General features: G+C 40.6%; 2 pseudogenes across 2 annotated transcripts; one reads left to right on the top strand and one right to left on the bottom strand.

The window, feature by feature from the left end:
- The first annotated feature begins 5,352 nt into the window (after window positions 1-5,352).
- LOC309612312 (lysine-rich coiled-coil protein 1 pseudogene) lies at window positions 5,353-8,222 on the top strand (annotated as a pseudogene). The gene is made up of 2 exons (XR_014249751.1): window positions 5,353-6,675; window positions 7,015-8,222. The product of XR_014249751.1 is annotated as a lysine-rich coiled-coil protein 1 pseudogene (transcript).
- A 24,422-nt stretch (window positions 8,223-32,644) lies between these two features.
- On the bottom strand, window positions 32,645-34,585 carry LOC309611760 (inositol polyphosphate multikinase pseudogene; annotated as a pseudogene). Its single transcript has 2 exons — window positions 34,074-34,585; window positions 32,645-33,759 (listed from the first exon to the last, which is right to left on the bottom strand). The product of its transcript is annotated as an inositol polyphosphate multikinase pseudogene (transcript).
- Between the last annotated feature and the right edge of the window lie 31,139 nt (window positions 34,586-65,724).

The following is a 65,724-nucleotide window of genomic DNA, read 5'->3' as shown; positions in this document are numbered from 1 at the left end:
ATTGAGAATGATTTTGCTGTGGGTTTGTCATATATGGCCTTTATTATGTTGAGATAGGTTCCCTCTATGCCCACTCTCTGGAGAGTTTTTATCATAAATGGGTGTTGAATTTTGTTAAAAGCTTCTTCTGATCTATTGAGATGATCATATGGTTTTTCTTCTTCAATTTGTTAATATGATGTATCACATTGATTGATTTGCGTATATTGAAGAATCCTTGCATCCCTGGGATAAATCCCACTTGATCATGGTGTATGATCCTTTTAATGTGTTGTTGGATTCCGTTTGCTAGTATTTTGTTGAGGATTTTTGCACCTATATTCATCAGTGATATTAGTTTGTAATTTTCGTTTTTTGTAGTATCTTTGTCTGGTTTTGGTATCAGGGTGATGGTGGCCTCATAGAATGAATTTGGGAGTTTTCCTTCCTCTGCAATTTTTTGGAAGAGTTTGAGAAGGATGGGTGTTAGCTCTTCTCTAAATGTTTGATAGAATTCACCTGTGAAGCCATCTGGTCCTGGACTATTGTTTGTTGGAAGATTTTTAATCACAGTTTCAATTTCATTACTTGTGATTGGTCTGTTCATATTTTCTATTTCTTCCTGGTTCAGTTTTGGAAGGTTATACCTTTCTAAGAATGTGTCCATTTCTTCCAGATTGTCCATTTTATTGGCATAGAGTTGTTTGTAGTAGTCTCTTAGGATGCTTTGTATTTCAGCAGTGTCTGTTGTAACTTCTCCTTTTTCATTTCTAATTTCATTGATTTGAGTCCTCTCCCTCTTTTTCTTGATGAGTCTGGCTAATGGTTTATTCATTTTGTTTATCTTCTGAAAGAATCAGCTTTTCGTTTTATTGATCTTTGCTATTGTTTTCTTTGTTTCTATTTCATTCATTTCTGCTCTGATCTTTATGATTTCTTTCCTTCTACTAACTTCGGGTTTTGTTTGTTCTTCTTTCTCTAGTTCCTTTAGGTGTAAGTTTAGATTGTTTATTTGAGATTTTTATTGTTTCTTGAGGTAGGCTTGTATTGCTATAAACTTCCCTCTTAGAACTGCTTTTGCTGCATCCAATAGGTTTTTGGATCGTCATGTTTTCATTGTCATTTGTCTCTAGGTAGTTTTTGATTTCCTCTTTGATTTCTTCAGTGATCTCTTGGTTATTTAGTAACGTATTGTTTAGCCTCCATGTGTTTGTGTTTTTTACGTTTTTTTCCCCTGTAATTGATTTCTAATCTCATAGCATTGTGGTCAGAAAAGATGCTTGATATGATTTCAATTTTCTTAAATTTACTGAGGCTTGATTTGTGACCCAAGATGTGATCTATCCTGGAGAATGATCCATGCGCACTTGAGAAGAAAGTGTAATCTGCTGTTTTTGGATGGAATGTCCTATAAATATCAATTAAATCTATCTGGTCTATTGTGTCATTTAAAGCTTGTGTTTCCTTATTAATTTTCTGTCTGGATGATCTGTCCATTGGTGTAAGTGAGGTGTTAAAGTCCAACATTATTATTGTGTTACTGTCAATTTCCTCTTTTTTTAAAAAAAATAATTAATTAATTTATTTATTTATTTATTTTTGGCTGTGTTGGGTCTTCGTTTCTGTGCGAGGGCTTCCTCTAGTGGCGGCGAGCGGGGGCCATGCTTCATCGCGGTGTGCGGGCCTCTCACTGTCACGGCCTCTCTTGTTGCGGAGCACAGGCTCCAGACGTGCAGGCTCAGTTATTGTGGCTCACGGGTCTAGTTGCTCCGCGGCATGTGGGATCTTCCCAGACCAGGGCTCGAACCCATGTCCCCTGCATTGGCAGGCAGATTCTCAACCACTGCGCCACCAGGGAAGCCCCAATTTCCTCTTTTATAGCTGTTAGCAGTTGCCTTATGTATTGAGGTGCTCCTATGTTGGGTGCATATATATTTATAATTGTTATGTCTTCTTCTTGGATTGATGCCTTGATCATTATGTAGTGTCCTTCCTTGTCTCTTGTAACATTCTTAATTTTAAAGTCTATTTTATCTGATATGAGTATTGCTACTCCAGCTTTCTTTTAATTTCCATTTGCTTGGAATATCTTTTTCCATCCCCTCACTTTCAATCTGTATGTGTCCTTAGGTCTGAAGTGGGTCTCTTGTAGATAGCATATATATGGGTCTTGTTTTTGTATCCATTCAGCAAGCCTGTATCTTTTGGTTGGAGCATTTAATCCATTCACGTTTAAAGTAATTATCAATATGTATGTTCCTATTACCATTTTCTTAATTGTTATGAGTTTGTTTTTGTAGGTCCTTTTCTTCTCTTGTGTTTCCCACTTAGAGAAGTTCCTTTAGCATTTGTTGTAGAGCTGGTTTGGTGGTGCTGAATTCTCTTAGCTTTTGCTTGTCTGTAAAGCTTTTGATTTCTCCACCAAATCTGAATGAGATCCTTGCCGGGTAGAGTAATCTTGGTTGTAGGTTCTTCCCTTTCATCCCTTTCAGTATATCATGCCACTTCCTTCTGGCTTGTAGAGTTTCTGCTGAGAAATCAGCTGTTAACCTTATGGGAGTTCCCTTGTATGTTATTTGTCATTTTTCCCTTGTTGCTTTCAATACTTTTTCTTTGTCTTTAATTTTTGTCAATTTGATTACTATGTGTCTCAGTGTGTTTCTCCTTGGGTTTATCCTGCCTGGGACTCTCTGCGCTTCCTGGACTTGGGTGGCTATTTTCTTTCCCATGTTAGTGAAGTTTTTGACTATCGTCTCTTCAAATATTTTCTCAGGTCCTTTCTCTCTCTCTTCTCCTTCTGGGACCCCTATAATGCAAATGTTGTTGCATTTAATGTTGTCCCAGAGGTCTCTTAGGCTGTCTTCATTTCTTTGCATTCTTTTTTCTTTATTCTGTTCCGCAGCAGTGAACTCCACCATTCTGTCTTCCAGGTCACTTATCCGTTCTTCTGCCTCAGTTATTCTGCTATTGATTCCTTCTAGTGTAGTTTTCATTTCAGTTATTGTATTGTTCATCTCTGTTTGTTTGTTCTTTAATTCTTCTAGGTCTTTGTTAAACATTTCTTGCATCTTCTCGATCTTTGCCTCCATTCTTTTTCCGAGGTCCTGGATCATCTTCATTATCATTATTCTGAATTCTTTTTCTGGAAGGTTGCCTATCTCCACTTCATTTAGTTGTTTTTCTGGGGTTTTACCTTGTTCCTTCATCTGGTACAATGTCCTCTGCCTTTTCATTTTGTCTATCTTTCTGTGAATGTGGTTTTCCTTCCACAGGCTGCAGAATCGTAGTTTGTCTTGCTTCTGCTGTCTGCCCTCTGGTGGATAAGGCTATAAGCTTATAGGATGGATGATTGCTACAGGGGTTCTTTCTTGATCTGTGTCTCAACAAGTGGCACCTATCTGTCTTTTTGATTATAGCCATCCTAGCGGCTATGAAGTGAAATCTTTTTATTATAAAACATATTTAAACATATAAGGAGAGAAAACAGTATTATGAATGCTCATGTACCCACCGTCCAGTTTTAACAATTATCAACATCTTTTTTATCTTATTAGTGAGTTTTAACCGTTTTATTGAGGTATAGTTGACATACAGTAAACTGTATGTATTCCAGGTATACAATTTGATAGGTCTTGAAAGGTGTATATACCCATGAAATGATTACCACAATTAAGATAGTAAACATATCCATACCCACAAAAATGCCACTTATAATCGCTCCCTCCTACCTTTTCCTGCCTCATCCCCAAGCAACCACTGTGTTACTACAGATTAGTTTGCATTTTCAAGACTTTTATATATATGGAATCATATATTATGTACTCTTTTGTCAGGCTTCTTTCATTCAGCATGATTATTTTGAGATTCATCTATTTCAAGTGTATCAATAATCTATTCCTTTTTATCATTGATTCCATTCTATAGATATACCACTATTTGATTTATGCATTCACCTGTTGATCAATATTTGGGTTTTATTGTTTTTCCTTTCCAGGGCTATTACAAATAACACTGCTATGAACGTTCATGTATAAGTCTTTATGTGGACACATACTTCCTTTTCTTTTGGATAAATACCTAGGAGTGGAATAACTGGATCATATGTTAGGTGTATGTTTAACTTCCTCAGAAACTACCAGACTGTTTTCCAAGTAGTTGTGTCATTTTACATCCCTACCAGCAATGTATGAGAATTCCAATTGTTCCACATCCTCACCAGTCTCTTTAATTTCAGTCATTCTAGTGAGGGTGAGGTAGTACCTTTTTGTGGTTTTAATTGACATTTACTTGATGACGAATGACATTGAGCATCTTTCATTTGTTTATTGTCCATTTGTATATATTCTTTTCTGAAGTGCCTGTTCAAATCTTTTTACCTATATTTAATCAGTTATTTGTTACATTATTTTGCTCTAGTCAGAATCTTTATACTGTTTGAGTTGAATAAGAGCTAAATTTTCTGACTCACCAAATTAGGCTTCATTTAGACTTTCTTTTTAATCTCAAATTGCCAGTAAATCTAGGTGATCATTTGTGACTCTAGATTGCTCTCAGACTTGTTCTGTTAATGGAAAGAAATGTTTGTTTCTACGTGGGTTAGGCTGCCTCCTAATTTTTGGAAATAAAGTATAACACAAAAATATCTAGCACATTATCACCTCATAGTGAGTAACTTTTCTGTTAGATTTGTAATGCAGGATTTGAGGTGGGGTGAGAGAAAGAGAAATAGTAGTTGTACTGCCCCCACCCCCCAAAAGAAATTTAAACAAACAAAGACTAGCATTATCTGCTTTACATTTCTTTTGAAACTTTTCTCTACATAAATCCTAGCCCCTCTCAGCTGTCACCTCCATTTCCTTCCTTAACCCTCCCCCCAGTGCTTTAATAGAGAACAAACCAGAAGGCATTCTAGAATGCTTTTTTCACCAATCAGAAGTAACGGAATGAAATCCAAGACCCTGTTCAGAAGATACGCAACTCTTTTCCCTCATCTTTCCTCATGCCCTATACCTATGATTAGTTTTGTCTCATAGCTGAATTTCTAACTTCCAGCATTCCCAAACCATTTTACAAACATCCTTTTATTATTAAGTCTTACAATACTCTAGTCAGGTGAGTATATGTGTTCATTTTATTTTGTTTGAGTGAACAGAAGATTTTAAAGATCAAATTACTTCTCTATGGTTTATTACTTTTCTTAGACAACAGTATCCAAAAATTGACTAATCTGAACTTTAGAAATTTTTGAACATTCAGATCAGGCCAGTCACCATGGATGTGTAAGTCGTTAATCCCTACATTCATGTAGGGATACATGAATGTATCCCTACATTCCTTACGTTTTTAGCCCTACAAAAGTATTATATATGTCAGCTCCTTTCTACCCTCTTCATCCCACTTCTGAGAAAGATAAAATTATTTGTGAGTGGCCTAGGCAATATTTGACCTTTCTGATGCTCCTTTTTGGCATTTAATGTCATGATGTTTAACTTTCATGCCAAAATAGGTTTTAATTTGTTTGGGCTTCTTTATTTTGTTTTTTGAGACTCTTTTCAAGAGTAAAGGAAATATTCAGCATAAAATAATATAGTAAGAAGAATTTTCTCCCATCTTCTCTACAGAGAATCCCTTGTCAACCTAATGAAGCATTCAAAGAAGACATCTGACTCTTTTCGAGATGAACTTGAAGATTATATCAAACTGCAGAAAGCCAGAGGCTTAGAGCCAAAGACTTGTTTCAGAAAGAGGAGAGAGGATTATTTGGAAACCTGTGGATACAAAGAAGAGGTTAATTTTAGACCCAGGTGTAGAATGTTTGATCAAAGACTCCCTTATGAACCCATCCAGACCTACGGAAGACCATGCAATATTTCACAAGCAGTGGAGAAGCGGTTACCTCAGTGGCTACCAGCTCATGACAGCAGGCTGAGACTAGACTCCCTGAGCTACTGTCAATTCACCAGGGACTGTTTCTCAGGAAAACCAGTAGCCCTGAACTTTAGTCAACAAGAGTATAGCTGTAGCTCATACAGTGTAGAATCTGGAGTTTACAGGCACCTCTCCTTAGAAAACAGTACCAGTGCCCATCAAGCTAGTTATAAACAGACACATCAGAAGAGAAAAAGACACCCAGAGGAAGGCCGGGAAAAACCAGAAGAGGAGCGGCCCAAGCATAAGAGGAAGAAAGCTTATGAGGAGATAGATTTAGACAAACACAAGAGCATCCAAAGAAACAAAACAGAGGTGGAAACAGTCAGAGTCAGTACAGTAAAGCTTAAGAACCGAAAGGGCAAGAAAAGCCGAGATGTAGCCTCTAAGAAAGAGGAACGTAAGCGTAGAAAAGAGAAAAAGGAACAAGGGAAAGAGGGGACAGAAGAGGATATGCTTTGGGACCAGGCTATCCTTGGATTCTGAAGCTCTTGCATTGGATCTCCTGAGGTTAAACTGAAAAAATAGTTGAGGAGCTTGGTTTTACGATGTCCATGTTCATATCGCTTTTTTCATGTGAACAGGTACAAAGGCTAAGTGCACAGAAAACATTTAGTGTACTTGCTCTCCAACATGGAAATTACTTTTCCTCTCTTCTAAAATCATTACTACATTTTTCTTATACATAACGTAATTTCCCTTAATGAGGGTGGCTCTGCTTTTATTCATCAAATTGCTATGATTGTGGAAGTATTTTTCCCTTGGGAGGTCATTTATTTTATTTTATTTTATTTATTTATTTTTTTTAAACACATTAATTTCTTTTTTATTTATTTATTTTTGGCTGTGTTGGGTCTTCGTTTTTGTGCGAGGGCTTTCTCTAGTTGCGGCAAGCGGGGGCCACTCTTCATCGCGGTGCGCGGGCCTCTCACTATCGTGGCCTCTCTTGTTGCGGAGCACAGGCTCCAGACGCGCAGGCTCAGTAGTTGTGGCTCACGGGCCTAGTTGCTCCGCGGCATGTGGGATCTTCCCAGACCAGGGCTCGAACCCGTGTTCCCTGCATTGGCAGGCAGATTCTCAACCACTGCGCCACCAGGGAAGCCCCAGGTCATTTATTTTAAATTGGAGGATTAATAGGCCTCACAGAGTCTATTTCTTGATTGGGTTTTAGTTTGGGGTGGGTGTTTTTATATTAGTTTTCTCTGTGAAGCAGTTTAGATTGATTTTTTTTCCTTCGTTAGATCTAACTTGCAGTATATTTTCTAGATTGGAAAGTGGAAAATGACATACATTATAATAAGCTTAAGTTACATTCAGTTTTAAACGTTTCAAGAAGTCTTGATACAAAATCAGTTTATATTCTGGAAATGTTTATAATATAATAAAGTTCTAATTTCTACAATTTGTTTTGTTTTCTGATTTCTACATTTTTGAACACACAGTGATGTGTTCCTATTCAATGAAGATTTTCTTCTGGAAGAGCAATAACTGAGCATATATCAACCCACTTTTTAGGGCAGAAATCTGAACGACCACAATTTTTCCAAATAGTTGAAATTGGGAAATTTATAAGAAGAGGCCATTAGAGGGACTTCCCTGGCAGTCCCGTGGTTAAGAATCTGAGCTTCCACTGCAGGGGGCACAGGTTCCATCTCTGGTCAGGGAACTAAGATCCCCCATGGTGCGTGATGTGGCAAAAAAAAAAAAAAAAAAAAAAAAAAACCATTGGAATATTCTTTCCTGACCAGTGTTTTCATTCTGATAATCCCCTTTTTTACGATAAGCATATCAAGTGTTTGAGCACTGCTATTTTGTTGTAGAAAGAGCGGTGACCTGGGAATCTGAATCCCAGGATTCTAGACTCAACTATGCCATCAAGTTGTTATGTGACTTTGGGGAATTCACTTTATTTTCCTCATTATCAAATATACCTAGAAGGACTGGCCTCTAAAATGCCTTGGATAACAACAAGATGCTGTGATATGAAAATTCTCTTTGCATTCTACAATGTTGTGCTTACATGTTTATTGTACTATTAACTTTAAAATTATTTTGCTTAAATTATTTTTAATTATATATATTCCCTTCCCCTACTCAACCCTCTGCATGTAACCAGTCTCCCCACCCTTGCTAAGCTGCTGCCTTACTCAGCTCTGACCCCTCTCTGGGTCCCCACCTTGCCTAGCCTCCTACCTCAGTGGGTCCCAAATAGCAAAGAAGAAAGGAAGGAGGGCTTCCCCGGTGGCGCAGTGGTTAAGAATCTGCCTGCCAATGCAGGGGACACAGGTTCAAGCCCTGGTCCAGGAAGATCCCACATGACACGGAGCAACTAAGCCCGAGCGCCGCAACTACTGAGCCTGTGCTCTAGCGCTCGTGAGCCACAACTACTGAGCCCGTGAGCCACAGCTACTGAAGCCTGCGTGCCTAGAGCCCATGCTCTGCAACAAGAGAAGACACCGCAATGAGAAGCCCACGCATTGCAATGAAGAGTAGCCCCTGCTCACTGCAACTAGAGAAAGCCTGTGCGCAGCAACAAAGACCCAACGCAGCCAATAAATAAATATAAATAAATAAAATACATTAAAAAAAAAAGGAAGGAACGGGAGGAGGGAGAGAGGGTAGGTGACCCATTTTATTTTAAACTAATGACCACAAACCTCCTACCCATCAGGTTTCCCTAGTAAATTTCCCACCCTCAGAGATGTCTTATTGTCTGCCCTCTCTCCTCAAACCTTCCCCTCCCTGGTACCTGCCATACAGGGCCCCCTTTCTCTCAGCTGATGACCTCACCTCACACTCCAGTGAGAAAAACAGAAGCCTTCAGAGGGGGACTTATTCATTGTCCTACCACTGGATCTATAAGCTTCCCTCAAGTATTCTGTTCTCTGTCTTCTCTACAATAATAGTGTCCCTGCTCTTAATAAAGACAAATCCCTCCCCTCATGCACTGAATCCTACACCCTTTTACCTTTTCAAGGACTTCATCTCTCTCCTGCACCTTGAATCTCTCCTCTACTGGATTATTCCTTTATATGCAAGCAAGCTTCTGTTTCCCCTCTTCAAAAAACAAAGCAAACAAACAAACAAAAAAACTCCCTTGACACCCTACATCCTCTTTCAGCTGTCTCCTTTCTCTTTCACATCAAATTGTCTACAACAGCTGTCTATACTCACACCTCTCATTCTCCCCTCCACCTATTCTAGTTTCTGTTCCTACCATTCCTCTGAGGCTGCTCTGATCAAAGTCTCCTATGACTTCCATGTTGTCAAATCCAGCCTCTCAGCAGCTTCCATTTGGTTAATCAGTCCCTCTTCCTTGAAACATTCCTCTCTCAGCTTCCATAGCACCACATTCTCCTGATTTTCCCTACCTCCATAGCTGCTGCTCCTTATGGTCTCATGTACTGGTTCCTCTTCCACCCGCCTCTGAATGCATCAGGTATATTGCATCAGGAGCCAATCCTAGACCACCACTCTTTCTAATCGCACATCCTAAGTGATCTCATCCAGGCTCATGGCTTTAAATTTACCTGTATGTTGATTTGTGGACTGAATGTGTCATCCCCCAGATTCATATGTTGACATCTAATCCCCAGTGTAATGGTATATGGAGCAGGTACCTCCCTACCTTTGGGAAGTAATTAGGTCATGAGGGTGGAGCCCTCATGAATGGGCTTAGTGCCCTTATAAGAAGAGGTCAGAGAGCTAGCTGAGCCACCCAGTCTATGGTAATGTGTTACAGCAGCCCAAACTGACTAAGACAGTTGATGACCTCTAAATTTCTCTTTCTAGACTAGATTTTCCCCCCGAGTTCTAGACTCATAACCAACTGCATTTGTTGTTATTTCCGTCTAGAACACCAAAAGGGCACTTACATCCCTCGTCACCAGTCATTCTTCCCTCAGTCTTCCTCATCTCTGCAAATAACAACACCATCTTGATTGTTCCAGCCAAAAATCACTAAAATCACACTTGACTCTCTCCTACATCAGAGCCATCAGTGATTCCTCCTGGTTATATCACCAAATTCTCTCTCCTATTGTCCAATTCTCCCCATCTTCATTGCCACCACCCTGACCCAAACCATCATTTATCTCTGGTATTATTTTGGTTTTATTTGTACCAAACAGGACTAATAGGTCTGAGAAAAGCTGAAGACTGGGAGGAGTCATCAGAGGCTCTGAGCTGGTGAGCGCAAAGCCAGCAACAGGAGTACTGAGAGACCAAATAGTATCATGGTCATCTAGCACTGAGGATTTCAGAAATATCCAGCAAATATTTCCTTCCAGAAAGACAAAGCCTTACCTGAAAAGAAAACTGCTAGGCTAAGAAACCTAATAGATCAGGGAAGTAACACCAGGGCTAAGGGAAAGGGAAGGTACCAATAGTAGGGAGCAGGGGAAGGTCCCAGGTGAAGAACCCAGAAAATTCTGCAACAGCAAAATACATCTGAGGTGAGAATACCACCTTGCCAAGCAAGACCCGTAGGCCTGTAGGAAATAGAGCAGAAACACTTCTCTGAACCGAGCTTAGCTCTGAAAGGCAGAGAAGTAGCCATATTTTGAGCCCTTCACTGTAACAAGAGGGAGCCCTCAAGCCATGATGCTGGGAAAGGTACCCTAGGCCATTCCCTCTCCACAAAAATGTGTTCACAGTAGTTCAGGTCACCACATTTCATTTAAACTTTGGAAAGGAGGAGGAGAATATGATCTAGCCACACAAAGTGTTACAAAAGAAAATTGGACTAAAATACTTGGACAAGACACCAGAAAAATGCAGACACAAAGCAGATGAAAACTCTAATCTGACTCTTCAAACAAGGCTGCAAGAGATCAAGAAAGCAATTAAAGCTTTAAGAAAAGCGCATAAAGTGGAAAAAGAACTCTGAAATAAAATGGCCAGACAACTATGCAACTGAAAAAGACAACAATTAATTCCAAGAAAAATAAAATATAATGCAGTAAAGAAAAAGTAATTGTATTTTTTAGTCAAAAATATTCATTGAGCATCAAATTTGAGCCAGACATGGTTACTAAACAACGACCTTGACAGACACAGGAAAAAATTAGTAAAAGAAAAAAAATCATTTCAGAAATAAAAGGAATACAAGAGAGTATAGACACCATAGAAAGAATAGGGAAATAAACGGTAAGAAAGAGTAATGAAGATAATCCAACAAAAGTAAATTTACACCTTGCAAGAAGGTGGTAAAGATAAAAGATGAGCAAAGGAGATCCAAATGTACTGGGAGTCTCTAAAGAAGAAGAATCAATGAAGCAGCACAAGCATTTAAAACTCTATAATTTGTGTTTATTAATGACAACAATATGTATACACATTTGCAAAACAGTTGCGTGTGCGCAGGCAAGAGGCTGCTGACTTTGGGCGACGCATGGGGTATTCGGAATTCTCAGACTCCAAGACAGTTGAACTTTCAACTCTGACAACTTTGGCTTTGAATTTCAGTTGTGCACTTACAAGCTGTGCGTGGTAGATTCTTTGTCGGGGAAAATGTCAGCGATAATTTCCCCTCCCTGTAGCCACCCCTTGTTTCCCATCCAATAAGGCTGGGCTTGGCCATGTGACCTGCTTTGGCCAATGGGAGAACAGCAAATGAGATGCGAGCTGGATTTAGAAAGTGCCTGCGTTTGCCCTCCTGCCGCTTTTGGAACCCAGCCACCTCGTACAAGCCCTACTGAATAATGAGAGACTTGTGGCTATGTCTGCACCACCCAGCTGCCATTGAACTCTCTTTCTCCTCACCAGATACAAGGCACCTTGGCCACCCAGCCCGCACTGAGCCAGCCCAGCCAGCTAACAAACTTGTGAGAAATAAATGTTTGCTGTTTTAAATCATAAGTTTTGTGGTGGTTTATAATGCAGCAAAAACTATATACTGCGTGACTTTAGCTAAGTTTCTTAATCTGAATTTCAGTTTTTTCACCTGTGATGTGCAGATAAAACAATTACCCTTGGAGGGCTCTTTTGAGGATTAAATGAGGAAATATATGTGAAGTTCCTGGCACAGCATAAATACTCAATAATAAAAAGAACCAACCTCTGCAGGCTGGAATGGTGGCCGTCCTCAGGCTGGGGTACACAGTTTTAGTGCTTTGTAAGCAGTCCTCAAATCTAGAATGCCTGAGGGAGCCTGTGAAAGCACTGGAAGGATGGGGCAGCAGAGGCCAAGCTACCAGGTGCATGCCCCAGGCCACAGCACTAGCCATTGGGGATGGGGGGGAGTGCACTCTAGGCTATTCCCTGCCACTATCACCGCCCGCCACCCCATCCCGGCGCCCCCCCCAGCGATGGATGCAGGTGCACTCAGTGACTTAGCTGGCTCCTCCGGGAACGTAAAGTATGGACCTCTGCGGACAAGAAACAAGCCAAAGGGCTTCCCTGGTGGCGCAGTGGTTAAGAATCCGCCTGCCAATGCAGGGGACACGGGTTTGATCCCTGGTCCGGGAAGATCCCACATGCCGCAGAGCAACTAAGCCCCTGCGCCACAACTACTGAGCCTGCGCTCTAGAGCTCACGAGCCACAACTAGAGAGTCCGCGTGCCACAACTACTGAACCCGCGTGCCTAGAGCCCGTGCTCTGCAACAAGAGAAGCCTGCACACTGCAAGGTAGAGTAGCCCCTGCTCGCTCTGGTACTTACATTAAGTACCAGATGTGAGAAGACAGCCAATGTGGGGAGAGAGATGCTACCTCTGGGATTTTAGTAATTACAAAGGTCAGTAGAAGTCAGTAACATGTCTGCTATAAGACACGAAGTACTAAGGCTGGATGCCCCAGATCATTTCCATAAAGTCCAGAGTTCTACTGGTGCCCTAATAACTTCTCCTTCAGAATGGTATTTTCTGGACTAAAAAATATATTACCATAGTAAATATCAGAGGCTTACTAAATGTTTTTATACTAAAATTGTCATTCTAATAAGCAAAAAGCCAGTACTTTAGCCTTGCAAGCACTTAGGAAATTAAGATTTGAGATGGTATATAAAATGATATCCAGGTGAAGCTTGAAAATATTACCCTAAATGTCTTACCTCCCTTTATTTTATTCATAGATACCACGTTGAATGAGCAAAGACTGAACTTTTTACAGATACCTTTTGTAAAAGGCTTATAAGGAATATTGCCATAATTTGAATTGCAGTGGGTTTCACGTTATGAGGTAGGTTGAAAATAAAGGGCTTCTAAACTGTTAGTATTTTTTATACTGAAGCTGATACTTTGACTTGAAAGCAAGCAAAACTCTAAAAGTGTTAGTTCAGACTAAATGTATTAAAACTCATGAGTGCTATCTTCAAATTCAGAGGTGTAAATTTTGGATCACTTTCTCTAAAATAAACAATATTATTTATTTTTAAAGGGTAAAATACATACTCAAAAAGTTAGCTTTACTTTCAGATTTACAGGAAGCAAAATAAGAAATTGAAGATGCATTTTATGAGTTTTCAGATGATCTATGTTGATGTAATTCTAAACTTTGAATTATTTAATTGTTATAACAAGCTTGTGCTTGGTTTCAGGTGAATGGGAGTGGAGTATTGGACAAAAAATAGATTTTTTAATCTCTGCATCATGGTTTTTAGCTCCTCAGTTGTTGCACAGTCTCACTATTTGGGGAAAGTTCATGCTAAAAATCTGAAGCAATTAATGGGTGAATATGATCAAATTTCTCCACCAAGTTCTCAACCTGATAAGGGTAAGGTTCCATTCACCTCTTCATTGATCTCTGCACCATCTGTGATCTTTTGGGATTGGCTTCTTCCACTCTGCATGTCTTCAACGTTCATCCACGTTGTACCATTTATTAGTATTTCATTCCTTTTTATTGCTGAATAATATTCCATGGTGTGAATTGCCACATTTTATTTATCCATTCATCAGTTGATGATCACTGAGTCATTTCTGCATTTAGCTGTTAGGAATAGTGCTGCTGTGAACATTTTTGTACAAGTTTTTGTGTGGACATAGATTTTCATTCCTCTTGCGTTGAAACCTAAGAGTGAAATTGCTGGGGTTATGTGGTAACTCTATGCTTGACACTTTGAGGAACTGCCAAACTGTTTTCCAAAGTAGCTGCACATTTTATATTCGCACCAAGAATGAATGAAGTTTCCAGTTTTTCCTCCTTTTTGTCAACACTTACTATTATGTCTTCTTTTTTTGTATTTTTTTATACAGCAGGTTCTTATGAGTTATCCATTTTATACATATTAGAGTATATATGTCAATCCCAGTCTCCCAATTCCTCACACCACACCCCACCACCACTTTCCCCCCTTGGTGTCCATACGTTTGTTCTCTACATCTGCATCTGTATTTCTGCCCTGCAAACAGGTTCATCTGTACCATTTTTCTAGGCTCCACATACATGCGTTAATATACGATATTTGTTTTTCTCTTTCTGACTTACTTCACTCTGTATGACAGTCTCTAGATCCATCCATGTCTCTGCAAATGACCCACTTTAGTTCCTTTTTATGGCTGAGTAATATTCCATTGTATATATGTACCACATCTTCTTTATCCATTCGTCTGTCAACGGGCATTTAGGTTGCTTCCGTGACCTGGCTACTGTAAATAGTGCTGCAATGAACATTGGGGTGCATGTGTCTTTTTGAATTATGATTTTCTCTGGGTATACGCCCAGTAGTGGGATTGCTGGATCATATGGTAAATCTAGTTTTAGTTTTTTAAGGAACCTCCATACTGTTCTCCATAGTGGCTGTATCAATTTACATTCCCACCAAGAGTGCAAGAGGGTTTCCTTTTCTCCACACCCTCTCCAGCATTTGTTGTTTGTAGATGTTCTTATGATGCCCATTCTAACTGGTGTGAGGTGATACCTCATTGTAGTTTTGATTTGCATTTCTCTAATAATTAGTGATGTTGAGCAGCTTTTCATGTGCTTCTTGGCCACCTGTATGTCTTCTTTGGAGAAATGTCTATTTAGGTCTTCTGCCCATGTTTTGATTGGGTTGTTTGTTTTTTTTAATATTGAGCTGCATGAGTGCATGAGCTGTTTATATATTTTGGAGATTAATCCTTTGTCCGTTGATTTGTTGGCAAATATTTCCTCCCATTCTGAGGGTTGTCTTTTCGTCTTGTTTGTAGTTTCGTTTGCTTTGCAAAAGCTTTTAAGTTTCATTAGGTCCCATTTGTTTATTATTGTTTTTATTTCTATTACTCTAGGAGGTGGATCAAAAAAGATCCTGCTGTGATTTATGTCAAAGAGTGTTCTTCCTATGTTTTCCTCTTAGAGTTTTATACTGTCTGGTCTTACATTTAGGTCTCTAATCCATTTTGAGTTTATTTTTGTGTATGGTGTTAGGGAGTGTTCTAATCTCATTCTTTTACATGTAGCTAGCTATCCAGTTTTCGCAGCACCACTTACTGAAGAGACTCTCTTTTCTCCATTGTATATCCTTGCCTCCTTTGTCATAGATTAGTTGACCATAGGTGCGTGGGTTTATCTCTGGGCTTTCTATCCTGTTCCATGATCTATGTTTCTGTTTTTGTGCCAGTACCATATTGTCTTGATTACTGTAGCTTTGCAGTATAGTCTGAAGTCAGCGAGTTTGATTCCTCCAGCTCCGTTTTTTCCCCCTCAAGACTGCTTTGGCTATTCAGGGTCTTTTGTGTCTCCATACAAATTTTAAGATTTTTTTGTTCTAGTTCTGTAAAAAGTGCCATTGGTAATTTGATAGGGATTGCATTGAATCTGTAGATTGCTTTGGGTAGTATAGTCATTTTCACAATATTGATTCTTCCAATCCAAGAACGTGGTATATCTCTCCATCTGTTGGTATCACCTTTAGTTTATTTCATCAGTGTCTTATAGTTTTCTGCATACAGGTCTTTTATCTCCCTAGGTAGGTTTATTCCTAGGTATTTTATTCTTTTTGTTGCAATGATAAATGGGAGTGTTTACATATTTTATGTTTCAAATTTTTCATCATTAGTGTATAGGAATGCAAGAGATTTCTGTGCATAAATTTTGTATCCTGCAACTTTACCAAATTAATTGATTAGCTCTAGTAGTTTTCTGGTAGCATCTTTAGACTCTCTATGTATAGTATCATGTCATCTGCAAAGAGTGACCGTTTTACTTCTTCTTTTCCAGTTTGTATTCCTTTTACTTCTTTTTCTTCTCTGATTGCCATGGCTAGGACTTCCAAAACTATGTTGAATAATAGTGGTGAGAGTGGACATCCTTGTCTCATTCCTGATCTTAGAGGAAATGGTTTCAGTTTTCACCATTGAGAATGATGTTTGCTGTGGGTTTGTCGTATATGGTCTTTATTATGTTGAGGTAGGTTCCCTCTATGCCCACTTTCTGGAGAGTTTTTATCATAAATGGGTGTTGAATTTTGTCAAAAGCTTTTTCTGCATCTATTGAGATGATCATATGGTTTTTATTCTTCAATTTGTTAATATGGTGTATCACATTGATTGATTTGCGTATATTGAAGAATCCTTGCATCCCTGGGATAAATCCCACTTGATCGTGGTGTATGATCCTTTTAATGTGTTCTTGGATTCTGTTTTCTAGTATTATGTTGAGGACTTTTGCATCTATAGTCATCAGTGATATTGGTCTGTAATTTTCTTTTTTTGTAGTATCTTTGTCTGGTGTTGCTATCAGGGTGATGGTGGCCTCATAGAATGCGTTTGGGAGTGTTCCTTCCTCTGCCTCTGCAATTTTTTGGAAGAGTTTGAGAAGGATGGGTGTTAGCTCTTCTCTAAATGTTTGATAGAATTCACCTGTGAAGCCATCTGGTCCTGGACTTTTGTTTGTTGGAAGATTTTAAATCACAGTTTCAATTTCATTACTTGTGATTTGTCTGTCCATAATTTCTGTTTCTTCCTGGTTCAGTCTTGGAAGGTTATACCTTTCTAAGAATGTGTCCATTTCTTCCAGGTTGTCCATTTTATTGGCATAGAGTTGTTTGTAGTAGTCTTTTAGGATGCATTGTATTTCTCCGGTGTCTGTTGTAACTTCTTTTTCATTTCTAATTTTATTGATTTGAGTCCTCTCCCTCTTTTTCTTGATGATTTCGGCTAATGGCTTATCAATTTTGTTTATCTTCTGAAAGAACCAGCTTTTCGTTTTATTGATCTTTGCTATTGTTTTCTTTGTTTCTATTTCATTCATTTCTGCTCTGATCTTTATGATTTCTTTCCTTCTACTAACTTCGGGTTTTGTTTGTTCTTCTTTCTCTAGCTCCTTTAGGTGTAAGTTTAGATTGTTTATTTGAGATTTTTATTGTTTCTTGAGGTAGGCTTGTATTGCTATAAACTTCCCTCTTAGAACTGCTTTTGCTGCATTCCATAGATTTTGGATCGTCATGTTTTCATTGTCATTTGTCTCTAGGTAGTTTTTGATTTCCTCTTTGATTTCTTCAGTGATCTCTTGGTTATTTAGTAACGTATTGTTTAGCCTCCATGTGTTTGTGTTCTTTACGTTTTTTTCCCCTGTAATTGATTTCTAATCTCATAGCGTTGTGGTCAGAAAAGATGTTTGATATGATTTCAATTTTCTTAAATTTACTGAGGCTTGATTTGTGACCCAAGATGTGATCTATCCTGGAGAGTGATCTGTGCGCACTTGAGAAGAAAGTGTAATCTGCTGTTTTTGGATGGAATATCCTATAAAATATCAATTAAATCTACCTGGTCTATTGTGTCATTTAAAGCTTCTGTTTCCTTATTTATTTTCATTTTGGATGATCTGTCCGTTGGTGTAAGTGGGGTGTTAAAGTCCCCCACTATTATTGTGTTACTGTCGATTTCCTCTTTTATAGCTGTTAGCAGTTGCCTTTTGTATTGAGGTGCTCCTATGTTGGGTGCATATATATTTATAATTGTTATATCTTCTTCTTGGATTGATCCCTTGATCATTATGTAGTGTCCTTCTTGTCTCTTGTAACATTCTTAATTTTAAAGTCTATTTTATCTGATATGAGTATTGCTACTCCAGCTTTCTTTTGATTTCCATTTGCATGGAATATCTTTTTCCATCCCCTCACTTTCAATCTGTATGTGTCCCTAGGTCTGAAGTGGGTCTCTTGTAGATAGCATATATATGGGTCTTGTTTTTGTATCCATTCAGCAAGCCTGTGTCTTTTGGTTGGAGCATTTAATCCATTCACGTTTAAGGTAATTATCGATATGTATGTTCCTCTGATCATTTTCTTAATTGTTTTGGGTTTGTTTTTGTAGGTCCTTTTCTTCTCTTGTGTTTCCCACGTAGAGAAGTTCCTTTAGAATTTGTTGTAGAGCTGGTTTGGTGGTGCTGAATTCTCTTAGCTTTTGCTTGTCTGTAAAGCTTTTGATTTCTCCATCAAATCTGAATGAGATCCTTGCCGGGTAGAGTAATCTTGGTTGTAGGTTCTTCCCTTTCATCCCTTTCAGTATATCATGCCACTTCCTTCTGGCTTGTAGAGTTTCTGCTGATAAATCAGCTGTTAACCTTATGGGAGTTCCCTTGTATGTTATTTGTCATTTTTCCCTTGCTGCTTTCCATAATTTTTCTTTGTCCTTAATTTTTGCCACTTTGATTACTTTGTGTCTCAGCGTGTTTCTCCTTGGGTTTATCCTGCCTGGGACTCACTGCACTTCCTGGACTTGGCTGGCTATTTCCTTTCCCATGTTAGGGAAATTTCCATCTATAATCTCTTCAAATATTTTCTCGGGTCCTTTCTCTCTCTCTTCTCCTTCTGGGACCCCTATAATGCAAATGTTGTTGTGTTTAATGTTGTCCCAGAGGTCTCTTAGGCTGTCTTCATTTCTTTTCATTCCTTATTCTTTATTCTGTTCCACAGCAGTGAATTCCACCATTCTGTCTTTCAGATCACTTATCCGTTCTTCTGCCTCAGTTATTCTGCTATTGATTCCTTCTAGTGTAGTTTTCATTTCAGTTATTGTATTGTTCATCTCTGTTTGTTTGTTCTTTAATTCTTCTAGGTCTTTGTTAAACATTTCTTGCATCTTCTCGATCTTTGCCTCCATTCTTATTTTGAGGTCCTGGATCATCTTCATTATCATTATTCTGAATTCTTTTTCTGGAAGGTTGCCTATCTCCACTTCATTTAGTTGTTTTTCTGGGGTTTTATCTTTTTCCTTCATCTGGTACATAGCCCTCTGCCTTTTCATCTTGTCTATCTTTCTATAAATGTGGTTTTTTTTCCACAGGCTGCAGGATTGTAGTTCTTCTTGCTTCTGCTGTATGCCCTCTGGTGGATGAGGCTATCTAAGAGGCTTGATGGGAGGGACTGGTGGTGGGTATAGCTGACTCTTGCTCTGGTGGGCACAGCTCAGTAAAAGTTTAATCCACTTGACTGTTGATGGGTGGGTCTGGGTTCCCTCCCTGTTGGTTGTTTGGCCTGAGGCAACCCAACACTGGATTCTACCTGGGCTCTTTGGTGGGGCTAATGACAGACTCCAGGAGGGCTTATGCCAAGGAGTACTTCCCAGAACTTCTGCTGCCAATTTCCTTGTCCCCGTGGTGAAACAGAGCCACCCTCTGCCTCTGCAGGAGACTCTCCAACATCAGCAGGTAGGTCTGGTTCAGTCTCCCCGGGGTCACTGCTCCTTCCCCTGGGTCCCGATGCGCACACTACTTTGTGTGTGCCCTCCAAGAGTGGAGTCTCTGTTCCCCCAGTCCTGTCGAAGTCCTGCAATCCCCACTAGGCTTCGAAGTCTGATTCTCTAGGAATTCCTCCTCCCGTTGCTGGACCCCCAGGTTGGGAAGGCTGACGTGGGGCTCAGAACCTTCACCCCAGTGGGTGGGCTTCTGTGGTATAAGTGTTCGCCAGTCTGTGAGTCACCCACCCACCCACCAGTTATGGGATTTGATTTTACTGTGATTGTGCCCCTCCTACCATCTCATCGTGGCTTCTCCTTTGTCTTTGGATGTGGGGTATCTTTTCTGGTGAGTTCCAGTGTCTTCCTGTCAATGATTGTCCAGCAGATAGTTGTGATTCTGGTGTTCTCGCAAGAGGGAGTGAGAGCACGTCCTTCTACTCCGCTATCTTGGTTCCTCCTCCTCTGGTAACACTCTTATCCATCGTTTGTAGATTTTTTGATGATGGCCATTCTAACCAGTGTGAGGTGATACCTCACTGTTGTTTTGATTGGCATTTCTCTAATAATAAGTGATGTTGAGCATCTTTTCATGTGCTTTTTGGTCATCTGTATGTCTTCTTTGGAGAAATGTCTATTTAGATCTTTAGTCCATTTTTTGGTTGGGTTATTCTTTTTCTTTTGATATTGAGCTGCTTGTTTGTTTTTGTTTCACAATAAGTGGCGAGGAGCTATTAGATATGGAAATGTAAATAACATGAGAAATTTGAATGAAATTTTGACCCATCTAATACCAGGCAAAAATATGAATTAGAGTATAGTCTTCATGTGAGAGGTAAAATACTGATGCTTCTAGAAGAAAGTATAGGAAAATATCTTTAGACCCTAAAGGTAGGCAAAAATTTATTGAACAGAACACACACATAAACACATGAAGCAAACACAAAAGAACAAAAGAGATAATAGAGTGCTTTATAATTAAGAATTTCAAATGATATATAATTTATGTATTATATGTGATTCATATTACATAAATATGCATAAACATGTATAGGTAGACATATAAAGAGTCATTCAACACAATTGGTCATCAGGGAAATATAAATTTTAAATACAACATCATTTCAGGTTTACCAATACAGATTTTTTTAAAAAGTCTGACAATACCTCATATTGGAAAAGACTGCAGCAACTGGAACTTTTATACATGGTTGGTGGATTTTAATATGTTCACCATTTTGGAAAACTGTTTTGCAATTTTACCAAACCCATCCCAATCCTATGACTTGGCACTTCCACTCTTAGGAATGTACCCAATGGAAATGAGTACATAAGTCCACAAAAGACATTGCAAGAATATTCCAAAAACAACTATATTCATAAAAGCTAAAAACAACTCCTTAATTAAAGAATGAATAAATTAATTTTGATATACTCATATACAAGATATTCTGCAATGAAAAGGAACAAATTACTGCCACACCACCAACATAAATGACGCTTAAAATATATTGGTCAAATAATTGACAGGAAGGTAAGGAGATTCCGCATATGCCCCCAGCCCAACACATGTACAGCCGCCCCCATTATCAACATCACTCACTAATGTGGTACATCTTACAATTGATGGACCTACACTGACACATCAAGATCATTGAAAGTGTATAATTTACCTTAGAGTTCACTGTTGGTGTTGTTCATTCTGTGGGTTTGGACAAATGTATAATGAAATGTTTTACATCATTTTAATATTATACAGAGTATTTTCATAGCCCTGAAAAATCTCTGTGTTCTGCCTATTCATTTATGTCCCCCACTGCACCCAATCTCTGGCAACCACTGACCTTTTTATTATCTCCATAGTCTTTCCATTAAGAATGTCATATAGTTGGAATCATACAATATGCAGCCTTTTCAGATTGACTTCTTTCACTTAGTAATATGCATTTAAGTTTGCTCCATGTCTTTTCATGGCTTCATAGCTATTTCTTTTTAGAGCTGAATAATATTCCACAGTCTGAACATACAACAGTTTATTTACCCCTTCCCTTACTGAAGAACATCTTGTTTGCTTCCATATTTGAGCAACAATGAAGAAAACTGCTATTAACATCCCTGTGTAGGTTTTTACGTGGATATATGTTTTAAACTAATTTTGGTAAATATCAAGGAGGGCTATTGCTGGAGCAACATGTGAGTGTGTATGGATATCTACCTAGGTAAGCACTCTTCAGGTGTTCCCAGACTACAACTGAGTGGGGTTAGAGTAGGTTCACTGGCTCTGCCGGTCCACAGGTTATAGTGGGTAATAAGTCCGCTTATTCTCACCCAGTTTCCAGGGGGGTAAGTATCCTTCTGGGTCCGGTCATGGACGGTGCTGAATCTTACAATTCCCACAGCAGGGGGCATAATTCCCACACCTGGAGCACCAGGGAATCACTTATTTCTTCCACTGCTTCACTTAATATCATACTCCCCAGACTTTAAAAGGTTATAGTTTAGATTCACACTCCATGTATTTAAAAAAATCCCTGCTTGGAGTATGTAGACTGGCTTTTGCTGAATGACCCCTGACTGGTACCATAAACAAGACCCTTCAGGTGTAATCACCTGTCCTTTATTAAATCAGATGATGAAGTGTCATGCTGCTGGGGCTGAGGAGGGGCAAAGGGAGTTAGTGTGCTGAGGATGCTCCCTGCTACTCCTACCAAACCTTCCAGTCACATTCAAAGTGTGGGTGTATCTGAGAAACACTCTCAGCAGATGAGGGCTCCAGGAGCAGCTGGGGCAGCCCAGTCTCACACATCTGCGTCTCTGAGTGGTTTATGTTCTGGTGTGTAACACTGTGGGATGTATACCACCAAACTGCGGACAGTAATAAGTTGCGGCATCTTCAGCCTCCAGGCTGTTGATGGTGAGGATGAAATCTGTCCCAGATCCACTGCCACTGAACCTGGATGGGACCCCAGTTTCCAACTTGGATGCAATATAGATCAGGAGCTTAGGAGCTTCCCCTGGTTTCTGCTGATACTAGGCTAACAAAGTGCCAGTGCTCTGACTGGCCCGAAAAGTGATGGTGACTCTGTCTCCTAGAGATGCAGACAGGGAAGATGGAGACTGGGTCATCTGGGTTTCACAGTTGGCACCTGTGACTGGAAACATAAAAAAAAAAAAAATCCATGTTATTACTAATATTATAAGAGGACTTCCCTGAAGGGCCAGGCAGTACTGACCACACTGGGCTGAGCAAATTCCCAGTGTTCTCCTTCCTTACCTGGGAATCCAGAGCAGCAGGAGACAGAGGAGCTGAGTGGGGGCCCCCATGTTCACTCTATGTCCTGACAAGGACTGATTCTCTCACAAGATATAACCAGACTGTTAATAAGTCTTCAGGGCAAGGGGTTGTTCTCCAACAATATGCAAATTAGCAAGGGATGGGGCAGAGTTAGGCACCGCTGCAGGGCTGGCCAATCTCAATAACACAGCACAGGTGCAGTGTCTTCCAGATGCTCAAGTCTGATTGGAGCAGCTCGAATTTGACTAAAGACAGTGCGTTTCTTCCTGGAGGCCGAGGGATTGAATCAGTCTAGTGTCCTTTCAGTACAGTGATCTTTTGCTATTTTCAATGTTCATACAATGTTTTTCTTGCTACTTTTCCATTAAGATAGGTTCTATAATTTCTTTAAATGATACATCTGACTCCCTGATGCCCTTGGAGTGATAAATTATCAGCACAGAGAGATAACCCAGGATAACTACAGAGTTTCCCCTCCATATTCAACAATGTACAGATGGATACAGACATGTGAAGAATTTACTGATGTCATAGAAAAATTTCTCTGAACTTATTAGAGGAAAAACCTGCAGAGCTCACACAGAGCCAAGATTAGTTGTTTCCATACGCCAGAGAAGAAAATCTCAAAATTCATGAGGCATCATATTGTGTACTCTGAAAGGCTTTGTTTCAGTAGTGGGGCAAAATTATCCCTATACCAAATGCCATTTTGGTCTGTCCTAATAAAGTTTAAAAACAAGACCAGTAGAGTCCAACAGTTTCAAGTGACAAGACTAGGTACTGCAGAAGAAAAGATTAGTGATTTTAGCAATAGTAAATATCCAAAATTGAGCACAATGGGGAAAAATATTGAAAAAATACAATAAAATGAGCTGAGCATTAGTGAGATACGACAACTTCAAGCAGTCTATTGTGTGTATAATTGAAGTCCTGAAGAGGAAGAGGTAAGGAGGAGAAGTACAAAAAATATTTGAAAATATCATCTACAATTTTCCAGGGTTTAAGAAATCATTCCAAAGGTTTTCAAAATTAAATAGCCACAGTCAGCTAAAAACCAAGAATTCAGTGGCTGAACAGAGAAGTCCAAGAAAAATCACACAACTAACCTATAACTCCCTCTGTAGTCCTGGCTGTAGTTGCAAATAAGTTTCTAGCATTTGAATGGCTGGGGGAATATCAAGAAATTATCTTCGAAATGAAAACACAACCCTCATAACTAAAAAGTAGAGTCAACATTCATTGGTCCTCTTTGGATTCTGAAGGTTACATATACATCTTGGAGTCAGGTGTTCTGCTTCATTTCTTAATAACTTGTAAGGTTTCTAGTTCTGAGTGATCCCCAGAAGAGGACTCTGCACTAAGTACAACCTGCAGTGGACACTATGACCTATAGTGGACCAATGATGCTAAAGTGCCTGGGGTAGATCGGGACACTGTGTAAAGGTTGCAGAAAGCTCCAGCAGGAGAACCACAGTTCAGACCTCTAGAGTAGTGGAATAATGCCATAATCCATTCTGAAGATATCAATTCCCTTTTTGAGATATGCGTCCTGATTTGCCATTAATCCCTAGCTGGCTATAGGCCGAAAAGGAGCCATGTGACCTGAGTTGCTCTTTATGAATTGAGTGGTAACTGATCCACCCGTTTATAAATATATGCATGCACAAGAGCATTCTATCATCAGGTAGAAGCAGGATATACAGGCTAGGGCTTGATTGTGTCTCCAAAACACATACGATTTATACATGTAAATTGCTCAAACTCTCTTGACACCTATACTTGCTGAATTCCCCCCTTTTTCCTCATGCTATACCTATAGCCTTATGTGGATTCCTTTTAGCAAACTGATTAAGAAAGGAAAGAATCCAGATCGAAATTATGCAGAATGTTTTCATCCTTTCAAAGTAGATTTTTATAGCCTTAAAACCCACTTTAAGGATAGTAAGGGAAGAATCATATCCAATTAATTTGATTAATTTGAATCATATCCAATTAATTAAAAGCTTATGAGATGTATTAACTGCTTTCTTCATCCCATTGCTTTCCTCCTCATAAAGGCAGGCATTCAACGTATCTTTCTCTCATTATAGTCTCAAAGGGGAGCAGGAGTCCTGGTCTCCTATGATTACCTGCTATTACTGGAAAACCCTGCATCATTTAAAAATGTATACAATTTTAATTTTAAAATATTTTCTGAATGTTTAATATATGTAATAAATGCTCTTGGTTTAATGGAAATTAATTAATTCAAAAATTCACATTAAAATTAATTGACACATTTAAGGTACAATTTTCAACTGCAAACTTAGCAATATGGTACATGAAATTGGATATATAAATTGTGAAATATCACAGGGGATTTGTTTTGAGAACATTTAAATATGCAAAATAATGTTATCAAATATATATAGAGAGAGGAAAAAGTACAAGAGGAAAAATAAGAAAAGAAAGAAAGGAAAGAAGAGAAAGAAGGAGGGGAGGAATGAAGGAAAGAACCCATATGCTCACTATCCTGTTGAGAAATTACTCTTGAAGTTTGTAGGTGTTTATTTTATCAAGATGGGAACTAATCAACTTTGCTAGGAGCCCTGCAAACCTTTCTGCCCAACAGGATTTGAGACACAAAGCAATTTCCTTGTTTGCGAGGAACCACAAGGCTCAGCTGAGAGATAAGCTTGCATGTGTTAAGGTTTATGTTCAGACAGGTGAAGTTGTAAAGGGAAAGTTATATATTGACAGAAATCTTTCCAATATTACAAGAGCCCCCAAGTTGCTGACTATCCCCAGAATCTGAGAATGTCACAGAACTTACCTGAGGTCACAGAACATTGATCAGTCACTTTACAAAACAGAGCTTAGGAGTCTCTCCTAATCTTTGAAATTTCTAGGCTGAAGTCACTGGCCTGCAGCCAGTGGTGAGTTTCTCTCATGGAGTCATGGAGGCTGGAAACAGTCAGCATGGTATCCCTTCTGGCCCCAGAGAGTAAACATGACCCACATGTCTCCAGTGTTCTCCAGATTGAACCACCGTCTTCTCAGCAGAGTGAACCTGGATCCTTACACTGCAGTGTGGGTGCTGTGCTCGCCAGTCCCTCAAGGACTCCTTCCTCCAGTGACTTCCCTCCCTGTGGCACATCCCTTGCAATGTGACTCTGCAGCTCCTTCATCAGGAGGTGGAGTCTATCTGCCCACCCTTGATTCTGGGCTGCCTGTGACTTGCTTCGGTCAATAGAATGTGGCAGACAAGATGTTGTGTCAGCTCCAAATGTAGACCAGAAAAGACCTTGCATAATTTCTCCTTAGTTTCTTGGCCTCCTATAGCTGACATGCTATCGAGTCATATCTGAAGACCATGGAAGATTAAAGACCATGTGGAAGAGAGTCCAGTTATCAAAGGTAAAGCTATTCTAGGGGAGCCTACAGGCCAGGCAACCTCTGAGGGAGCCCAGGCTAGAATTGCAGATCTCTCTCTCTCTCTCTCTCGCTCTCTCCTCCTCTCTCCCTCCGTCTTCCTCTCTCTCTCTCCCTAGCCTGCAGCTGAGCACAAACTATAAGGAATCCCAACCAAGATGAAGAACTACCCAGCAGAATGCAGCTTAAATTGACAGTGCATAGAATAGTGAGAGAAAAACAAGCTGAAGAAATGATGACTGAACATTTCCCAAAGCTGATGAAAAATGTTAACCCACATATCCAAGAAGCTCAACAAACCCCAAGTAGGAAAAACACAAAGAAAATTACACTTAGGTACATCTTAGACAAACTGAGGAAACATCATAAGGAGAAAACTTTAAAAACAATCAGATTCAGGAACAAGTTACTGAAAAACAACAAACTGAATTTTCATTTTGCAGTCCACAAAAAGTGACTGCACACATCTTGTGCACACACACAAAATGCAAAGCAGAATACAAGACAGCATCTTCAAACATTGAAGAAAAAATACATTAACTTAGATCCATATCCAGAATATATGTCCTTCAAAAATAAAGGTGAGGGGGACTTCCCTGGTGGTGCAGTCGTTAAGAACCCACATGCCAATGCAGGGGACACGGGTTCCATCCCTTGTCCAGGAAGATCCCACATGCTGTGGAGCAACTAAGCCAATGCGCCACAACTACTGAGCCTGTGCTCTAGAGCCCGTGAGCCACAAGTACTGAGCCCACGTGCCACAACTACTGAAGCCCACGCACCTAGAGCTCGTGCTCTGCGACTCTTGTTGGAGCCATCGCAGTGAGAAGACCAAGCACCGCAACGAAGAGTAGCCCCTGCTCACCGCAACTAGAGAAAGTCCACACGCAGCAATGAAGACCCAACGCAGTGAACAATAAATTAAAATAATAATAATAATAAAATAAAATAATTAAAAAAATAAAGGTGAAATAAAGACATTTAAATATCAAAAAAAGAGACTGAGACAATTTGTCTCCATCAGATTTGAATAAGAAACACCAAGGAAAATTCTTCAGGCTGAAGAGAAATTTTACCAGTTAGAGACACAACAGAAGTGTGGAGCACTGCAAATGGCAAACACACAGGTAAATGTAAAAGAGTTTTTCTCTGGTTAAAATTTCCTTAGAGGCTTCCCTGGTGGTGCAGCGGTTGAGAATCCGCCTGCCAGTGCAGGGGACACGGGTTCGAGCCTTGGTCTGGGAAGATCCCACATGCCACGGAGCAACTGGGCCCATGAGCCACAACTACTGAGCCTGCGCGTCTGGAGCCTGTGCCCCGCAACAAGAGAGGCCACGATAGTGAGAGGCCCGCGCACCACGATGAAGAGTGGCCCCCGCTCGCTGCAACTAGAGAAAGCCCTGGCACAGAAACGAAGACCCAACACAGCCAAAAATAAATAAATAAATAAATAAATAATTTTTTTTAAAAAAAGTAAAGGGATTAAAGTCAGACAGTTTAGTGAAAATAGACCAAACAGGAAGGTCTGAGATGTTCAAATATTAAAAAAAAAAAAAAAAATTCCTTAGAGACTCCCGATTATTTTAAAAAAAAGCAAATAAAAACATATTGTCGGTTTTAAAACATCTGTGTGTTTTAAAATTCATGGTAAAAATAGCACAAAGAATGGCAGGGGCTAAATGACAGTAGACAGCTGTAAGTGAGTCACATTAGACCGTGTCGTGGAAAAATATTAATTTATTGGAGATTGGTATAGTTATGGATACAAATAACCCATAGAACAAGATTTCTCAGTGTGGGTCTATTGACATTTTGGACCATGATAATTTGTGTGTGTGTGGTGGGGAGATGTTTTGTGCCTCACGGGTTGTTTAGCAATATCCTGGCCTCTACCCATTGGAGGCCAAGGCCACAGCCCACCCCCTTGCCTTCCAGTTGTGACAATAAAATTGTCTCCGGAGATTTCCAAATGTTCCCAGGTTAGAAGGGGTAAAAATTTCCCTAGATGAAAACGACTACACTACAATAACTTCTGGGAAAAAATCAGTCAATCAGTCAATCAAGGTGTAGCCAAAGAGTCAATTGAGAGATAAAGTGTAAACCTAAAAAACACTCAGTGAAGCAGTAATGCCATAAGTGATCTGAATAGTACTATTAAATATCTTGAACAAATAGACTTTGAGAAACAATACTCCCACAAATAAAGTATATCTTTTTTAAAGTGACAATAGAGCATTTACCAAAATGGGCAATATGCTGGGCTATAAAGTTTACTAAATTTCTTAAGTATATTTTACTTGACAACAACACAATCAAACCAGATATAAAAAGAATCTGAAAACAATCCCCAAATATTTGAAATCAAGCAACGGAATTATAAATACCAAGTGGATCAGAAAGAGAAAATTAGAAAACATTTTAAACTGTAGGATAATAAAAACACAAAATGTCAACATTTGTCAGATGTTGCAAAAGCAGTGTTTAGAGAGTAATATAGAGTTTTAAGAGGTTTTTTTATTAACAAAATAGATTTAAAATCAGTTATCTAAGTTTCTACCATAGAAACAAGAAAGTATTAGAAATTAAAATGTTTGTTTACTGCCCACCCCTACCCAATACAATGTAACCTTGATCTGCTAAAACTGCAGTCCTTAGATGAGTGCCTAGCACATCATCAGTGCATACAAAAATGAAAGCTGAATACATCAGAGGAGCAATTTTAAAAATTTGGAAAGAAAATTAATCAAAATGACTTTTAAAAACAGGTTGTGAATTTAGCCCTTTCATGTACTTTTATATCACCTCTGAAATCCTCACTCTAGCTTACTCTGGACTTACCAGGTTTCCTGCTATCAGATGCATGAGCTTTTCCTTAGCTACTCTGTTTCTTGCTTACTTTAGTGCAATAGCACAGCACAAATTTAATACCTTAATGATACACTGTCTTAGAGGGGATGCTTTTACTTTCTTTGTGGTCATTTTTCTTCTTCTTTTTTTTTTTTTTTAATAAATTTTTTTAAATTAATTTATTTATTTTTAAATTTTTGGCTGTGTTGGGTCTTCGTTTCTGTGCGAGGGCTTTCTCTAGTTGCGGCAAGCCGGGTCCACTCTTCATCGCGGTGCGCGGGCCTCTCACTGTCGCGGCCTCTCCCGTTGCGGAGCACAGGCTCCAGACGCGCAGGCTCAGTAGTTGTGGCTCACGGGCTTAGTTGCTCTGCGGCATGTGGGATCTTCCCAGGCCAGGGCTCGAACCCATGTCCCCTGCATTGGCAGGCAGATTCTCAACCACTGCGCCACCAGAGAAGCCCCCATTTTTCTTCTTAATGAGAATGTACAACCTTCATGCAGCGATGTTTATTGAGCACCTTGAATATGCCAGGTACTCTTGTGTAACACTGAGATACGTCAGTGCTCACAGGAAACAAATGTCCCTGACCCTATGGAGCTGAAATTCTACTAGAGAGAATCAGACTCTAAAGGGTAAACATCATAAAGAGATAAATGAACTTGGGAATTCCCTGGCAGCCCAGTGGTTAGGACTCCAAATTTTCACTGCCAAGGGCAAGGGTGCAATCCCTGGTTGGGGAACTAAGGTCCTGCAAGCCACAGGGTGTGACCAAAAATTTAAAAAAAGAAATAAGTAAACTTGAGAAGTGCTTTGAACAAAAGTGTAGAGCAGGATGTACTATTCATGTGGGATTGGGGTGATCATTGAGAAGGGAAGCTTTGGGCTGAACTGATGGATGAGGAGTTAACACAATGCATGTTTGGAGGAAAAGTTTTGCTGTCAGAGGGACCAGTAAGACCAGAGGTCCAAGGGCAGGACTGTGTGTGGCTTGTTCAAGGCAGAGCCAGGTGGCCAGTGAGGCTGAAGCCCAGTGAGTCAGTGGACAGAGCCATAGGAGATGGGGTCTGAGAAGTAACAGGGAGGGTCCTGGTCAGTTGGGGCTTGATAGGCATTGTAAGGATTTGAGCTTTTCCTCTGTGTGAAGTAGAATCTAGTGCAAGATTTTGAACAGAGGACAAGCTTAACTCACATTTTAAAAGATTCCCCTGACTGCTGACTTGAGAATAGACATGTTGATCTTTGGGGAGGGTGTGGCCCTGGTCCAGGTAAAAGATGATGGAAGCTTGCACCAGGATGGGCAGTGAAGGGGGAGGTGATCAGGGGTGGTCAGATTTGGGATATATTGGAGATCTGGGATTATTTGTCCACTTCTCTTTGCTCCAGGATTCCCAGCACACTGTGTTGAGTATGCTGTAACTATAATCACTCTTAATTATTTATTTTTGAATGAGAATATTCCTTCTGCCTGTTGGCACTCAGGAAAAAGAATCATCATTTCCTCTTAGGTTTCCTTTGAGTAACCAAGATTGTGCCTTTATTTCACATCTCCTTTCCTGGCTTTCTCTGTCTTCTGCAAGGAGAAGGTCAATTTACTCCCTACTAAGAGTCTTAATCTCTGATCAAACGGCCTCAGTCTAGTGTTTTCTCTATTGCTTGTATGTTATTTTCTTGTGGGTTTTTTTTTTTTTTGTCATCATCTTAATAAAATGAAATATCACATTTTCCCTCTGGTTCTAAGTGATTACAAATGTCATCTTAGTTAGTCACACTGATTAGCTTCAGAACTGTCAATGAAGGTACAAAAAGGTATTAAGAACTGTATGCTAATGCATATATATGGAATCTAAAGAAAAGAGTACTGATGTACCTAGTGACCTAGTGGCAGGACAGGAATAAAGACGCAGATCTAGAGAACAGACTTGAGGACACAGGAGGGGAAGGGGAAGCTGGGACGAAGTGAGAGAGTAGAACTGACATATATACACTACCAAATGTAAAATGGATGGCTAGTGGGAAGCAGCCACATAGCACAGGGAGATCAGCTCGGTGCTTTGTGATGACCTAGAGGGGTGAGATAGGGAGGGTGGGAGGGAGGCTCAAGAGGGAGGGGATATAGGGATATATGTATACATACAGCTGATTCACTGTTGCACAGCAGAAACTAACACACCATTGTAAAGCAATTATACTCCAACAAAGGTGTAAAAAAAAAGGTATTAAGAGATCCAAAACTCTGTCCTCAGCAAGTTACATGTAGAACCTTGTCTAGTACCAGTGTCCTTGCCTCTCACAGAATCTTTCCAATCAGCTACCTACACAGAATCCTGCTGTATTCTCATAATACTCACTCCCTTCTATGAATTGGATTTTCTGATTAGAATCTGGCTTTACTATCTGGATGACCTTGAACACATTTTATAACCTCTCTCTGCCACCGGGTTTTCTACTGGAAGATGAGAATAAAACACCCTTCTCATACCAAGACTTAGCTCAATTCATGGAACATAATAAGCACTCGATAAATATTGCAGCCATTCTTCTTTGTCATCCTTAAATTTATAACTCAGACAGTTATGGTAGATCAGAAAAACATTGCTGCATGTTCCTCTAATCAAGACTATTTCATCAAGTCTTGAATCAAGTTGGGTTTGGGTCTTACTTTGACAAACAGAATGTGGTTAAAAGAACCCTGTGCCAGTTTTGGATAGCGGGTCTCAAATAGTGTTGCAGCTTCCATCTCCCCTCTTGAATGTAAGAAAGCAGATGTAGCCTATTAGAGGATGAGAGGTCACATGGAGGAAAACTGAGGCTCCGGGCAAACAGCTGGCACTGACCACCAGACATGTGAGCAGGCCATCCAGTGGCATGACAAGGATGGCTAGGGGAGTGGGAGTGGTCATTCCTGTGGGGAGGAGAATTGTTCAGAATTTTCTGTGCACAGTGATAATAAAAAGTAACATTATTACTAATTTAAAATTCTCTATATTCAATTCACTCTTTAGAGCCTGCACCTGAGGTGCAGGTCACTCACCAACCTCCACTTCCCTTACATGTGCCTAAGAGAAAAGCCAAGACTCCCCACTCATCAACCAGAACCAATAGGCAGACTTGTGGCTGAGAACAGCTTGGATCTTTCAGCCCAGGTGACCTTCAGCTGACTGCAGCAGCATGGGTGAGCCCCTGGCAAAGCAGCAGAGAAAGCACCCAGCCAGCCCACAGAATCACGAGACATAATAAATTGTTGCTTTTTAAAGCTGTGATTTGGGGGTGTTCTTTTATGCTGCAGTTGATAATGGAAATAACAACAACAAAAAAATCAATTTAAAGCTTCTGTCTGGATCACAGCTTGGCTCTAATCTCCTCCACCTTTTCCCCTACGTAGATCCAGTTTAAATGTGAGGCAATACCTCTTCTGCCTGCCCCTGCTTCACCCAGCACAGAAACTTAGACTCTGAGAATATGGGCATCTAAAATATGGACATTTTACCTCTCACATTGTGGCTTCTTGCAGGAAGCAGGTGTCTTTTCACCAAGTGGGCATCATTAGACCAGAAAGGATATTTTTTTTTTTTTTTTTTTTATTAACTGCCACTCTTCATTATGATTGCCCCACCCCTTTAAAAGATTGCAGCAAAGGATTCAATTGTCTAAAATACTCTGCAGTACAGTAATTAAATGCTTCAGCCCATAAACATATCCCTCATCTACTGTGTTGCTAGGGAACACATGAGCAAAGTCTATCATTCGCACTTCTACTTCCGCAATCTCTTGACAACCAGTGGGAAGATGGTAGAAGACTTTTTCCAGTTGGGAAAGTACGTTTCCGTTTAAATGTTCCTGTGACATGCTTTTCCACCCATTGTCTTGCTCTATATTTTCAACTTTCAACGAAGTCTGACTGTGATGCTTTTTTGAATACATTTTTCTGTGACGAGCATACATTTTGGACAAGCTTTTGCCCACTGAAGCCTCTATTTTTCCATTTGCTGTGGAACTTAACACATGAAAGTTATTATTGTACTCTAGTACATCTGTGTCTGAGAGCTGTCCTTTGGACAAAAACTTTTCTGCTAAAGTTCTGTCATTCAATTTTGCAGTAGTTGGCTGAGATGAACCTTCATAAACAAACAGTAATGAACTTGCATAAAAGTTAAGCTGCTTCTGGCTTTCAAACCACTGCAGAATATTCTCAATCTTCTGAATACTGGCAGCAATAGCATCTTTTCTTAAGCAGAATCCATTATGAAAAAAACGGGAGACTCCATCCTTTAGAGTTTCTTTTGTTAAGCTTCTCCCATAGTGCTGGTTTTGTGTCTCATAGCTATCAGAATGAACATGATAAACCCTCATGCCAAGCACCAAGAACCCAATCTCTTCCATTAATGGGTACTTGCTGACCTGTTGCTGAATCTTCTCAGATGAAGCAAAAGGATCATAGCTTTTCCGCCCTATCTTTACATCCATTATACAGGGCTTATTAAATTTATGGGTCACATCTTCCAGTTTTAGGTATAAATCATTTGGTGCAGTGGGAGGTGACCAGATACCGTAATATTTTGGCAAATATTTTCGTAGCTCTAAAAGAACACCATCAGTACAATCAGCAGCATAAACCATATTATAGAATTCCAGCTCTCTTGGACCCCTTGGAGGTGGCTGCAACTGTTTCAGAACTGTGCCATCTGGATGTTGCAGTATACTCTGCAAAACACCCCCTCCAAGTTTTCAGAGAAAGCAGACATGGAGTAGAAGATAGTAATACCAGACATTCTCCCAGTGAATGAATTCCAGGATCTGGCAGTCCAGTGGTTAAGACTCTGCGCTTCCACTGCAGGGGGCACAGGTTTGATCCCTCGTCCTGGAACTAAGATCCTGCCTTCAGTAAAAGGGAATCTCATCTTGCACTCTTTATTCTAGGTTTGTTTTCTAGAGTAGTATGGGTATAGAAATCAAATTAAAGAATTCCAAGAGACATGACAACTAAATGCAACAAATGATCCTGGACTAGTTCCCACTTTGTCCTTCCCATACATGTGCCCGGCCACCTGATGCGAGAGGGGCACGCAGCCGTTGAGGAAGCGGAGCCTGCCGCCCGCCGGCTTCGGGGTGCCCTCGCGGGCGGTCTCGCCCGCCGGTGGGGTCCGCATTTCTGGGGGGCCGGGCGCCTCAAGCCGGAGAGGGGATGGCGGCTCCGTTGCCATAACGGAGAGCTGAAGCGGCAGCAGCAGCGAGAGCAGGGAAGAAAATAAGGCGGAGGGAGGGGACGCCGGAGAACCCGGGGGTCGCTCAGGCTCGGCCGCGAGGAGGCCCGGGGGTTCCTGCGGCTGGTGCCCTCTGTGGCCCGAGGAGGGGGCCCATGACGCCGCGAAGGCGCGGGCTCTGCCCTGCCCAACTCTCGGCGGAGCGCGTCTCTCGGCTCCCGGCTCTCGCTGCTCAGCCGCCGCGGCCGCCGACCCGGGCGCAGCCCAGGAGACTGACCCCAGCGGATAAGCGGCGGCGGCGGTGGCGCCCCGCGCTCCCTGGGGCCTTGACGGCAACGGCGGCCCCACCTCCCGTGCCCCCGCCCCCTCCCGCCGTCCTCCAGTCCCCTTAGCTGCCGCGCGCGCGTCAGCGCCGCCAGCACCGCCGCCTCCGCCGCGAGCTTCCTACTGCCCAGAAAGGATATTTTTATTTGAGGGCCTGTCACTGTGAGAGGCGGGCTGATGTGCTGCTGACAGTAATACACCCCGACATCTTCAGCTTGTACTCCATGGATGGCGAGGGAGAAGTCAAAGCCAGAGCCACTTCCTTGGAACCTGGACGGGGTTCCTGAGGCCCGGGCAGAAGCTCCAAAGATGAGCAGCCTGGGAGCCTCCTTGGGTTTCTGTTGGTACCAGGCCATGGAAGTACCTACCTCCATGCTGCTTTTACATGTTATGGAGACAAAGCTTCCTTGAGATGCTGCCAGGGTCTCTGGAGACTGGGTCAGTGCGATCTGTCCCCAGCAGCCTGTAAGGACACCCCACCAAGGCAACACAAAGTATTACTTTTCTCAAAGGCTCAGAGAAAACATTTTCTTTAGAAGAACCATGCTCCTTAGGACAACCATGTCATGCTTAAACATGACCAAAAATTAAGTGCCCCTGGGCAACTCTACCTTTGCCTGTGACCAAGAATCCACATCGAAATGGCTATTGATATGTCCTCAGGACAAGGGCAAGCTGTGAAAGGTGACAGAACATGGGACAGTCCCATCCTGGGGGGCTGAGGGATGAGTCCATTCATTCTGGTCTAAATGGGTCCCTGGTGCACCTCTAAGGAGAGGGTGGACATGGGGTGGGGGCATGGACAGAGGGCTCCATTGTCCTCAGGGGAAGAGGACAGGTTCAAGCTTCTTTGTGCCTCTGCCTCATTGTCAGCCTTGGACTCTGCCTTGGATGCTAATAAGAGTTAAGTCAAAACAACTCTACATATTGCATTGTAATTTCTAAAGTCCCTATGAGCACATGATCTCTTTGTCAAGGGCTAAAGTTCTAGCTCAGAATCTGCAGTGGGAAACATGCTTACCCTGAAAGCCCATCACCAGGAGACAAAGGAGCTGGGTCTGGGAGCTCATCTTGGAGTGTCCCTGGAATCCGTTGCTTCTGTACCAAAGGGCAGGAGATAGTACTGCTTTGGAATTGAGGCTGAGCCCTGGGGCTAAATAAACACAGGCTTCCTTGGAGTTGATTTGCATGTCTGATGGCCTGACCAGAGCTCTTCTCTAGAGCCCTCTAAGGGCAGCAGGCTTACTGCACCTACAGCTGGAGGAGGACTTGGAGGTGAGGGAGGTGCCTCTGGTCCCAAAGGCTCTTAGGCTGGACTGAGCAGTACCAGTGAGGCTGCCCCCTTCCCAGGCTCCTCTCCAGAGGCTGGGACAGAGGTCACTCCAGAGCCAGCCAGATGCCTGCAGAGTGGTCACTCAAGGGTCTATTCTTACAGAGATGGGGGCTTGTTTTACTTTCTGCTCTAACCAGTTTCCAAATTTACCCTTGATTGAAGACCAAACCAGCCAATCAGATATCACAGGAAAGCCAAGTCAGCCAGCCTTCATCACAGAGAATGTATTTCCAAACATACACAACCACTACCAACAAAGACTGGCAATTAAAATTAAGTTGTTGCTGAAGGAAAAACTTAATATGGGAAGCCACATACTGACAGAGAGAATATGGGTACATGTTGCTGACCTAACAATGCAGTAGCCTGTCCAGCGCACGTCTCCAGAGAAGGGATGAGGGTCTGCTGCCCTCAGAGACCACAGTGGGGCCCTTGGGTTCTTTCCTGTGTGTTGTAAGTTGGGGAGTCTCAGGGTCTCAGATCAGGTCCTCTGTACTATTTTCAGGTCTTTGGGACAAGTTTGTAGCTCTGGGGTTCCCATGGACAAGACTGAGTGATGATTATGGGAGTGAGTTTTGTGAGGACCTCCTGGGATGTCAGGAATCTCCTTTAGTCTTCTGGCACCTTCGTGGAGCATGCCTGTCTGTCTGGTTTAGTCTGGTCCCCTTCTTTCTTTCTGTGGGTCCATCTGTCTGTTGGCAACCTTCCTTAGGAGGACCCTGTCAGTTACCCCAAGGGGTGAACCGAACACAGCAGGGAAATGAGGTGGTAGGCAGTTCCCCAGGGACAGGACATAGTCCTGTGGTCACTCTGACTGTTTTGACTTTAGAACTACATGTTCCCAGAGAACATGAGACCTGGGCAAACAAGCAGGTGAAGAATCCCATTACTGCTGCATGTAGAATCCTCAGGAACTGAAGGAAGCATTTTGAACTGGAATATTCTTTCCTCCCTGTAGGTAGGGACTTTTGCTGATTCTACAAAAGCATCTTTAATGACCAAAGAAAGGAATCAGCAGGTTGAGATTGATTTTAATGGAAAAAATGAGCCTGGGGTCTGAGAGTGGGAGGAGTTCTGTGTGGCCCTGTGTGGTCATGGAGGTGACAGCTCATTGATGTCACCCTGACCTCCACGGAATAGTCCATGCGAGTGCCAGAGCCTTGGAGCAGAGAGAGCCAGCATCAAGCTGCAGACAGATTCAGTAGCCTTCTCTGCGGCAGACCTGCTAGTGGTCAGCAGAAAATCAGCTCCATACCCAACCCTGGTGATCCTGCTGGGGCAGGACCAGGACCTGAGTGTTGTGTTATGTGTGATGGAAGCAACCTCGCTGCTCTGCAGGAAAATGGGACGAGCTCTGTGGGAGACAGGAGCAGAGGACACAGGCTGGGTTTGCACGAGTATATGTGGCCTGGTGAAAACTCCTCATTGATCATCCCTTTCTTACAAGTTCAACTGTTTTAGATGCCACATATAAGTGATATCATACAGTATTTGTCTTTCTCTTTTTGACTTACCTCATTGAGCATAATGTGCTCAAGGTCCATCCATGTTGTTGCAAATGGCAGGTTTTCCTCCTTTCACACCTCCTTTTATATATTATATATAAATATATAAAATGGAATATCTTATATATAAAATGGAATATATATATATACTGCATTTTTTAATTAAACATTTTCCCTTCCTTGATTCCCACCCCCCACCATGGTCATTGCCCATGTGAGAGATGGCATGCCCACTGGAAACACAGATTCTCAACCATCTAAATTTTGGAACTGCTCAGCCTCCAAAGTTGAGTCAGCCTTTCCCTAAAGTAGGTCACAGTCTAGAAAACAGAGACATGAGAAGAAGAACTCAGTCTGACCCTTCGAGGGCACTGAGGTTCTTGGAAAGAAGGGTAGGGCCTCCCTCTACTTTGCTTCCTTGCAAGAGTGAAGAATATTTCTGTGATGCCCTAGGGAAGGGACATCCCTAAAGTGAGACTTCATAACAGCAGTGAGATGCTGCCCCAACCTCTTCCCAGGGAAAAGAAATATTCTTCCCCATCTTGTACCCATGAAAATCTCTTTTCCTCTGTAAAAACTTTCCTCATGCAGTATCTCTTTTTTGCAGTGTTCCACCCTTTTTCCACTACAGTCCCTTTTGTCTTTACCTATAACCACAGCCTAAATCAGTTATGCTGTAATCATTTGTATATCTAAGGGATCATCTTCCCCAAAAGGCAGTGTCTTCCCTGAAAGCAAGGGCTAAAGTTTTCAATATTTTTATCTATAGGACCTATCAAATGCCAATAGCCCCAGCCTGAGTGAACAAGGACTCACCAGCAGGGGTAAACCAGAGATAATCCAGGATAATTTCCCTGTTTTAAGATCCTGATGTATCTCTTTACCCCATAGTCCTAATTTATCCCTCCCCCACCCCTTTCCCCTTTGGTAACCATTAGTTTGTTGTCTATTTCTGTGAGTCTGTTTCTGTTTTGCAAATAAGTTCATTTGTGTTATTTTTTAGATTCCACATAAAAGTGGCATCATATAACATTTGTAGTTCTCTGTCTGACTTACTTCATTTACTATTATAATCTCTAGGTCCACCCGTGTTGCTGCAAATTGCAATATTTTGTTCTTTTTCATGGCTGAGTAATATTCCTTTATCTCTATCTATATCTCTATCTATCTATCTATATCTCACATCATCTTTATCCATTCATCTGTTGATAGACACTTAGGATGCTTCCATGTCTTGGCTATTATAAATAGTGCTGCAGTGAGCATTGGGGTGCATGTATCTTTTCAAATTCGAGTTTTCATCTTTTCTGGGTATATGCCCAGGAGTCTGATTGCTGGATCGTATGGTAACTGTATTTTTTATTTTAAGGAACGTTATACTATTTTCCATAGTGGTTGCACCAATTTACATTCCCATCGACAGTGTGGGAGGGTTCCATTTTCTCCACACCCCCTCCAGAAGTTATTATTTGTAGACTTTTTTTTTAACATCTTTATTAGAATATAATTGCTTTACAATGGTGTGTTAGTTTCTGCTTTATAACAAAGTGAATCAGTTATACATATACATATATCCCCATATCTCCTCCCTCTTGCGTCTCCCTCCCACCCTCCCTATCCCACCCCTCTAGGTGGTCACAAAGCACCGACCTGATGTCCCTGTGCTATGCGGCTGCTTCCCACTAGCTATCTATTTTACATTTGGTAGTGTATATATGTCCATGCCACTCTCTCACTTCATCCCACCTTACCCTTCCCCCTCCCCGTATCCTCAAGTCCATTCTCTAGTAGGTCTGCATCTTTATTCCAGTCTTGCCCCTAGGTTCTTCATGACTATTTTTGTTTGTTTGTTTTTTAGATTCCATATATATGTGATAGCATACGGTATTTATTTTTCTCTTTCTGACTTACTTCACTCTGCATGACAGACTCTAGGTCCATCCATCTCACTACAAATAACTCAATTTCGTTTCTTTGTATGGCTGAGTAATATTCCATTGTATATATGTGCCACATCTCCTTTATCGATTCATTTGTTGATGGACACTTTGGTTGCTTCCTTGTTCTGGCTATTGTAAATAGAGCTGCAATGAACATTGTGGTAAATGACTCTTTTTGAATTCTGGTTTTTTGTTTTTTGTTTTTTTTTAAACATCTTTATTGAAGTATAATTGCCTTACAATAGTGTGTTAGCTTCTGCTTTATAACAAAGTGAATCAGTTATACATATACAATATGTTCCCATTTCTCTTCCCTCTTGCATCTCCCTCCCTCCCACCCTCCCCATCCCACCCCTCTAGGTGGTCACAAAGCACCGAGCTGATCTCCCTGTGCTATGCGGCTGCTTCCCACTAGCTATCTATTTTACATTTGGTAGTGTATATATGTCCATGACACTCTCTTACCCTGTCACATCTCACCCCACCCCCTCCCCATATCCTCAAGTCCATTCTCTAGTAGGTCTGTGTCTTTATTCCCGTCTTGCCACTAGGTTCTTCATGGCCTTTTTTTTTTTTTTTCCTTAGATTCCGTATATATGTGTTAGCATACTGTATTTGTTTTTCTCTTTCTGACTTACTTCACTCTGTATGACAGACTCTAACTCCATCCACCTCATTACAAATACCTCCATTTCATTTCTTTTTATGGCTGAGTAATATTCCATTGTATATATGTGCCACATCTTCTTTATCCATTCATCTGTCGATGGACATTTAGGTTGCTTCCAGGTCCTGGCTATTGTAAATAGAGCTGCAATGAACATTGTGGTACATGACACTTTTTGACCTATGGTTTTCTCAGGGTATATGCCCAGTAGTGGGATTGCTGGGTCGTATGGTAGTTCTATTTTTAGTTTTTTAAGGAACCTCCATACTGTTCTCCATAGTGGCTGTATCAATTTACATTCCCACCAACAGTGTAAGAGGGTACCGTTTTCTCCATACCCTCTCCAGCATTTATTGTTTGTAGATTTTTTGATGATGGCCATGCTGACCGGTGTGAGATGATATCTCATTGTAGTTTTGATTTGCATTTCTCTAATGATTAATGATGTTGAGCATTCTTTCATGTGTTTGTTGGCAATCTGTATATCTTCTTTGGAGAAATGTCTATTTATGTCTTCTGCCCATTTTCGGATTGGGTTGTTTGTTTTTTTGATATTGAGCTGCATGAGCTGCTTGTAACTTTTGGAGATTAATCCTTTGTCAGTTGCTTCATTTGTAAATATTTTCTCCCATTCTGAGGGTTGTCTTTTCGTCTTGTTTACGGTTTCCTGTGCACAGCAAAAGCTTTTAAGCTTCATTAGGTCCCATTTGTTTATTTTTGTTTTTACTTCCATTTCTCTAGGAGGTGGGTCAAAAAGGATCTTGCTGCGATTTATGTCACAGAGTGTTCTGCCTATGTTTTCCTCTAAGAGTTTGAGAGTCTCTGGCCTTACATTTAGGTCTTTAATCCATTTTGAGTTTATTTTTGTGTATGGTGTTAGGGAGTGTTCTAATTTCATTCTTTTACATGTAGCTGTCCAGTTTTCCCAGCACCACTTATTGAAGAGGCTATCTTTTCTCCACTGTATATTCTTGCCTCCTTTATCAAAGATAAGGTGACCATATGTGTGTGGGTTTATCTCTTTATAGTCTGAAGTCAGGGAGCCTGATTCCTGCAGCTCCGTTTTTCTTTCTCAAGATTGCTTTGCCTATTCGGGGTCTTTAGTGTTTCCATACAAATTGTGAAATTTTTTGTTCTCGTTCAGTGAAAAATGCCACTGGTAATTTGATAGGGATTGCATTGAATCTGTAGATTGCTTTGGGTAGTATACTCATTTTCACAATGTTGATTCTTCCAATCCAAGAATATGGTATATCTCTCCACCTGTTGGTATCATTAATTTCTTTCATCAGTGTCTTATAATTTTCTGCATACAGGTCTTTTGTCTCCTCAGGTAGGTTTATTCCTAGGTATTTTATTCTTTTTATTGCAATGGTAAATGGGAGTGTTTTCTTAATTTCACTTTCAGATTTTTCATCATTAGTGTATAGGAATGCAAGTGATTTCTGAGCATTAATTTTGTATCCTGCTACTTTACCAAATTCATTGATTAACTCTAGTAGTTTTCTGGTAGCATCTTTAGGATTCTCTATGTATAGTATCATGTCATCTGCAAACAGTGACAGCTTTACTTATTCTTTTCCGATTTGGATTCATTTTATTTCTTTTTCTTCTCTGATTGCTGTGGCTAAAACTTCCAAAACTATGTTGAATAATAGTGGTGAGAGTGGGCAACCTTGTCTTGTTCCTGATCTTAGTGGAAATGGTTTCAGTTTTTCACCATTGAGAACGATGTTTGCTGTGGGTTTGTCATATATGGCCTTTATTATGTTGAGGTAGGTTCCCTCTATGCCCACTTTCTGGAGAGTTTTTATCATAAATGGGTGTTGAATTTTGTCAAAAGCTTTTTCTGCATCTATTGAGATGATCATATGGTTTTTATTCTTCAATTTGTTAATATGGTGTATCACATTGATTGATTTGCGTATATTGAAGAATCCTTGCATTCCTGGGATAAACCCCACTTGATCATGGTGTATGATCCTTTTAATGTGCTGTTGGATTCTGTTTGCTAGTATTTTGTTGAGGATTTTTGCATCTATGTTCATCAGTGATATTGGCCTGTAGGTTTCTTTCTTTGTAACATCTTTGTCTGGTTTTGGTATCAGGGTGATGGTGACGTCGTAGAATGAGTTTGGGAGTGTTCCTCCCTCTGCTATATTTTGGAAGAGTTTGAGAAGGATAGGTTTTAGCTCTTCTCTAAATGTTTGATAGAATTCGCCTGTGAAGCCATCTGGTCCTGGACTTTTGTTTGTTGGCAGATTTTTAATCACACTTTCAATTTCAGTGCTTGTGATTAGTCTGTTCATATTTTCTGTTTCTTCCTGGTTCAGCCTTGGAAGGTTGTGCATTTCTAAGAATTTGTCCATTTCTTCCAGGTTGTCCATTTTATTGGCATATAGTTGCTTGTAGTAATCTCTCATGATCCTTTGTATTTCTGCAGTGTCAGCTGTTACTTCTTTTTCATTTCTAATGAAAAAGTCTTCTTTCTTTTCTTGATGAGTCTGGCTAATGGTTTATCAGTTTTGTTTATCTTCTCAAAGAACCAGCTTTTAATTTTATTGATGTTTGCTATCGTTTCCTTCATTTCTTTTTCATTTATTTCTGATCTTATCTTTATGATTTCTTTCCTTCTGCTAACTTTGCGTTTTTGTTTTTGTTCTTCTTTCTCTAATTGCTTTCGGTGTAAATTAGGTTGTTTATTTGAGATTTTTCTTGTTTCTGAAGGTAGGATTGTTTTGCTGTAAACTTCCCTTTTAGAACTGCTTTTGCTGCATCCCATAGGTTTTGGATCATCGTGTTTTCATTGTCATTTGTTTCTAGGTATTTTTTGATTTCCTCTTTGATTTCTTCCATGATCTCTTGGTTATTAACTAGTGTATTGTTTAGCCTCCATGCGTTTGTATTTTTTACAGAATTTTTCCTGTAATTGATATCTAGACTCACAGTGTTGTGGTCGGAAAAGATACTTGATACGATTTCAATTTTCTTAAATTTACCAAGGCTTGATTTGTGACCCAAGATATAGTCTATCCTGGAGAATGTTCCATGAGCACTTGAGAAGAAAGTGTATTCTTTTGTTTTTGGATGGAATGTCCTATAAATATCAATTAAGTCCACCTTGTTTAATGTATCATTTAAAGTTTGTGTTTCCTTATTTATTTTCATTTTGAATAATCTGTCCATTGGTGAAAGTGGGGTGTTAAAGTCCCCTACTATGATTGTGTTACTGTCGATTTCCCCTTTTATGGCTGTTAGTATTTGCCTTATGTATTGAGGTGCTCCTATGTTGGGTGCATAAATATTTACAATTGTTATATCTTTTTCTTGGATTGATCCCTTGATCATTATGTAATGTCCTTCTTTGTCTCTTGTAATAGTCTTTGTTTTAAAGTCTATTTTGTCTGATATGAGAATTGCTTTTCCAGCTTTCTTTTGATTTCCATTTGCATGGAATATCTTTTTACATCCCCTCACTTTCAGTCTGTATGTGTCCCTAGGTCTGAAGTGGGTCTCTTGTAGACAGCCTGTATACGGGTCTGGTTTTTGTATCCATTCAGCCAGTCTATGTCTTTTGGTTGGAGCATTTAATCCATTTACATTTAAGGTAATTATCGATATGTTTGTCCCTATTACCATTTTCTTAATTGTTTTGGGTTTGTTATTGTAGGTTTTTTCCTTCTCTTGTGTTTCCTGCCTAGAGAAGTTCCTTTAGCATTTGTTGTAAAGCTGGTTTGGTGGTGCTGAATTCTCTTAGCTTTTGCTTGTCTGTAAAGCTTTTAATTTCTCTGTCAAATCTGAATGAGACCCTTGTTGGGTAGAGTAATTTTGGTTGTAAGTTTTTCCCTTTCATCACTTTAAATATGTCCTTCCACTCCCTTCTGGCCTGCAGAGTTTCTGCTGAAAAATCAGGTGATAACCTTATGGGGATTCCTTTGTATTTTTTGTTGTTGTTGTTGTTTTGTTTTTCCCTTGCTGCTTTTAATATTTTTTCTTTGTATTTAATTTTTGTTAGTTTGATTAACATGTGTCTTGGTGTGTTTTTCTTAGGGTTTATCCTGTATGGAACTCTCTGTGCTTCCTGGACTTGATTAAGTATTTCCTTTCCCATATTAGGGAAGTTTTCAACTATAATCTCTTCAAACATTTTCTCAGTCCTTTTCTTTTTCCCTTCTTCTTCTGGGACCCCTGTAATTCGAATGGTGGTGCGTTTTATGTTGTCCCAGAGGTGTCTGAGACTGTCCTCAATTCTTTTCATTCTTTTTCTTCATTCTGGTCTGTAGTAGTTATTACCACCATTTTATCTTCTATTTTACTTTATCTTAATCCCCTTCCTCAGTTATTCTGCTACTGATCCCTTCTAGAGAATTTTTAATTTCATTTATTGTGTTGTTCATCACTGTTTGTTTGCGCTTTAGTTCTTCTAGGTCCTTGTTAAATGTTTCTTGTATTTTCTCCATTCTATTTCCAAGATTTTGGATCATCTTTACTATCATTATTCTGAATTCTTTTTCAGGTAGACTTTTATTTCCTCTTCATTTGTTAGGTCTGGTGGGTTTTTACCTTGCCCCTTCTTCTGCTGTGTGTTTCTCTGTCTTCTCATTTTGCTTAACTTGTGGTGTTTGAGGTCTCCTTTTCACAGGCTGCAGGTTCATAGTTCCCGTCATTTTTGGTGTCTGCCCCCAGTGGCTAAGGTTGGTTCAGTGGGTTGTGTAGGCTTCCTGGTGGAGGGGACTAGTGCCTGTGTTCTGGTGGATGAGGCTGGATCTTGTCTTTCTGGTGGGCAGGTCCACGTCTGGTGGTGTGTTTTGGTGTGTCTGTGGCCTTATTATGATTTTACACAGCCTGTCTGCTAATGGGTGGGGTTGTGTTCCTGTCTTGCTAGTTGTTTGGCGTAGGGTGTCCAGCACTGTAGCTTGCTGGTCATTGAGTGGACCTGGGTCTTGGTGTTGAGATGGAGATCTCTGGGAGATTTTCGCCATTTGATATTACATGGAACTGGGAGGTCTCTTGTGGACCAGTGCCCTGAACTTGGCTCTCCCACCTCAGAGGCACAGCCCTGACACCTGGCTGGAGCACCAAGGGCCTGTCATCCACACGGCTCAGAATAAAAGAGAGGGAAAAAAAAGAAAGAAAGAAAGAAGAGAGCAACCAAACCAAAAAACAAATCCACCAATGATAGCAAGCGCTAAAAACTATACTAAAAAAACCAAAAAAACCCCAAACAAACAAACCAAAACCAGACAAACAGAACTGTAGGATATATGGTAAAAGCAAAGGTATACAGACAAAATCACACACAGAAGCATACACATACACACTCACAAAAAGAGGAAAAGGGGAAAAAAATATATATATCGTTGCTCTCAAAGTCCACCTCCTGAATTTGGGATGATTTGTTGTCTATTCAGGTATTCCACAGATGCAGGTACATCAAGTTGTTTGTGGAGCTTTAATCCGCTGCTTCTGAGGCTGCTGGGTGAAATTTCCCTTTCTCTTCTTTGTTCGCACAGCTCCTGGGGTTCAGCTTTGGATTTGGACCCGCCTCTGCGTGTAGGTCGCCTGAGGGCGTCCGTTCTTCGCTCAGACAGAACGGGGTTAAAGGAGCAGCTGCTTCGGGGGCTCTGGCTCACTCAGGCCAGGGGGAGGGAGTGGTACGGAGGAGGCGGGGCGCGCCTGCAGCGTCAGAGGCGTCGTGACGTTGCAGCAGCGTGAGGCACGCCGTGCGTTTTCCCAGGGAAGTTGTCCCCGGATCACGGGAGCCTGGCCGTGGCGGGCTGCACAGGCTCCCAGGAGGGGCGGTGTGGAGAGTGACCTGTGCTCGCACACAGGCTTCTTGGTGGTGGCAGCAGCAGCCTTAGCGTCTCATGCCCGCCTCTGGGGTCCGCGCTGATAGCCACGGCTCGCGCCCGTCTCTGGAGCTCGTTTAGGCAGCGCTCTGAATCCCCTCTCCTCGTGCACCACAAAACAAAGAGGCAAGAAAAAGTCTCTTGCCGGTTCGGCAGCTCCAGACCTTTTCCCGGACTCCCTCCCGGCTAGCTGTGGTGCACTAGCCCCTTCAGGCTGTGTTCACGCCGCCAACCCCAGTCCTCTCCCTGCGATCCGACCGAAGCCCGAGCCTCAGCTCCCAGCCCCGCCCGCCCCAGCGGGTGAGCAGACAAGCCTCTCGGGCTGGTGAGTGCTGCTCGGCGCCGAGCCTCCGTGTGGGAATCTCTCCGCTTTGCCCTCCGCACCCCTGTGGCTGCGCTCTCCTCCATGGCTCCTAAGCTTCCCCCCTCTGCCACCCGCAGTCTCCACCCACGAAGGGGCTTCCTAGTGTGTGGAAACCTTTCCTCCTTCACAGCTCCCTCCCACTGGTGCAGGTCCCGTCCCTATTCTTTTGTCTCTGTTTTTTCTTTTCTCTTGTGCCCTATCCAGGTACGTGGGGTGTTTCTTGCCTTTTGGGAGGTCTGAGGCCTTCTCCCAGTGCTCAGTAGGTGTTCTGTAGGAGTTATTCCACATGTAGATGTATTTGTGATGTATTTGTGGGGATGGAGGTGATCTCCACGTCTTACTCTTCTGCCATCTTGAAGCTCCTTCCTATTTGTAGACTTTCTGATGATGGCCAGTTTGACTGGTATGAGGTGATATCTCTTTGTAGGTTTGATTTGTATTTCTCTAATAATTAGCAATGTTGAGCATCTTATCATGTGCCTGTTGGCCATTTGTATGTCTTCTTTGGAGAAATGTCTATTTTGGTCTTCTGCCAGTTTTTTGATTGCATTGTTAGTTTTTTGACATTGAGGTGCATGGACTGTTTGTATATTTGGAAATTAAGCCCTTGTTGGTCACATCGTTTGTAAATATTTTCTCCCAGTCTATAGGTAGTGTTTTCATTTTGTTTATGGTTTCCTTTCTGTGCAAAAGTTGTAAGTTTGATTAGGTCCCATTTGTTTACTTTTGCTTTTATTTCTTTTGTCTTGAGAGACTAATCTGAAAAAATACTGCTACAATTTACATCAGAGTATGTTTTCCTTATGTTCTCTTCTAGGAGTTTTATGGTGCCATGTCTTATATATAGGGCTTTAAGTCATTTTGAATTTATTTTTGTGTGTTTTGTGAGAGAGCGTTCTAACTTCATTGGTTTAGATGAGCTGTCCAACTTTCCCAACACCACTTGCTGAACAGACTGTCTTTTCTCCATTGAATATTCTTGCTTCCTTTGCTGACAATAGGTGTGTGGGTTTTTTTCTGGGCTCTCTAGTCTGTTCCATTGGTCTGTCTGTTTTTGTGCCAATACTACGCTGTTTTGATTACTGTAACTTTGTACTATAGTCTGAAGTCTGGGAGGGTTATGCCTCCAGCTATGTTCTTTTTCCTCAGGATTACTTTGTAATTTTGATCTTTTGTGGTTCCATATAAATTTTAGGATTATTTGTTCTAGTTCTGTGAAAAATATCATGGGTAATTTGATAGAGATTGCATTAAATCTGTAGATTGCTTTTGGTGGTATGGTCATTTTAACAATGTCAATTCTTCCAATCCAAGAGCATGGGATATCTTTCTATTTCTTTGAATCATCTTCAATTTCCTTTATCCATGTTTTATATTCTCAGCATATATACACATTTTAAGTTATAGGAAATAAAGTTTATTTTGGCAGAGACTGTTAAATCAAATTAAAGTTACATACATTAGTAACATAAATCAACATCCTGAAATTGGTATAAGTGTGACACATTTCTTGTTTTCCCTTGTTTTGCTAAATTACCATAACCTAAATTGCATTATAAAACTGATCTATCTATCTATCTATCTATCTATCTATCTATCTATCTATATATATATATATATTTAACATCTTCATTGGAGTATAATTGCTTTGCAATAGTGTGTTAGTTTCTGCTGTATAACAAAGTGAGTCAGCTATACATATACATATATCCCTATATCCCCTCCCTCTTGCATCTCCCTCCCACCCTCCATATCCCACCCCTCTAGGTGGTCATAAAAATGATTTTATATTTTGAAAAATGAGCATGAACCTTTCAAATCAACAATGAGTTCATTGCTCTACAGCCACTTCCCCATTACAGAGCCTGATGGTGATGAAGTCCAGGACCCCACACCCATGTTCCTGGTGGGCCATCAGGGACCTGCTCATTGCTGAGGACTCTGAGTTATCCGAGGGAGGTCTGGGGAACCCTGTGAAGCTGTAGGCACTGGGGGAGATATGTAGTGTGCCAGGGACTCAAGAGGAGAAGCATTTCTTTCCAGAGCTCATCCCATCGGCAGCACCTCTCCTGGTGGCTTCCCTCCCTAAGAACAGCACAGGTGACCTCAGGTGCAAGTGTAGTCACGCAGACAAAACCAATCCACAGCCTGTTCTCAGCCTTGGGTCTGACTCGGAGTGAGGAAGGATGTACCCCGCCCCCCCTCCAGCGTTCATTGCTTCTCATGGCTGCCAGGACTCTTGTTCTCAATGGGCCGGGTCTTCCCCTGTCTCTTATTGCTAGCATCTGAGTATTTGTATTTTACTTTATGGTTTCCAATAACCTCAACATGCCAACAACGACTCCTCCACCAGGATTCATGGAGTGGAATGAGAACTACAGAATAACAATGGGCCAGGATGTGTGAGGAACAAGGGCCTCAAATCTCAAGATGAGGATGCCTGTGTATGACGTAAAGATGAATTGAAATCAGTGAATTCAGAGTAGGAGGTTGACAGAACACACCGAAGTGCTTCACTCAAAGTGATGAAGGTGAGATGCACTGGAGGTGCCCGTAGAGGAGGTGGGAAGGAAGGGTCAGGAGGAGAGGGGATTGGCCCAGCCTTATTCCCCTGAGATGGCCCAAGAAAGCTTAAGAGCTCCAGGGCAGGAGAGAAAGCTGGGTGAGGCTTGGGCTCAGAGTGATGACAGGAGGAGTGTCCCGGGACTCCTGAAGGCAGTTCTCCTGCTGGTGACGAGTGATGTCTGTGCAGACCCACTGCCTCATGACCAGGGGTAAGTGTCAGTGTGCAGGAGCTCAGCAGTTGGTCCTGCTTTCTGTTGATGTGAGGCCATGACGATGTGAATACTCTGGCTGGCCCTGCAGGTGATGGGGCCCCTCTCTCCTGGGACACAGGGAGGAAGGCTGGAGATGGTGTCCCCACAGTGTCCCCAGTGGCATTACAGTGGGGGAGCAAACATGGACATCCCCAATATGAAAACGAAGCAAGCAGGTAGCTCATTCAATTGGATGCATTTCTGATCAGGAAATAACAGACTAACAACTTCATCTTCAAGGGCATGTGCATGTTCAATGCAAAGAAACTGAGGATGAAGCCTGAGTCCTCCTTCTTCACCAGAGTCAGAACAGCAGGAGGAAGAGGAGCAAAGCTGGGGTCCCCATTTTCCCGAGGTGCTTCCTGAGGCGGATCCTGCTCAGAGAGGGTAGAGATGGGCACTGGAGACACAGCCATCACAGAGGGGAGGGACAAGGCAGGGCTTCCAGCCACAGAGCACAGAGCACATAGGAGGGTTTCTCCACCACTCAGCAGAAGGCAACTCCTCCCCAGGTGTCCCCATCACACCAGAAGCCATTCAAGCCTTAGGGGCTCCTGTTGAAGATGGTACAGTGTCACTTACCTTCTCAGTATTTCTGAGAACAGGATTATGTCTTGTGTTTATTCAGCATTTGTCTGCCATCTAACGGCAGTTTTGCGATACAACAGTTCATAGAATTTTCAATGCAGAGTCTCAAAGAATATTTATTGACTGTGAGATTTTTTTTAAACATCTTTATTGGAGTATAATTGCTTTAAACTGCTGTGTTACTTTCTGCTTTATAACAAAGTGAACCAGCTCTACATATACATATATCCCCATATCTCCTCCCTCTTGTGTCTCCCTCCCACCCTCCCTATCCCACCCCTCTAGGTGGTCACAAAGCACTGAGCTGATCTCCCTGTGCTATGTGGCTGCTTCCCACTAGCTATCTATTTTACATTTGGTAGTGTATATATGTCAATGCCACTCTCTCACTTTGTCCCAGCTTACTCTTCCCCTCCTGTGTCCTCACGTCTGTTCTCTATGTCTGTGTCTTTACTCCTGCCCTGCCCCTAGGTTCTTCAGAACCTTTTTTTTTTTTTAGATTCCATATATATGAGTTAGCATACGGTATCTGTTTTTCTCTTTCTGACTTACTTCACCCTGTATGACAGACTCTAGGTCCATCCACCTCACTACAAATAACTCAATTTCGTTTCTTTTTATGGCTGAGTAATATTCCATTGTATTTATGTGCCACGTCTTCTTTATCCATTCATCTGTTGATGGACACTTAGGTTGCTTCCATGTCCTGGCTATTGTAAATAGTGCTGCAATGAACATTGTGGTACATGCCTCTTTTTGAATTATGTTTTTCTCAGGGTATATGCCCAGTAGTGGGATTGCTGGGTCACATGGTATTTCTATTTTTAGTTTTTTAAGGAACCATCATACTGTTCTCCATAGTAGCTGTATCAATTTACATTCCCACCAACAGTGCAAGAGGGCTCCCTTTTCTCCACATCCTCCCCAGCATTTATTGTTTGTAGATTTTTTGATGATGACCATTCTGACCGGTGTGAGATGATATCTCATTGTAGTCTTGATTTGCATTTCTCTAATGATTAATGATGCTGAGCATTCTTTCATGTGTTTGTTGTCAATCTGTATACTTCTTTGGAGAAATGTCTATTTATGTCTTCTGCCCATTTTTGGATTGGGTTGTTTGTTTTTTTGATATTGAGCTGCATGAGCTGCTTGTAAATTTTGGAGATTAATCCTTTGTCAGTTGCTTCGTTTGCAAATATTTTCTCCCATTCTGAGGGTTGCCTTTTTGTCTTGTTTACAGTTTCCTTTGCTATGCAAAAGCTTTTAAGTTTCATTAGGTCTCATTTGTTTATTTTTGTTTTTATTTCCATTTCTCTAGGAGGCGGGTCAAAAAGGATCTTGCTGTGATTTATGTCATAGAGTGTGCTGCCTATGTTTTCCTCTAAGAGTTTGATAGTGTCTGGCCTTACATTTAGGTCTTTAATCCATTTTGAGCTTATTTTTGTGTATGGTGTTAGGGAGTGTTCTAATTTCATTCTTTTACATGTAGCTGTCCAGTTTTCCCAGCACCACTTAATGAAGAGGCTGTCTTTTCTCCACTGTATATTCTTGCCTCCTTTATCAAAGATAAGGTGACCATATGTGCATGGGTTTATCTCTGGGCTTTCTATACTGTTCTAATGATCTATATTTCTCTTTTTGTGCCAGTACCATCCTGTCTTGATGACTGTAGCTTTGTAGTATAGTCTGAAGTCAGCGAGCCTGATTCCTCCATCTGCGTTTTTCTTTCTCAAGATTACTTTGGCTATTCGGGGTCTTCTGTGTTTCCCTACAAACTGAAATTTTTGTTCCAGTTCTGTGAAAAATGCCAGTGGTAGTTTGATAGGGATTGCATTGAATCTGTAGATTGCTCTGGGTAGTATAGTCATTTTCACAATGTTGATTCTTCCAATCCAAGAACATGGTATATCTCTCCATCTGTTTGTATCATCTTTAATTTCTTTCACCAGTGTCTTATAATTTTCTGCATACAGGTCTTTTGTCTCCTCAGGTAGGTTTATTCCTAGATATTTTATTCTTTTTGTTGAATGGTAAATGGGAGTGTTTTCTTAATTTCACTTTCAGATTTTTCATCAGTGTATAGGAATGCAAGAGACTTCTGTGCATTAATTTTGTATCCTGCTACTTTACCAAATTCATTGATTAGCTCTAGTAGTTTTCTGGTAGCATCTTTAGGATTCTCTATGTATAGTATCATGTCATCTGCAAACAGTGACACTTTTACTTCTTCTTTTCCAATTTGGATTCCCTTTATTTCTTTTTCTTCTCTGATTGCTGTGGCTAAAACTTCCAAAACTATGTTGAATAATAGTGGTGAGAGTGGGCAACGTTGTCTTGTTCCTGATCTTAGTGGAAATGGTTTCAGTGTTTCACACTGAGGACAATGTTGGCTGTGGGTTTGTTATATATGGCCTTTATTGTTGAGGAAAGTTCCCTCTATGCCTACTTTCTGGAAGATTTTTATCATAAATGGGTGTTGAATTTTGTCAAAACCTTTCTCTGCATCTATTGAGATGATTATGTGATTTTTATCCTTCAATTTGTTAATATGGTGTATCACATTGATTGATTTGCATATATTGAAGAATCCTTGTATTCCTGGGTTAAATGCCACTTTATCATGTTGTATGATCCTTTTAATGTGCTGTTGGATTCTGTTTGCTAGTATTTCATTGAGGATTTTTGCTCTGTGTTTATCAATGATATTGACCTGTAGTTTTCTTTCTTTGTGACATCTTTGGTTTTGGTATCAGGGTGATGGTGACATCGTAGAATGAGTTTGGGAGTGTTCCTCCCTCTGCTATATTTTGGAAGAGTTTGAGAAGGATAGGTTTTAGCTCTTTTCTAAATGTTTGATAGAATTCGCCTGTGAAGCCATCTGGTCCTGGGCTTTTGTTTGTTGGAAGATTTTTAATCACAGTCTCAATTTAAGTGCTTGTGATTGGTCTGTTTATATTTTCTATTTCTTCCTGGTTCAGTCTCGGAAGGTTGTGCTTTTCTAAGAGTTTGTTCATTTCTTCCAGGTTGTCCATTTTATTGGCATATAGTTCCTTGTAATAATCTCTCATGATCCTTTGTATTTCTGCAGTGTCAGTTGTTACTTCTCTTTTTTCATTTCTAATGAAAAAGTCTTCTTTCTTTTCTTGATGAGTCTGGCTAATGGTTTATCAATTTTGTTTATCTTCTCAAAGAAGCAGCTTTTAGTTTTATTGATCTTTGCTATTGTTTCCTTCATTTCTGATCTGATCTTTTTGATTTCTTTCCTTCTGCTAACTTTGGGGGTTTTTTGTTTTTTTTTTTTCTCTAATTGCTTTAGCTGTAAGCTTAGGTTGTTTATTTGAGATCATAATTGTTTTTTGTTTCTTCCCCATTACAGTATAAGCTCCATGAGAGTAGGGATCACCTACCCTCATGTAAAAGGGAGGAGGCTGTACCTCACTGGAAATGTCAGAGAAGTGCTGTAGGTCTCTCTCAACTGTAAGAGCTGTCATTCCAACTCTCGTCACCACCATACTCCCTCCAGATGCTCCCTCTTTCTATCATTTCAAAAGGAATGCAAGACAACCTTTCATTGACAAATCACATTAATTCCAACTGCTATGGACTGAATTCTGTACTCCCAAAATTCATATGTTGAAGTCTTAATCTCAGTGTGATGGCATATGGAGATGGGAGCTTTGGGAGATAATTAGGTTTAGATACTCTTATAAAAAGAGGAAGAGATACTAGAACTCACTCTCTGCCATGTGAGGACACAGAAAGATGTCTAGCTCTCTGAAAGCCAGGAATAGAGCCTTCACCAGCACCCTAATCTCAGACTCCTAGCCTCCAGAATTGTGAGAGATAAATTTCTGTTGTTAAAAGCACACCCCCCAAAAAAGAAAATATTAGCAAACTGAATTGAATAATACATAAAAGTGATCATACACCATGCTTAAGTGGGATTTATTTCAGGCATACAAGGATAGTTCAATATTTACCAATCAGTCAATGTAGTACAACACATTAATAAAAGAAGGATAAAAATCACATGATAATCTCAATAGATGCAGAAAAAGCATTTGAAAAATTCGACACCCATTCATAATAAAACCTCTCATTGAAGATGTTATACAGGGAACATATCTCAACATAATAAAGCCCATTTATGACTAACACACAGCTAATATCATACCCAATGGTGAAAATCTGAAAGCCTTTCCTCTAATATCAGGAACAAGACAAGGATGCCCATTCTCACCACTTGTATTTAACATAGTATTGGATGTCCTAGCCACAGCAAACAGACAAGAGAAAGAAATAAAAGATATACAAATTGGAACGGAAGAAGTAAAACTGTCACTATTTGTAAATGACATGACATCTAATTCTAAATTCTATATCAATTGCAGGTAATTTATGACAAGATACCAGCTGGCAATCAAAGAATTTACTATTTCGTCAAGGTAATTAGCCCTTCCATTCATGAAATGATAGTTTTCTACTACATGTTGTGAGACTGGGAGAAATATGTCTGTACATCTGAACTGAGGGAACTAGAGACCACAGTAAAAATCTAGTGATGATTTTCTGATACTTGACATAAAGAAGAATTGAAAAATAATTAGAGGGCTTCCCTGGTGGCGCAGTGGTTGAGAATCTGCCTGCTAATGCAGGGGACACGGTTTCGCGCCCTGGCCTGGGAAGATCCCACATGCCACGGAGCAACTAGGCCCGTGAGCCACAACTACTGAGCCTGCGCGTCTGGAGCCTGTGCTCCACAACAAAAGAGGCCACAATAGTGAGAGGCCCGCGCACCGCGATGAAGAGTAGCCCCCGCTTGCCGCAACTACAGGAAGCCCTAGCACAGAAACGAAGACCCAACATAGTAATCAATCAATCAATAAATAAATCTTTAAAAAAAAAAAAAAAATAATAATAATTAGAGAAAAGTAGGAGAGGGAACAACTGTTTAAACCAATTCCAGTACTAATGCATGGCCTAGGCATACCTCCAGGTTTTCCAGGACTGCCTGTAAAGGAAGACACCTCAGGGCTGAACAAGAGACATGTGAATTCACCATAATGTCTTTTCCTCAACAACATGGGCTGGGTGTGCTATTTCTTTGTTCCAGACCAATAAACTATTATTCATCCTTTTAGAATAAATGTGGTTCTATTATGTAATCTAGTGGAGAGATTTAAAAACAACCGCTGCCTCAGCCTCTTCTAGACTAACTGATTTAAAATCTTTGAGTGGACCTAGGGCATCTGTGTTTAAAACGTCTCCCCCAGGAGGTTTTACACAAAGTAGTGTGGTATTAGGAGTGAGGGTGTGACACCAGATTGTAACTCAAGCCCATGTGAGCAAGGGAAGAGAGCCTGAAATGGTAAATAAGAAGGTTAGTATAAATGGCAGAAATATATGCTGACTTTCTTTTCATTTCTCAGATGTTTAAATAGACATAAAATTACATAGGGCGATAATCTTAATAATATATTGTTGGACTTGAAACATACATATATGTAACATGTATAACAGTAGTAAGCACAAAATGAGGGAAGAAGGAATAGAACTACATAAGTAAGAATAACATTTCTATATCTCAGTGGAATTAAGCTATATAAATCGGAATTATATCCTATGATGTTTAGATCTATATATAAGCTATAGAGGAAAGATTAAGGATATACCTTTTAAAATACAGTGAAAAATTAATAAAACCATACTTAGACAAAATACTTTGAAACTGTAGATTTTGAAGCAAGAAGGGAAGCTATGTGTTGAGGTTGATAATGTCTCCTGCCAACCCCAGTAGCCTTAAGAAGTAGAGTCACTTACCTTTCCAAGACACTTGCCAACTTCTGGACTATTATGACAGAGAGAAATCTTGTCGTATATAATCCACTGTATTTAGAGATTTCTTTGTAACAGCCAATTACATTGCCCTCTGACCCTCCTTGGTACCCCCTTTCAGGTTTTGAGATCATTTCTTTTCACCACTTCGTTTTGAGGGTGTAGCCCTTTGGTATATTAGTATCCTGTTGCATTCTTTTCCATTTCTCACCACTTTGAGTATGTTTTGGCTTTATCTCCTGTTGCACATCAAAGGGGAAACTCTGGATCACTGGGTATTGTCAATCACATGAGGGTTTAAGATGACTATGGCAATGCTTAACTCCTAGTCTTCCTATTTCACTTTGTTTTTCTCCCAGTACAATCCATAATCTCTTTTTTTTAAATTATTTATTTATTTATTTATTTATTTATTTATTTATTTATTTATGGCTGTGTTGGGTCTTCGTTTCTGTGCGTGGGCTTTCTCTAGTTGTGGTGAGCGGGGGCCACTCTTCATCACGGTGCGCGGGCCTCTCACTATCGCGGCCTCTCTTGTTGCGCAGCACAGGCTCCAGACGCGCAGGCTCAGTAGTTGTGGCTCACGGGCCTAGTTGCTCCGCGGCATGTGGGATCTTCCCAGACCAAGGCTCGAACCCGTGTCCCCTGCATTGGCAGGCAGATACTCAACCACTGCGCCACCAGGGAAGCCCCATAATCTCTTTTAATTTCAATGATGCATTAGTATTGTGAAACAATTTATTAAGTGTCTTAAGATTCATAGTTTGAGGGTTCAGGTCTGCTTGGTTTACATATATATATTTATTTATTTAATTTAATGGAATTGAGACATTGGAATCTTAATTGCACTTGCCATGGCATCCATTATCTTAGAATAGCCAATGATCTTTAATATACTTTATTTTATTATCCAGAAACAGGATCAGATATTTTGTCAATTCAATGATTCTTTCACTTCTATCATACTGTGTTATGACATGTAAATGGCATGACCCCTTATTAGGTCAGATATCACTTGGAGCAATACTTTAAATGGAATCTTTTCACTGCATATATTTTCTATACATTTCCAGCTAAAATATATTATTCAGATTTTATTTCAGGTATTGACCATGTCCTGTGAAAATAATGCATTTATTTGTTTGAAACCATTTCTTATGGTAATATAGTATCAAATTTGTCATAACTAAAACAGTATTTAGGTTAATATCCTTACCATTTGAAAGAGAAAGAAAAATCTCATATGATTCTGTACTTTTCCTGTGGTATATGGAGTAAACTTTATGTTCTCATCATTCAGTTTTTGTTGTTTATTTTGTTGTTTATTTTCACTTTTGAAATCATGAAAACCCCCTTTTCACTCAGAAAAAAATGTAATTGAGGCAAATCAAAGCCTTTTGTCATTGAAATCTTATATTTGCTATGAATTTCAAAAAGTCTATTCATGCTCAAAAATAAAACATTTTTACTGAATATTCTTGTTCATAGTCACCCTGAGGACAGCTGTGTAGAATACTTCCTCAAAGATATTAATGGAGGGAATAAAGCAAGTAGTAATGATGTAGGAAATTGAGAAAGTGGGGCAATGGCAATTTATCAATATTATCAAATGTTTTACAGTGAAAAGTATACCCTAAACTGGTCATTTCCAATATGCATTAAACTTTCATTTTCATATATCAATGTCATTTGTCTGGATATTAGACCGAATACATTTAATTGACAAATGCAGACAAGGCAACGAGGATGAGGCTGACTTTCCCTCAGCCTCCCTTTCACATAACTGGTTGCTACAGGACACAGGACCCCCTACCTTCCCCTGCTGCTTCTGCCAGGACCAGGCCGTGCAGCTGATGGTGCCTTAACATGTGGTGCCTGAGGTATAGCCGAGACACTCATGGTCCAGAGCACTCAGCTGCAAACTGTTCCCCTGAGATCTCCAACATCTTCCTCTTATACAGATGCAGAGAACCTGCTGTGAGTCCCACAGGGAATGTGCACTTGGGGCAGCTGGGCAACCCCAGGCAGCGAGGTTTGTGCTCAGGGCTGTACCACTGTGGCAGGAGTTTGTGTACCTTGACAACAGTAATAAACTCCAGCGTCCTCAGCCTCCACCCTGCTGATTTTAAGTGTGAAATCTGTCCCTGACCCACTGCCACTGAATCTGTCTGAGACATCAGAGTCACGGTTAGAAACCTTATAGATCAGTCGTTGTGGAGATTGGCCTGGTTTATGTTGAAACCAATTCAGATAGGTGTTTCCATTACTATGTACGAGGCTCTGACTAGACTTGCAGGAGATGGAGGCAGTCTCTCCAGGGACGACAGACAGGGAGAGTGGAGTCTGGGTCATCACAATGTCCCCACTGGATCCTAAAATCATGACAAAAAGTACCAAGTTCCATGCAAATATCAGCAGCCATTTTTATCATTTCCAATTTCTTATTTATTTTATCTAAAATGCTACTTTGTTTTACTCTCATTATCTGTGCTTTTCATCTATACAGCAAAATTGTACAGTCACAATAATGAACCTGACATCTGCGAAGTGCAAAGAGGCCTCTAAACATCACGTACACCATCCCTACCTCCCTTGTCACAGTCCTGAACAAAGACCAGGTACTTGTTTCTTTTGGAAACTTCCTCACTCTCACAGATCTAAACATCCCATGCCAGTCTGCAGGACAAGTCTTACACATCTAACATGCAGACAGACCACACATGGTGAGCAGTGGTGCCCCCAGAGCGCAGCCCCCCATCCTCCTTCTCATCTCCCCTCCATCCTTACCTGGGATGCAAAGTATTAGCAGCCCAAGGAGCTGAGCAGGGAACCCCATTTTCAGAAGTTAGAACTGAGGAGTCCTGATAAGTCAGAGCAAGACTAGAGCTGAGCTTTTATCTGAGACTTGCAGGGGAAGGTCCTCCATGGGGAACAACATGCAAATCCCCTGGGGGGGTGCAGCTGTGTGGAAAGAGCCAGGGGGAGGGAGGGAGGGGCTCAACTTTGGACAAAGTGAAATAAAGGTCTTCTGTGTTTAGATGAAAACCAATAGCTAAAGTCCTTACTGCTTGGAATAGTGGGAGGAAGAATCCCACTGTGAAAGTCCAGGTTGATTGCAAGAACACACTGCACATGGCTTGTGGCTCTAAGAAAGCATACGAGACCCTGAAGTGTAGACGTGCGTGTCCAGGGTCAATATCCGGGAGGGGAACAGTCATCTTGCTCTGATTCTTCCAGGCTGATCTAGATAAGAGAACAGCTCCTTCCCCACTAGTACGGACCATCAGAACTTTCTCCAAATAACTGCATAGAGTTAAGCTGGTTCAAGAGCTGTCAGGTAACTGCAGTTCCCAGGTTACCTGTTTAAGAATGTTAGAGGGGCCTTCCCTGGTGGCGCAGTGGTTGAGAATCTGCCTGCCAATGCAGGGGACACTGGTTCGAGCCCTGGTCCGGGAAGATCCCACATGCCGCGGAGCAACTAGGCCCGTGAGCCACAACTACTGAGCCTGCACGTCTGGAGCCTGTGCTCCGCAACAAGAGAGGCCGCGATAGTGAGAGGCCCGCACACCGCGATGAAGAGTGGCCCCCACTTGCCACAATTAGAGAAAGCCCTCACACAGAAACGAAGACCCAACACAGACATAAATATAAATAAATAAATAAATAAATAAATAAATAAATAAAAATAAAAAAGAAGAACAGCAAACTTTAAAAAAAAAGAAAAAAAAAAGGAAAAACCCTTCAATTAAAAAAAAAAGAATGTTAGAAACAGGTGTTAGAACTGGTCTTTTCTGGCACCTAGTGAATGGAATTTCAAAGAGCACTTAAGACTAAAGAACCTGACAGGGAAAAAATATGTCTGTCGTTCAGAGAGTTGATAGTTCAGTTTAAGACAATAAGAAAAGGTATAAGAATTTTATGCCTAAGACAGTAAAATGAAATACCTGAAAACCAGTTTTTTCAGTCTGGTGCATATTCTATCATAATTCTATCTATATCTCTATCTCTGTCTCTCTTCATATTTATATATATATATATGGCATATATATATATATAAATATATAGGGCAGACTAATCAAAGGATTTTTTGATGAAAAACTTCACTTGGGATGATGGAACAATATGAAAAAAGAATTATTTTATAATATATTTTTCTGAGTGGTGCTTAGAAAGACTCTTCCCCTGTTGACTCTTTCTCATCAAGTAGAACCAGGTCCTGCAGGATTTCCCGATTTTTGTCAGCTCTGTGTGAGAACCTAAGCTCCCACTGCCTGTGTGTTGGAAGCCAGAGCCGTGAGTCTACAGTTCAAAAGAAGATGCAGTTTGTGAGAAGAGCAATGATGGATCCTTTATTTTAATGTCTCAGGGTAGCCTGTGTCTATCATTGACACGTTCCTGAGCCTTTATTTAAGAATGGTCCATATGGAACATGGTTCCAGGCCACCACTGCTCAGAGGGTCAGTCTGTTACACCAGCTTTCATTAAATAGGAAAACAATGTGACTGTTCTCACGTGTCAGCCTGGTGCAGGTCATGGTGAATCGAACGGCTCCTGAAACATAGTGCCAATGTCAAATTGCTTTTGTCCTGAAAATAGAATTTGGAGAAATTGAAAGAGTAGACTTTGTTGTCCTATTCAAGTTTGGGTAATTTCAATCCAAGTCAGACTTAATTGACCATGAAGACAAATTAACTAGTAAAATACTATGTAAGATTCCACAAGAATGTTTGGTGTGCATATTTTCTGGGAAATACTCAAGAATAAGATTTTGAAGCAATGCTGAAAAGATAACTGAGCGAAAATTATGTTCACCTTTAAACTCAGAACTTTATGGCAATAATATCATTTACTGAGAAAAATCATGGTGTAGAAGGACATGCAGAACTACATTATGTTCTATATCTCACTAGTTAAAATATTATTTCCCTTTTTATTTTATTCTATTTCTTTAAGTTTTTGCTGTCTTTGACCTGGTCTCTTTTATGATGCTAGCAAATAGATTCTGGGTCTTACTTCTGGCTTCTGAAGGTACCAAGACAAATAAGGGTTTCCACTAGGTAGCAGGCTGCTGTCCTGAAGATTCCAGCCCTTTAATTAACCATGCAGTGAAAGAAGTCAAAAGATAAGCATCTGAAAAAACAAACAAACAAATATGAAGCAAAATGGAGAAGGTATTATAAATATTAAAGCTAGTTTTATATGATTCTTTTAACAAGTATTAAATTAAGAATTGTTTTTATGCACTCTTACTGAATGAATTCTGTTCCCCTAAAAATTATAATGAAGTTTTAGACTCTAGGACCTCAGAATGTGACATTATTTGGAAAATATGCATTGTCGATACAATTAGTTAATTAAGATGTGGTCATACTGCAGTATGGTGGGCCTTTAATGAATATGACAGGTGGCCTTACAAGAAGAGGAGAAAGGACACAAAGACAGCAATACACAGAAGAGACCACGTGAAGACAAGTGATTGGACTTATGATACCACTAGTTTGGGAAAACCTGGGGCCACCAGAAGGTGAAAAAAAGGCAAGGAGGGGTCCTTACCTACAGGTTTCAGAGAGGGCCTGGCCTGGACAACACGTTAAATTCATACTTCAAGTCTGCAGTCCTGAGAGAGGATACATTTCTGCTGTTTTAGGCCACCAAATTCCTAGTACTTTCTTACAGAAGCCTTAAGAAACAAATAAACCCAGTAATGAACATGGAAACATAAACTGTGGGAAAAAGAGTGAAAGTGAGAATTCTGTTGTGTTTTCTTTTGTTACAAATCAATTTTCCAGAAACCCCTTTTACAAAATATTCTTTAAGATGGATGAATTTCAAAGAGAATTTGTCTCTTTTGTGAAATTACCAGAAAACTTTTAAAAGTCTCCAATTATTATTTGTTGTATTATGACCAACTGTCCTAAAATATATAGAAAATGTAAAATCTCTTAAAAACTCATTCTTGGTCAGGAAAGTCTTTGAAATATTCCTTTCCTACCTTCAGACAGAAACGATAAGACTTCTGATTCTAAAAGAGGCTCTCTGTCCCATGTATGTGACAAAACCATATTGAGGCCTGTAAACAAAACTAACGAGCAGCCAACACTAGTCACTGCACACCACCCACCAATAATAAGAGCTTTTCAGGGTTGAATGAGTGACCTCCATGACTTCCAGGTGGGGAGCAGACCTCTGTGAGTCTCTAATTTTGACCACAGTCAACTGAATGAGGAAGGTCTTAGTCAGGCAGCTTCGCTGTACTTTTGTCTCTTGTCAGATACTATTAGTTTGATGTCCTTAAAAGTGAAAGCCAGTGTCTGATATTCATGGCCTGGGAAGACTGTCTTGTTGGTGTTTGAGTTTGTTTTCCTGCTGTCCTTTCTCAGTGGGATGGAGACTGTGATACTGTTACACGCTCCGTGCAGGGTGTTCTGTAGACCTTGCCACCCAAACAGCCCAAAGATATGGTGCTTTGGACAAGATTAGAGACACACGGAGGCATGTTCACCTCCTGGATCCAAAGGGATGTTCTCTGTGTTAACAGGAGAGAGTTTGTCCTTAAGGGAGAGTTGAGATCAGCCCACTCAGTAGAGGGAGCTCCCCGGCTGAAGGTGGGCTGGACTGGATCCTGAGCCCTGAGGCACCTGTGATTGGAGCTGGTTACCTTTCAAAACTAACAGCAAATTCTCACCCACCAGCGGGCAAAGTCCATGGGAAAGCATTTTGGCTCATAGGGACCTCAGGAATGGTTCTGTGAATGTATTTATCCCAACTTTATAAGTTTTCTCACACCCTGGAGAAGCAGGTTTGATACCCTGCCTGACTTCTGAATTTTCAAGACCTTACTCTCCATGTTCATGATAGAATCTGTATCTAAATGTTTGACTCATTTTTGTTTCCTTTCTCTTGGAATAAAGATAAAAATCCCATAGTTATGTATAACTGATCAATAAGATGAGTGGGAAAATCATGTGCTGGAGATGAAGACTTTTCTCTGTAAATGTTAAACTATGTTCTGTATCACACTCACACACAGACTAACTGTCTGAGCTTTCACTGCCCTATAAGTTCTTCACCTCCTCTGGGATCTTCACTCAAAGCTCACCCTTGCACTCCAAAGATGGTCTCCTTACAAGGCATAGCTTTTCTGGATGTTTAATAATTTTTTCCACTGTCTATATGTGAGGTTATTTTGGTTTGACCTTGTAAGAAAATCTAGATCACTTGAGAAGTGGGGAGTGGAGAACAGAAAAAGATTCTGAGCACCAAATGAAAGATTCTAGTCTATTAAATTTTTGTTGAAGCTGCCTTTGGATAAGAGTTTGTATGGTAATCCAAGATCTCAAAGGATATCATTTCCTCCAATTTTTTATATAGATAAGGAGGTGTAACTGAAAAAAATGGAGACTATAAGCTGAGAATTCTCAAATTCAATGTTTTTCTTACATATTCAACAATTTCAGGATTCTAGAAATTCTTATAATTTTGAAAAAGAGATATTCCATATCCTCTGGAAAAAACATCAAATTAAATCACTTAAACTGATATCTAAAATCAACTAAATTCTCTGTAACCAGTCCTTTTCACCTATTGTTAACATAAATGGAAAATTCAGAACATGAAAAACGCAAGGGATGAATGAAGTATTTAGTGGCTGTTCCTTATCTTAGAATAAAAATACACTGCCTGCATCAGTAAGGGAAAATGGTGATTTTCTGCCTTAAGGAAGTATTGGCCTCACGGTAGTGAACTTCATGTCCATTTAGTCACTGTTGCCCAAGAGCCAGCGATCACCCAAAGTGCAAATGCTCTTTGAAGAATCAACTGCCCCCATCTTTTAGTGCTTCCAGAAATTTGCATGTTGACTCTTCTAAAGCAATGACTAGACCAAGCAGAGAATAAGGGTCAGATATTAAAAATAAATACATGGGGCTTCCCTGGTGGCACAGTGGTTGGCAGTCTGCCTGCCAATGCAGAGGACACGGGTTCGAGCCCTGGTCTGGGAAGATCTCACATGCCGCGAAGCAACTAGGCCCGTGAGCCACAACTACTGAGCCTGCGCGTGTAGAGCCTGTGCTCCGCAACAAGAGAGGCCGCGATAGTGAGAGGCCCGCGCACCGCGATGAAGAGTGGGCCCCGCTCGCCGCAACTAGAGAAAGCCCTCGCACAGAAACGAAGACCCAACACAGCCAAAAATAAATAATAAATAAATAAATAAATTTATTTAAAAAAATACATTTACTCACATTACATATCCTTATACCGGTCAATTGGGAACATCCTGAACCCACAGATTGGCTCTCTATTCTGGAATCCTCACAGCCTTACGTGAAATACGAGGCCGTTATTAGAAAGCATAGAAATATATTATTCCAGGGAATTGCACCAAAATATTTTATTATTTTATAAATGTAAAGAGGAGAACTCTTTGATTCTATTTTTAAAATAAAGCAAATAATTGCTGGTCACAATTATCCTGAATACTTCTCAACTTACAACACCTTTTTGTTTGGGACTGAATAATAATGTTTCAAGATTCAGTAAAATTGTCTTCATATAAACTAAACTTCTAATGTTGGTCATAACTGGAGTTCGCTACACTCAGAACATGTAGAAAAAAGAAGAGAGAATGAAAAACAGGTTACAAAATTTGTCTCTGTTAACATTTGCAGAGAAAAACGAGAACAGAGAGAGATTTAGAGAGAGAGAGAGGGAGAGAGGAACCATAATATGAATTACCATCCTCCCACCATCAAAATCTTCAAGGTGAGAGGCAAATAAAGACAAACTTAGGACCAGAACTCTCAACAAGATTGACATGTATGTGTATTAAGAATTTGACTTGACTGCCCCCTAGTGTCCTTATTTTTTAACATCTTTATTGGAGTATAATTGCTTTACAATGGTGTGTTAGCTTCTGCTTTATAACAAAGTGCATCAGCTATACATGTACGTATATCCCCATATCTCCTCCCTCTTGCGTCTCCCTCCCACCCTCCCTATCCCACCCCTCTAGGTGGTCACAAAGCACTGAGCTGATCTCCCTGTGCTATGCGGCTGCTTCCCACTAGCTATCTATTTTACATTTGGTAGTGTATATATGTCCATGCCACTCTTTCACCAGGTGAAAGTAGGTACAAGTACAGATAATAATCTCCATTTAAGCCCTCCTGACTGGAGCACCAGTCCAGAAACCGTGTCAAACCAAGACATCTGAAATGAATTGGGAACACTTTTGGGGCTGTCGGGTGACATTCTGGTTGTTGCCTGTGGTTGATTTCCCTTTGTTGGAGTTGCTGTCCAGATTATATTTCTGGCACAAAACAGCTGGCACCAAATCACTCGGAAAATTTTTCCCCCATTGGTAAGAGAGTTGTCACGCGTGCCTCATAAACAGGATGGGGATGTACATCCCCTTCCACGGTGTTGAATATGTGTCTTTTTTTTTTTTTTACATTCACTTTTATTATTTATTTATTTATTTTTTGAATAAATTTTTAAATTTTTAATTTTATTTATTTTTGGCTGTTTTGGGTGTTCGTTGCTGCATGCGGGCTTTCTCTAGTTGCGGCGAGCGGGGGCTACTCTTCGTTGTGGTGCGAGGGCTTCTCATTGCAGTGGCTTCTCCTGTTGCAGAGCACGGGCTCTAGGTGCACGGGCTTACGTAGTTGTAGCACGCAGGCTCAGTAGTTGTGGCACATGGGCTTAGTTGCTCCACGGCATGTGGGATCTTCCCGGGCCAGGGCTCAAACCCGTGTCCCCTGCATTGCCAGGCAGATTCTTTTTTTTTTTTTTTCACACACACACACTGTATTTTATTTTTGCAAGAGATAAATAAACTGACACCAAGCATTGTAAATGGATGACCACAACAAAAGCAGCAATGATTGCAATTACCAAACACGAAACACACTCTTACTACGTCATAATATTGACATTCAGTCCAGTAATCCTCCACTGTAACAGCTCCTTTACTTTGCAGTGAAAATTGATTTGTATATTTTTTGCCTCTGAGTCCTTGTGGGATTTTTTTTTTTATTCAAACAGAAAGTCACAAAAATTATAATCATCCTCATCAGTTCTCTCAGTCCCATATAATTAATTTTTTTTATCTTGATCTTTTGTTAGCACTTTTATGAATTCATCAGTTTTCCATTAGAGTTCTGAAAATGCTTATTCATTCAGTTCAGCAGTATAGTCAGTTATCAGGTACCAGTACTTGCCAGAGTCTTTTCCATGAATTCCTT

Source organism: Balaenoptera borealis, assembly GCF_965194805.1.
Source record: "Balaenoptera borealis genome assembly, chromosome: 15".
NCBI lineage: Eukaryota > Metazoa > Chordata > Mammalia > Artiodactyla > Balaenopteridae > Balaenoptera > Balaenoptera borealis.
This window is presented reverse-complemented; position numbering and strand designations above follow the sequence as displayed.